This window comes from Oratosquilla oratoria, chromosome 17 (genome assembly GCF_046742065.1).
Source record: "Oratosquilla oratoria isolate Oo_2021 chromosome 17, ASM4674206v1, whole genome shotgun sequence".
Taxonomy (NCBI): Eukaryota; Metazoa; Arthropoda; class Malacostraca; order Stomatopoda; family Squillidae; genus Oratosquilla; species Oratosquilla oratoria.
This window is the reverse complement of record NC_134793.1, coordinates 44,578,258-44,644,282: the sequence shown is the minus strand read 5'-3', so window position 1 is coordinate 44,644,282 and position 66,025 is coordinate 44,578,258. Positions and strand designations below refer to the sequence as shown.

General features: G+C 39.7%; 1 protein-coding gene across 1 annotated transcript; it reads left to right on the top strand.

Annotated features, from left to right (window-relative positions):
* The first annotated feature begins 10,396 nt into the window (after nucleotides 1–10,396).
* Nucleotides 10,397–59,313, top strand: Surf1 (surfeit locus protein 1). The gene is made up of 8 exons (XM_076200996.1): nucleotides 10,397–10,707; nucleotides 19,832–20,074; nucleotides 21,643–21,764; nucleotides 23,053–23,149; nucleotides 36,953–37,047; nucleotides 43,315–43,488; nucleotides 52,305–52,442; nucleotides 59,196–59,313. The coding sequence occupies exons 2-8, from the start codon at nucleotides 19,847–19,849 to the stop codon at nucleotides 59,263–59,265; spliced, it is 924 nt and encodes a 307-aa protein (XP_076057111.1). The 5' UTR covers nucleotides 10,397–10,707; nucleotides 19,832–19,846; the 3' UTR covers nucleotides 59,266–59,313.
* Nucleotides 59,314–66,025: the final 6,712 nt, after the last annotated feature.

Genomic DNA, 66,025 nt, shown 5'->3' with positions numbered 1-66,025 from the left:
TCAAAACCATGGTTTACAAACGGTCTTAAGAACGCGTGTCGAAAGAAAAACCAACTTTACAAGAAATCAATTCAAAGCAAGTCCTTGACAGACGAAAACAAATACAAAGTGTACAAAAACAAACTTACAACAATTTTACGCAACTGTGAAAAAAAATACTATGACACACTGCTTGAAGGTTATAAAGGTAATATAAAAAAGACATGGGAAGTAATAAACAACTTAACTAGGCACAAAATTAATAACACCAATGAATTCATAGACATTATTAAAAAAGGAAAAACTAAAAAAGAAGTGGCAAACGAATTTAATGAATTTTTCTCCCATGTAGGACTTAACCTCGCGAAACAAATAAAGACAACACATCAAACTTACGAGACATTTTTGAAACACCGAATAAATAACACTATGTTTTTAAAACCCGTCACGGAAAACGAACTTATGAACACAGTAAAATCAATGCAAAACAAGAAATCACTCGATTGCACAGGAATCAATATGAACCTCATAAAACAAATTATGCCTATCATCAAAGATCATTTTCTGACAATATGCAATAAATCATTTGAACAAGGGATATTTCCAGATGCAATGAAAATAGCAAAAGTAATACCGATATTCAAATCAGCCGACAAATCAAGTTATAATAACTATAGACCAATTTCACTATTACCACAGTTTTCCAAAATTCTTGAAAAGTTATTCACAATTCGCCTTGACTCATTTCTAAAAAAAAATGACGTCATTTACCATAGTCAATATGGATTTCAACGAAATCTTTCAACGTCTACAGCAGTAATGGAATTAATTGAAGAGATAACTAACAATATAGAACAAAAGAAAAAGACAGCCGGCATATTTATTGATCTTAAAAAGGCATTTGACACAGTAAATCATGAAATCCTAATTCGAAAGGCCGAATACTATGGGCTAAGAGGTAAAGTTAATGACTGGTTAAAAAGTTATCTAAAAAACAGGAAACAATATGTGGCCATTGAGGAAGAAAGATCACACATTCTACCAGTTACATGCGGAGTACCTCAAGGTTCAGTTCTAGGACCCAAACTATTCTTACTATACATTAATGACATTACAAATGTATCCAACCTTATGAAATTTATACTGTTCGCCGACGATACCACCATTCTATGCTCCGATACAAATTCCGACAAACTGATCAAGACAATTAATGAAGGATTATGTCAACTATCCAACTGGTTTTCAGCCAATAAGATATCCTTAAACGTATCAAAAACTAACTACCTGCTTTTCTACAAAAATAATGAAAGTACTAAGCCGATCAAAATAAACAACGAAATTATTGAAAAAGCGTCCGTCAGTAAATTCCTAGGCGTGTATTTAGACGATCAACTTAATTGGAAACATCATATAAATCACGTGATAAATAAGATATCCAAAACTTTAGGAATTATGCATAAAATGAGAAATATTCTCAATGAAAATACCCTACGTACCATTTATTGTAGTCTACTACTACCATACTTAAACTATTGTTCAGAAATTTGGGGTAATACTTATCAAACTAATCTTCAACGCATAATTACCTCTCAAAAAAGGGCACTGCGTATAATCTGCAATGTAGGTCGTTTGGAACATACAAATAATTTATTTAAAAAACTAAATCTACTCAAATTCAATGACTTAATAAAGTACAAAACTGCTATTGTTATGCACCAAATCTACAATAAACACATGAATCAAAACATATTGAAAATTTACTCAACTTACGAAACTCGCTATGCGACTAGGCAAACAAACGACTTCTTTAAAACTCAATACAGAACAACCAAAAAAAGCCAATGCTTATCTATTATAGGTGTTAACACATGGAATAAACTGGAAAAGGATTTACCTAAGACAAAATGTTTATCATCATTCAAACGATACTTAAAAAAGTCTTTAATCTATAAGTATTAGTATATTGAACACTTCAGGTCCATTTCATGGTTGTATTCATGGAGAAACTGCCCAAGTCTGCCGCTCTTTTTTTTTTTTTTCTATTCCAGCAGGTCACGGTGACCCAGATCTGCGCATTAAGCAATTATCGTCCCGTCAACAATCGACCTGACCTCTCACCTCTCACCTGACCCCCACAAGTTGCGATGCTCGCTCGTGCCCCCGATTTCTACGTGAGGTCGGAGTTAGCGGACGTCGTGACGCATGCCATTGTGTGTGTGTATATATGTGTATGCATGTATGTGTGTATGTCGTGGACGGCTCGTCCGCGGGACTGGGAGGTGGGACGGCTCGTCCACGGGAATATGGACATCTCGTCCAATGACTTTTTTTTAAAGAATAATAAACATAATTTGCAGAACAATTAAACTTTATTTACATATTTATATATACAGAATACAGGTGTGATTATTTCTTTTTTATCATAGTTGGAGCTATTCTAGGGTGTTAAAATAAGCATGTCCATAACATTTATAAACACATCTATTACTTACCAGAATATATCATCTAAAGCAAATTTTAATGAAATAACATGAAATATCATTAAAAAAAAGGTAATAAAATAATTGTCTAAAAGTTTTTTGAAATCTTGTCCGTGGACGAGTTGACCACCCATGGTGGTGTCTGTGGACGGGTTGTCCTGCTTTGCAGTTTTGTGGACGGGGTGTCCGTGGACGAGTTGTCCTACGATCGTGTATATATGTGTGTAGATGTGTATGTACCATACTACCATGTAACAAAAATAAATAAATGAAAATAATTTTTTCCTTAAGGGAGAGCAACTCCCCATAAGCTTTGCTTCTCGCTCTCCCTTTTCAACTACCAATTTTATAAAAAAAAAATGTATATATGTATGTCTAATTGTATTTAATATTGTTGAATAAACCTATAATAAAAAAAAATATGTGTAGTCATTGTTACATTGTACCAACATCCTGTGTTAACTAGTGTTACAGGGTGCTTCAGACAGTTCCCTGTCGTATCTTTCCTTGCCTACATTGAGGTCTTTCCGAGATGAATAAAACTGCTGGCTTTAACCATAACAAAATATCTAAATGGCTTAGTGGGTTCACGTTAATTCATGTTGTTGTCGGCTGATGAAGTGGGTAAAGTTTATTACTTACTTAGTTTACTTAGTGAAGTTCTGAGGTCGATCCTCACAGCCGTAGTGGACTACCGCTGCTGCCAGTCCTGTTGTCCTTCCTTGCGAGGGTCAGTTGGTCTGGTAGTGTGTTTTGAGAGAATCTACTTATGGCAGTGTAGCCTGGCACTGGAGGCTCGTCTGGCACCTTCCGCAGGAACCTGTCCAGTGCATGTTTGAAGCTGTCCACCGAGCATTTAGTTTTCTCTCTCACCTCCTTTGGGAGGGCGTTGAAGATTTTTGGACCCTCATGGCCTAGGCTGGTTGCCAGTAGGGTCTTAATCCTCTCCGGGGCTCTTGATGGGAGAGTTTGTCTCTCACATTTGCGCCCATGCCTTATACTGTGGTATGGCTTGATTGTAGAGGGCGTGGGGTCCGGAACAAGTCCCTCAAGGATTTTCCATGTGTAAATGGCCCTGTATCTTTCTCTCCTCCTCTGTTGAGAGTATAGGCCTAGTGCTCCCAGGCGATCCCAATAGTTGAGATCTTGCATCCCTTTGATGCGCCTGGTGTAGTTCCGTTGGACAGCTTCAAGCATCTGGATGTCTCCGCGTTTGTGTGGTGACCAGAGTTGGCTACAATAGTCCAGTATCGGTTGGATAAGCGACTTCCAGAGGGTAAGCATCACTTGAACCTCTCTTGAGAAGAAGGTCCTTAGGACCCAGCTGGCCATCCCTCTTGCTCTATTTACTGAGTGCATGATGTGGTGTTGGAAAGTGGCATCATCACTTAAGTGAATGCCCAGGCTTTTCACATGGGCTTTTGGTGTGATTTTCATACCTCTCTCCGTGTGCAGCTCAGTGTCGTCTTTAATGCCTTGATTTGTGCCATATCTCAAGACCTCGAACTTCTCTTCGTTGAATTGCATGTTGCTGTTGTTGGCCCATGCATAAACTGAGTTGAGATCGTCTTGTAGATGTTGCACATCCCCACTTTCCCGCACAGCATGGCTGATGTGGGTATCATCGGCAAAAGACAGGAGGGTTGAGTCCACCCTACTATTTATGTCATTCATATGGACAAGGAATAGGAGGGGGCCAAGCACAGATCCTTGTGGTACTCCGCTTATTACCTTGGATTCGGTTGACTTCACACCATCAACTGCGACTGCTTGTGTACGGTCTGTCAGAAAGTTGAAGAGCCAGACTCCTAGCTTCCCTGAGATTCCTAGATCCCTTGCCTTATGGAGGAGGACACCGTGGTCCACCTTGTCGAAGGCTTTAGCAAAATCTAGGAATACTACGTCAACATTTCTCCCCTCCGACAGGTTCCGTAGTAGCCAGTCATAGTGTGCCAGTAGGTTTGAAAGGCATGATCGACCTTTCCTGAAGCCATGTTGATTCTCTTTGATGAGGTTATTCACCTCAAGGTAAGTGAACAGCTTGTCCCTTACACATTTCTCAATTACTTTGACAATATGTGATGTAAGGGCGACAGGTCGATAATTTTTTGGCAAGGTCCGGTCTCCTCCTTTATATATTGGACTTATGATGGCTTGTTTGAGCAGTGCCGGGATCTCTCCTTTGTCAAAGGAGGCTAGCCACAACATATGTATTGGAACTGCCAAGACCTCGCAGCATTTTAGGAGTAGGATTGCTGGTACACCGTCTGGTCCTGCTGCCGAGTTACTCCTAAGCTCCTTTATCGCCTTTTTGATGTCCTGTTCAGTCACTCGAATGTTGGTAAGCTGGTTCAGGTTCTTGGGCGTCTGGTTGAAGAAGGTTGTGGGATCAAGGATTTCCATCTGTGTCTTAGGTATGCTGAACACACTGTTATATTGGTGTGCCAGTATCTGGCAGGTTTCCTTTGGGGCATCTGTTATAGTGCCTTGTTCCGTCACTAGGGGCCCAATCTGTGACTTGGTTTTGAGGAACTTCTTACAGTAGCTGTAGAAGAATTTCGGGTTGTGCCTTATGTTTTCTATAGCTTGGTGTTCCTCTGTTCTTCTCTGCTCCTCGTGTGAGTGCTTAATTTTCTGCTCTATGTCCTCTATTTTTGAGGAGATTATGAGCCTTTGGGTCTCATTGGTATTGTTAACGAGTTTTAGGTTGAGGTTGGCACGTTTTCGCATAAGGATTTTTCTGTCTCGCGGGATGGAGTATCTGCGATCCTTTTTGTTGCTTTTCCTTGGCACATAAGCAGTACACACCTCCAGCAGAATCCTCAATAGTGTGTTGAGAGTGGTGTTGGGATCAGATCCCTGCAGTTCCAGTTTCCAGTCAATCTTCCTGAGGTCTTGTTGTAATTGATCCCAGTCTACCTTTTGACTGAAGAAGTTGAATCTGGCGAAAGGTGTCATGTTCGGAGGAGTCATGGAATCCTGCGGTGTCTTACTTTTGATGTAAGTTGTGTTGATGTAAACTATATTGTGGTCAGAGAAGATTGTTTTCTCTGACCTGCAATTGCTGACCGACTCTTAATTATTGGTAAAAAAGAGGTCCAATATGTTGTTCCTTCTAGTCGGCTCCATTATGTGCTGGTTTAGGAACAGTTTATCGGCGATCTCTAGAAGGAGTTTTGCTTGGGCTTGATCTTCTAGAGTGCCCCCACTGGATCTGCCATCAGGCCAGCATATAAAGGGAAAGTTTTAAAATCACCACAGATGATGACATCTGTCATGGCATGTGGGGTGGTCTCTAGCACTTCGTTCAGTTTTTCCAAAGCTTTTGAGAAGCTTTCGAGATTGCACTGAGGTGGGCGGTAGCAGTTTACAATTATTAGATTTATGTTGGTGATGTGTAAGGCTAGGAGTTCTATCACCCCGTTTGAGTGGGATAATAGTGTCTTGGTGTGGGCAGCTAGATCGTGCCTGAGGTAGACCATTACACCACCATGGCTTCGTCCCTCTCTGTCAGCTCTATATGGGGTGTAGTTGGTTATTCCTATCTCAGAGTCTTTCACGTTGGTAGCCAGGTGAGTCTCCGTGAGGGCAATAAACATTGGGTCCTCTTCTAGCGTTAGTTCCTTCAGGAAGAAGACTTTGCTTTTGTTGCTTTTTGGGTAGAGGCCCTGTATGTTACCCATTAGTATGGACTCTAGTTGGTGTGAACGACGGGTGCCCAGGGGAATGCCGGATGGGCCTGGAATGGTGGCCAGTTCCTGTGACTCCCTTGCATCAGGGAGGATACTATTAAGCCCTGGGTCTCTACAGCTTTGGTTAGCGTATTCATGGTGGTCTGTAGAGCTGTCACTCTAAAAAAGGTGAGTGAGCGTTTGTGCTTGTGTTTGAGGGGGGGGCCTGTGGGTGTCCCTGATGCTGCCTTGTGTCTGGTATTTCCTGGTGTGCTCCCAAGGTTGCCAGGTTTTTTTTGTGTTGTTGTTGGTGTTTGTTTGTGCGACTTGGGTTTTGGCGTCATTTGGTTTCCACGTCCCTTTGACATGTGTGAATTTGCAAGACTTGACTCTATATGTGCCATGCTTTACAGAGTTCTTGCACATGAGTGGGTGGAACTGAGGGCATTTGTCCCTTCCTAATTTGCAGCCACGATCATCCCTAGTACCATGCGTCAAAAGCTTGTGGCATGGTTTGGGGTGTCTGTAGTTGCATTCCTTGCCTGAGTTGCCATGTCTGCATCTTCCCTTTTTATAGTATCTGCAGATAGGGGTGTCCTTGCCTTGGTCCTTGGGCCTAGCCCCGTTCTGGGAGGGATTGTCTGGACTTAGACTAGTAGGTGGGTTTGCCTGAGGGGGTTGGGTGGGGGCAGGGGCTTGTTTCGTCTTGGCATCCGAAACCTTAGCCTTGGGGATTGTCCCGGTAGGGTGGGGTACCTTCGTCGCATTGTTTTGGACAGGGTTATGGGTCTCCCCTGTCTTAGTGGCGACCGCCCCTGTGCTGGTGGCGTCGAGGGCCTTAGCTTCGGGAATTGTCTCGGCGTGGTGAGGCTCTTTAACCGAGTTGGCATGATCAGTGTTACTAGTTACTTGCCCTTTCTCTGTAGTCTTGGGCCTAGTCCCTGTGGGGAGGTTAGGGGTTTGATCAGTTGATTTGTGTTGTTGTGTGGTGTGCTGTGGTTGTTGGGATGTTGTGGTGTCCTTTAGGATTAGCGAGTCTCCGTTTTCTACGCTTGTATGTGTTGGTGGAAGTGGGAGCAATGCGTTCGGGGAGGCATTGATGTCCTTTGTCATTCTGCTCGTTTTTGGGAGGTTTTTATCTTGCCAAATTAAAGCGTCTTCCGCCTCCTTTGTTTCGTTCATCGCTACGTCATCGTCTCCGTATGTCTCATCAAAACACGTCTTACACGTGTATTTTCTGTTTGTTTTTATGAAAAACATGATTTGATATAGAGGAAGCCCCGTGCAAAGACAGTGGATCCAATTAGGGCATCCATTGCAGCCTATGGTGTGTTCCATGTCTCCGTCCGCGCCACATGAAGCGCAAGTTTCTGTGGGTTGTGATTGGGCGGAGGCAGCCATGATGCTTTGTGCGAGGGACGCTTGGTCGCTTGGGTTTGTTTACGAAATTGGATTTGTTTACAAAGTTGGATTTACGGGATTTCGCTTAGATGATACACTTCACTTTCACTTTCACTCGATTGTGTCTTTGTTTTTGTGCGTGTGTGTACTAATTTATTGAATAAACTCTTCAATAAACCTTAAATACGGAAGATAAATACGGAGCACTGCGAATGCGTCTGACCTGACCTGACCTCATTTATATTTATATTATGCTATCATTTGTCTGTTTGTTTATTATTATTTGCTTGATTCACATTTATTATTAGTTATATGTTAATTTATTATTCTTTACTATTTACCTGTTTGTTTCTCATGTAACTATACCTATGCATTTATTTTTATTTTTTATTTATTATTATTTATATTATTCTTTTTATTTATCTATTTATCATTATTATAATTTCTTTCACATCCGACCTAGTTATGGACCAAAAGGTCTCCTGTCGGCATGCTCCGCCTTTGTAATCCTTTTGTAATATATATATATATATATATATATGTATATATATATAATATATATACATATATATATATATATATATATACTTATATATATATGTATATATATACTGTATATACATATATATATATATATATATATATATATATATATATATATATATATATATATATATATATATATATTAAAAAAGGTGTGTGTGTGTACGGAAAAAACACAAAGGAAAAAGATAAACTGATGACCAAGCGCTTTCGTCTATTCAGACGTCCTCAGGGTACATAGAAATGAAAAAAGGACACAAGAATATATACACGGAGTATAAGGTCAGGAAGGGAACCGGGAAAGGTTGTGAGGCCGTATTGTCGACCTGACCCGTTCGCGGTAGCGGACGTTTGGGCCACTACCTTTTTCACAATAAAATTGTCCAGTTTGTACATACCATGACTTAAATTTAAGTTATTGACTAATGTATCTTTGATCAAACTGGATGCTTGTAAAATCAGGTCAGTTCCGACCAACTAATAAACAACGAAGAACTTGCTAACATTCTTTTCTCACCGTAGCCTACACCGGCGACAACATAACATGGGATTTAACTAATAATGCCTATGTTCCAACTCGTTGGCGGCATAATCGAACTACCGTCACCTCAACCTTCGTGACGCTCCAACACACCCGGCCAATAAAATGTATTAACATTGTGGTGACGCGCTGCTGGTCAAAACCAGACTGGCCGTCACACAACTTGACTTGACTTGGAAATTTGGGAATATGATTCCCACGGGCTTTTATAGTGAGCCCGTTTGTAGGGTGACTTCAGTCTGGATTGGTGGTAGCCTTCGCCATAAGAGTCATTCAGAGGGAACATGATTCGTTCCTGCGGCGAAGGCTAATCAGCGCCCTCCAGCAAGATCTGGATCTCTTCCCGCATAAGAGGTGGTCAGCGAGGGTTGCACACCACATAAGGGACCTTCACCTGCATGACCTTATCCTTCAGAAGAGGAAGGATGTGCCGGTGGAAGGTTATGTGCAGTCTCCCCCCTGGGAGAATCCACCGGCCACAATCAGTGTGATGGCGTCACGACGCGGTACGCCGCTCCCGCGCCTGCAGGCGGATGCGGAGGACACAATGAGATCTGTCGCCCCGGAAAACTGCGTCGTCTATTTCACAGACGGCTCCGTGGATCCCGTACACAACGTGGCAGGTGCAGCGTTTGTCACGAAGGACGTGGAACAGGGAGTAAGGGTGTTGGGCACTCGCTGCTCGACGCAAGCAGAGGGTGTTGCTGTGGGTCTAGCATTGACCCATGCTCTCAGCACCCACCAACATAATGTAGTTGTGCACACAGATAGTTTAGCTCTGTTGCAATTAATAACTAAGATTTATCATAATGACCATAAAAAACTAATGACCTCGCTGTTATTTCAGCTCAAGGCCCTCCGTCAGCAAGGGAGATCGGTCGTCCTCAACTGGGTGCCGGGACACATCGGCATCCAGGGAAATGAAGCGGCAGACAGGGTGGCCAGAAGAGCGGCCACAGGAGGCATGGAAGGCGGAATCGGTGTCCTCCCGAGCCGAACTGAGATCTTGGCCATTGCAACCAGAACGATGGCCAAGAGGGAACTGCAAAGCCATAGGAACCTGGCAGCCCAGAGGCCGTCAGCACGCTGGTATCAAGTTGCCACAGCGTATGAGCGACTGACCCCTGGAGTCCGTCTCTCCAGGATGGAGGAAGTCATCCTTCATCGCCTCCGTCTCGGGTATCGATGTTTCTCGGAGGTGACGGGACAGCCGGAGGCCTGCATCCACTGTGGAGAGGACGGGGCAAACGGGCTAAATCATTATGTGGCCCTTTGCCCAGCGACCAGATTTCTGCGTGCGGGCCCCAGGACCTCGGCCGGGAGACTCATCCGTCGACTGACAATGACACTTAACTCGTATCAGCCGGGACGCCTCCTTCAAGTGCCGCCCCCCAGATGATACGGATGGGTTCTGTTTGACTGTACTCTCTTGCTGATTATTGACTTATGACACATTACAACTTAAGCCAAGGACTAATGCCTTTTTTTTTTCTCTCTCACCTAGGTAACTGCGCAGGATGCCTTGGACCGACCGGGTGAGACGCGACGGGTGCAAAGGATACCAACCACTTCGGCTGGGAAGTCTCCTTCAAGTGCCAGCCCCAGAGGATACGGATGGATTCTTAACTGTACTCGCCTGATATATTGACTTATAGCTCACCCTAACTCGAGCTAGGCTTATATACTCGCTGTAGTTGGCAAGCGTAGTTCGCAAAGACGTCTCGGCCAACCAGCCAGCAGCCAACCAGAAACTCGCTGACCCACCAGCCTCCTTTAAAAGGACGGCGTCTTGCCGAGACGACAAATTCTCTCCAGGGCACGATATCTCCAAGCAGCAGTTCTCTCCAACAAGTCGCCTCGGACCAGTTCTCTCCAACAAGTCGCCTCGGACCAGTTCTCTCCAACAAGTCGCCTCGGACCAGTTCTCTCCAACAAGTCGCCTCGGACCAGTTCTCTCCAACAAGTCGCCTCGGACCAGTTCTCTCCAACAAGTCGCCTCGGACCAGTTCTCTCCAACAAGTCGCCTCGGACCAGTTCTCTCCAACAAGTCGCCTCGGACCAGTTCTCTCCAAGCAGCGATCCTCTCCAGCAGGTAACGTCGCGTGGCCAAGCTTCAAGCGGCCCTTCGCACCAGCTCATGGCACTTGATGAGGGCCGCACTCCAGACCTTCCGTCTACGAGCCCTTGTCCGTGACCTCCGAGCCTAGTAACCATTAAATCTTGTGTTAGTGTTATTGTGTGTCTAACTTCCCTGGCTTGTCCGAACCTAATCACATGTAATGAAAATTTTTTACAACACGGATTGACTTTTTTTTAAATGAGTCGTGTGGACATAATGTGCCATAATAATTGCAACAAACCATCTATTAACAAATTCAGAACTTTATATGTAATAGAAAATGAAATATTCATTTCTAGATGAGGGTGTGTGCTTACTGATCTTCGTGAAAAGTTCATATCCTAAATTTACATCATATAAATCAAGTTTGTGATCATTGAAAGTGTTACTCATAGTGAGTTGTTGGTTGATTGTAAGATGTTTGATCATAAGATGCTCTTCAAATCATACCGTCATACTCCATGAAGTCCAAAAACTTTGTTCAAATTACGTGAACAATATTGCATTGCAAAGGACGTTTCGGAGACTGGAACGTTTGGATGTGGAAACGTTATGGAAATCGTTCGTTTCGAATTACTAAATTAATGTCATACACATATAAAATTAGTGGGAACGTTTGTGGACACGGGGACGTTTTGGAAATCGTCCGTTTCTGCTAACAAAACTAAACATATAAACGTAAATTTTATATTTCAATTGCAGTTACCCAGTAATGTCGTTATTCAGGATTAAACTTATATAAAATCTTAATATAGTCGTGATTGTAATATCATTATGATCATACGGTGATGATTTAGCATATGAATTTGACCGAACACAAATTAAAAATACCAGAACCAACATTTTAGTAAACAACTAACTGGAATTATACGTAATACATTGTCTCAATATCATTATTTCATTAATCACAATTGCTTGGGAAAACATACTGCATATTACCAGTGCTTAGGCTATTTACAGTTAAAAGATGTAAGAACAGATAATTACGAAACTCTAGTAAACAGAACCATAATCAGAGTGAAAGGTGAGGTGTCCCACTCCCACCTTCGGTTATATCAGACAGTTGTAATTGTGATATGGACAATTTTGTGAGAAATTACCCTAAGTCAGGTATGCATAGCACGCGTGACAGTACGGGTTTTGTAATGTTGTTAAGTATGTTCAGGAGATAATAATGAGTATAATCTGATTGTCACTTTCTACCACAATAATGATATAATCCTTCAGAGTACAAAGTTACAGTAAGGAATTTGTTTGTGGGGCTTTAGCCTTTAGTGAATGCATTTAAAGTAAATGTACTGACGATTACCATCCAAGCACCTTAAATAATGTGAAGATTATAATTATAATATTTTCTCATTGTTGTGCTTCATGATAGTTAAATTTGATGTCAGCTTCTTCAGAGAAATAATTATTATAGAAAATCATGATCTATGTAGACTGTATACTCAGTGTAGTGAGAAGACTTTATCCTGGAATGACAGAATGATAAAAGGAAATACTAGAAATTAATGAAAAAAAAAGGTTGGCAGTATGAAGGTATCTATAGTAGTTCTTGTGGTGAAATCTAAAATAAAGGGTGTACCATAATTAAAGATTTGACGATCAGTGGAAAATCGTAATACATAGATACCATACATGTAGAGGTTATAATAATAATTGTGAGATGTTTATGAGTAGTGAACTGGTGGAGTGGCCCTCTTTTTATTTGTGTCCGTGTTGGTTAGGGGAGGTGGGTAGTTTTGTAGCGCTCACTAATTGCCGAACAAACCAACAAAACCCAAACAAGGACAGTTTTTGCTCAAATGCACAGTTCTATATATATATGGTTGCATTATTTGAATTATTTTCTTTAAAATGTGTGATTTCCATGTAATATGATCAAAGAGAAGTTACGTTTTTATCCTCTGCAAAATTACCGAACACAGCTACGATTTGTCCAGCCCGCCGTCTATGATCACTGGTGGTATGGATCAAACTACACTCTTTTAAGTTTCTTACTGTTGTGTTATTAGTGTAATAGACTGCATATAGTTGAATTATTTCAACTATTTTCTTTAAAATGTGTGATTTTCATGTAATTTGACCAAAGAGAAGTTATGTTTTAGCCTCTGCAGAATGACGTAACACATTTTAAAGAAAATAGTTGAAATAATTCAACTATATGCAGTCAATTACACTAATATCACAATAGTAAGAAACTTAAAAGAGTGTAGTTTGATCCATACCACCAGTGATCATAGACGCGGTCTGGGTCGAATCGTAGCTGTGTTCGGTAAGTTTGCAGAGGATAAAAACGTAACTTCTCTTTGATCATATTACATGGAAATCACATATTTTAAAGAAAATAGTTCAAATAATGCAACCATATATATAGAAGTGTGCATTTGAGCAAAAACCATTGTTTGGGTTTTGTTGGTATGTTCGGCTTTTATCGGTTTCGTTTGGTTTGTTCGGCAATTAGTGAGACCCTTTTGTAGTATTTCTTCCTAGTTGTCCATTCTGATTTTTTTTACTGCCAACTGTCAGTTACTAATTGATCTCTGTTATCATACATTCCTGATACCTGATCTTTGCATCACATATTTAATGTTGACAAACTCCATATACCACTGACAATTCAGTATATGTGTATTTTCAGGCATTCCCAATCTTTTCATCACATATTTACTATTGACAAACTTCATGTTATTTTTTTTTAGAAGTGCACACCTACGTGGTATAGCATTAGAAAATTAAATATTTTGTAAATTATAATACATCAATGTAATAAATATTTTGGCAGAAATCAATATCAGAAAACATTACTAAAACATATACAAATGAATGAAGTCGCTTCGACTCCTTTAGGCGCCATCTTTGTTTTGATAGATTTGGAGGTCTGAGATGATAATGATGACCCTGATTACCTCTAGAATTACAGGTACTGCATTACTACATGGAGGTTTGGTTAGGCTAGAATAGACGAATTTATCATTCTTTAATTTCTTTGGCCTCTGCCTCTACCAAAACAAAGATGGCGTCTCAAGCAACCAAAGTGGCTATGTTTGTTTGTTTATAACTTTTAACAACCTTTTCTATTATTAGTTTCCACCAAGAGTAACATATATTACATTGGTGTATTATAATTTACAAAATTATTATTTAATTTTATATTGCTGTATTGCATGGGTGTGCACTTCTAAAAATTTACCAACTTCATTACAAATATCACTGGCAAACCTTATCATATTTCATTAATACTATTTTCCACTGACAAACTACTATTTACTGTCAACAAATTTTGTTTATATTACTGCCGACAAATCTTAATATATTTCAGGTAGGATTAAAACAAATGAGATATCAGAAATTAAGCAGTCAAATATGTCTACATATTTATATTACACCTTACATATTTAAGTTTACATTATACCTTTGGTGAGTTGTGCATGTTACTTTAATTGTTTATTGTAGACAAAGATATAAATCATTGTTTGTCACTTTCTTTGACTTTGATAGTGAATCACAAGCAAAGGATCAAGTTGTCAGCAGTAAAAAAAAAAAAAAAACCACTCCTTCCGGGTACTTATCATTCCATCAGGTTGAATATGGTGAATAGAAGTGAGATTGGTCTTTATGATGCAGGGTTTTCTGTTGTCTTTTGGTTTTGATATGGGTATTATGTGAGCTCATTTTCTAGATGGCTGGAATTTTATTACACAAAGGCTCTGTGTGATTGACAACAAATTCAAATTAACACCCTCATCTCTCTGATTTTGCTGAAATTTGGTTTACAGGTAATTTTAGGGGCCTAAACACATTTCTGAAATTTTGAGGTCAAGATTTGACTCCTGGGATATCAAAATTGAAAAAAAATTATAGATGAGAAAAATGAAGTCATAAGCTTTGGCTATTAGAGTCAATAACTTTTTTTATGCTAGTATTTTTCATGTAATTAACACATAAGTGAGTGCCATAATTATATGTCCATCAGCTGTACATGTTTTTCACACTTAAGCTCCTAATCTAATTACCTTTATTTTAATAAAAAAAACTTGTAAGTGAACACCATGTATTTACAAATTCCATACAAGCATAAGCATTATAAATTGCATAGGAATGATTACAACAAACATAAATTAGGTTAGCATAAAATTGTATTGGATAAAATTTTGGTGTATTCAATACATTCATGAATTTCTTTTTGAAGAAAAATATAGTGAATTTGGCTGCCTCCCTTTAGTATAGGACAACTCATACATACATATACCAAGGCTTTTTCCCCCTTATAAGGGAGGTAGCCAAAAAGAAAAAGGCATAAAATCATTCTCACCCAGTCCATCCCTAAATACACTCCACTCCCTTTAACCCTCCCTCTTATCTTAGCACCTCATGGATGACGGGTCATCCCTGCACCCTGTCCACTGCCCTGGGTCAGAGGCAGTGTCACAAGGCACAGCACATCCACAGCAAGGCCGCTTCATTAAATTGGTAACACCCGCCCCCCCCCGCAGAAAAGGAGAAGACGGGGAGAAATCCCTTCGGGATGTGTCAAATTTTGCTCATACATACTACCTCACCCACCATCCCCCCACCCATTCCACCTCATGCATCACAACATCATCCATATACAACCATTCTCCATTCACCCCTTTCTTCTGTCCTCTCCCATCCTTCCTCAACAGACATTTCCCTCTTCCCCAAAGCCCCCTTCACCCCATCCATCCATCTCATCCTAGGACGTCCCCTCATGTTCACTCCCTCCACATCTGCCTTCCATACCTCTTTACTAGTCTTTCTTCACTCATTCTTTCCATGTGTCCAAACCATCCTAATACTCTTTTATCAACCCTATCTCCCAGATGTGGAGGGAGTGAACATGAGGGGACGTCCTAGGATGAGGTGGATAGATGGGGTGAAAGGGGCTTTGGGGAAGAGGGGAATGTCTGTTGAGGAAGGAAGGGAGAGGACGGAAGACAGAGGTGAGTGGAGAATGGTTGTATATGGATGATGTTGTGATTGCATGAGGAGGAATGGGTGGGGGGGTGGGGTAGTATGTGTGAGTAATTTTTGACGCAGCCCGAAGGGATTTCTCCCCGTCCTCTCCTTATATGCAAGGGGGGACGGAGAGGGGGGGTCGCCGATTAAATGAAGCGGCCTTGCTGTGGATGTGCTGTGTCTTGCAACACTGCTTCTGACCCAGGGCGGTGGGCAAGGTGCAGGGATGACCCGTCATCCAGGAGGTGCTCAGATGAGAGGGAGGGTGGGAGGGGTGTGGAGTGTATTTAGGGATGAAATGGGTGGGAGTGTTTTTATGCCTTTCCCTTTTTGGCTACCTCCCTTGAAAGGGGGAAAAAGCCTTGGTATATGTATGTATGTATGTATCTCCCAACTCCCTTTCCACCCCTGTTCTCCTTCTCACCTCCTCATTTCTCATTCTATCCAGCCTAGTAACCCCTATCATACTTCTCAGACACCTCATCTCAAACACATTCAAACTTCTCTCATCCTCTCTCATGTTCCATGTTTCTGCCCCATACAGTTCTGTTGGCACAATCACTCCTTCATACAGTCTCCTCTTAGCATCCATTCCCAAATGTCTATTCCTCATTACACTTTTTAATCCACCAAGGCATTTACTTTCTTCTCTCAATCTACATTCTACCTCCACCTCCACTCCACCTTTTCCTGCCACATTTGCACCGAAGTACAGTATCTAAAACTATCCACTTCCTCCAGTCGCTCTCCCTTAATGCTCACTTCCAGTCTACTGCCACTTTCACACCTTGTACATCTCATCACCTTACTTTTACCCACATTTATCTTCAGATTTCTTCTTTGCACACACTCTCCCGAACTCTGTCACCAACTTCCTCAATCCCTCCTCCAATCCTGCCACAAGCGCAGTGTTGTCCGTAAACAACAGCTGGCTCACCTCCCACTTTTCTCCATTTTCTTTAACCATCTCCAATCCCTGACCCACCACCCTTGCATTTACCTCTAGCACCACCCTATCCATGTATAAGTTGAACAACCAGGGAGACATAACGCATCCTTGACAAAGTCCCACCTTTACCTTGAACCACTCACTCTCTCCATTTCTAATCCTGACACATTCTCTACTACTCTTGTAAAAACTCTTTACAGCTCCTAGAAGCTTTCCTCCTATCCCGTATATCTGCAAAACCTCCCACAGCGCCTTCTTGTCTACCCTATCATAAGCCTTTTCCAGATCCATAAAAGCCAAAAAAACATCCTTCCCCTTTCCTATAACTTTCTCACATATTTGTCTTACCACAAAAATCTGATCTACACAACCTCTACCCATTCTAAATCTACACTGTTCCTCACCAATTACTCCCTCTGTTCCTCTCCTAATCCTTTCAATCAAGATCCTCCCATAGGCCTTCCCAACTACACTTAACAAGCTGATCCCTCTGAAACTACTACACTCACACTTGTCCCCTTTTCCCTTGTAAAATGGAACTATACAGGCACTCCTCCAGTCCTCTGGCACTCTACCCTCTCTTAAACAAACATTAAATAACCTCACCAGCCAGTCCACCATCACTGTACCTCCTTTTTTTAGACATTCTGCATGGCATCCATCCAGACCAGGTGCCTTACCTGCTTCCATCATCTTAACTGCCTTCACTTCATCCTTCCTTATTTCTCCTCCATTATCCTCACTCATCACTGTCATTTTCTTAGCACTTCCCACTTCAACTATCTTTCCCTCACTATCCTCCTTCACATTTAGCAACTCCCTAAAATATTCTGCCCATCTTCCCCTTACTGCCTTATCTTCCATTATCATCTCTCCATATGCACCTTTTACCTTTTCTTCTCTACTTGATTCGCCTCCTCTTCCTCTCTTAATTTCTTTCCAAAACATCTTTTTATTACTTTCAAAATTTTCTGTCATACCCTTACCCCATTTCACATCTGCTCTCCTCTTTGCCTCCTTTATCTTGTGCTTTACTTCTCTTTTCTTTGTATCTCTCATATGACTCCCTCATCCTATTTTGTGACCAATCTGTGAAAGCTCGCTTCTTCTCTTCTACAACCTTTTTTGTTTTCTCATCCCACCATTCACTGGCACTGAACATGAATCTTTATTTGATGGATAATGAAGAACATCCTGAAGACCCAGATGGATGTAAAAAGTTCACTGTATAATCATCAAATTCCTCACAATATTCCTCCACAATTCCAATCCAGACTTGACCATCATAAATGCAGCTAACATACTCTCCTGGTTTGACACATTTTACCTTATCAACCATTGTAGGTTCATTAGTAATATGATCTTTCTTTATTCATTTCTTCTCTCCAATGCCAATTGAAATGGGATACACCATTAGTTCTTCCTTGTTTATGGGAACGAATCTATGATATTTCTGAGTTCCTTGAATAGCCACATTGTCATGGAATAGATATTTCAACTGTTGTTCTGCATTTTTCAAATCAGATGTGGTTACAAAGAAAATTTTTATTATCTTGCTCAAGTGTTCCTCACAGAATTGAAACATGTTTTCTAGATTTTGCCTCTAGTTCTCTGCAAACTGGCATGATCAGTAGCACTCTTCACTGTTCCACCAATCCCATCACATGCATTTTTGCCATGAGATGTACCAAAAAATGCCATTCACAAGACAAACCAAAATCCTCTTTGTGGTAATGGAGATTTGTGAAGTTGTATCTGTTCTTATATTGGTCAGCACATCCGTCCAAAAAATAGTACACCATCTTCAGTTGTGGGCATCTGAATTTGACATAGTCCATAAGCTGTTTTATGAGTAAACCATTATAATGTTGTGTTTGATGGAGATAAGAAACAGACACTGAAATGGTTAAGTTCTTGGTCTTCAGATGATCTATAATAGATGACAAAAGGGTGAACTGTACATTGTAAGTTGTCATAGTGAAATCCCTGAACAGCATCTTGGACAATGAAAGAATAATTTTTGAGAAATTACTTACTATAACTGCCTTGTTCTGAGGTGGTAGTGTTTCTTTCAACTGTTTTAAGTACTCTTATTGCTGCTGTGCAATAAAATGATGATGAACCATGCAGGATATTTTCTTGCTTAGTGATTATAAGTATTTATGAAGTAACTCCACTTTGTCTACCATTGTACAACAGTCAATGGTCATCCATTGCTTGTAAGATATTTCATTTGGAGCTAATTTAACACTATCAAGCAACTTGAGAAAGTTCAGAACACCTTCCTCTCTTGGGCAGTCTTTGCAAATTTGCACCATGCAAGCTTCTTTTTCTGTACTGTAGACACTATAATCCATAAGATCTTTGTATGAGAGACCTTTTCTCCCAATGCAGCCAAATGTAATTTTGGGTTTTGATGATATGTATAGATAGAAAATTAGTCCCACCACTACTAGCAAGCACACAATGTGAGGGCCATAATTTAGCAAATGTGGAGAATCCTATTTTAGGATTTTTATTTTATCATTTTTATATAATTCATATATTTTTCTTAAATTCCCGAGAACCAGTTGCTTTTGCACCTTCAGCACTGGTGATTTTCACACAATCCTTTTGGCCAGGACACATATGACTAACTTCATCTGATTCATAGAATCTTCGAACTAAATCTTTGTGCTCTTCTGATACCACTTTTCCTTTGGAAAGCTTCCAAATTCTGATTTGAGTAAATGTTTTTTTCTCACCATATATGTTGTAGTTTGAAAAAACTTGTAGTTTCTTAACTGTGTATGGGTAGAGAGTCAATATTTGTAGTTTGTGATAATAACATTTGCTATCCAGGAATGACTGTTTCAGTTCATTCATTAATGTTCATAGATGTTTCTCAGATTGTTTGGTGATGAATAAACCAAATTTCAACAAAATCGGAGAGAGGGTGTTAGGCACTTGTTGATTTGACAGAGTGGTTAAAGATATTAATTAATGTTTTTTTTTAGATATTTTAGGTGGCCATAATTTGGACATATTTTTTTTAAGGGCTAGTCAGACTTGTATGTTACAACACATGAGATAGTTTTGGAGGGCATAATAGATATCACAATTTTGTAATTACTCTGGAACATCTGTAGCCCAGATATATGAATATATTCATTATTTATATTTTTTCAGTACTTTTTTCTCAGAATGATAGCTGGACTAATGTGGAGGAGCTGTCAAGGTGCAGCTGTCCATTTCACACCACATAACTTAACGGCGATAAGCAAATTTTCATCCCTGGCAAGATGTGAGCGGATTTCTTTCTTGTCACATACCAAACATCATTTGATGGCTTGTAGGCTCAGACCTGTAAGGCCTTTTAAAAATGTAGCAGCCAAGGAGAGAGATATTGGAGGAATGGGCATTTTCCTTATGGTAAGAGATGGCAAAGCATATTAATTTATACATTATTGTTTTTAAGTCCAGAGTTCTTCATGCATTGTATATCTTTTTTCAACCTTTTAGCATTTTATCAGTAATATTTAGAGAAAGAATAAGAACTTGTATCATTTGTTGAGTTGCTATCACAAAAGCAGTGACATAATTTGTCTCTTTCCATGATGATAGTATGATTATTGTGAAGATTTCATGGAATGTACTGCAAAACAACAATTTAATACATACCAATTATCCAAAAGACCCTATACCTTTCACAGAACATGACAGGTTCATTGAAAAAAAGAGGAAGAGAAAGAACTAGTGATAAAAAAAAAGATGAGAAGGAACTATTGTATTAGGGAAGAAATGGAATCAATACAGAAAACTGTGAGAAATATATGACTCATGAGACATTAAAAAGTAATAGGGCATGGTCTGAAGTAATAACAATATACCATCCTCAGAACAACAGTGCAAGAAGAAGAAATGGAATCGATACAGAAAAATGTGAGAAATATATATGACTCATGAGACATTAAAAAGTAATAGGGCATGGTCTGAAGTACATACATACATACATATACCAAGGCTTTTTCCCCCTTACAAGGGGGGTAGCCAAAAAGAAAAAGGCATAAAATCATTCCCACCCATTCCATCCCTGAATACACTCCACACCCCTCCACCCTCCCTCCTATCTTAGCACCTCCTGTGGTGGGGGAAAAGAATACTGCCACCAAGTATTCCCACTTGGATCGTAAGAGGCGAGAAGAAAGGGACGGGGATTGGGACTAGGCATCCTTCTCCTTGTAGCCCCACAGGGGGAATTCCTAAAAGAATAAGAGAAGGTATGGTCTGAAGTAATAACAATATACCATCCTCAGAACAACAGTGCAATAACTGTCGTCTTGAGTTCTGCTAACTGGAAACCCAAAGCCTCACAATAACTACCAGTGGCCCTTGTGCTCTCCCAAAGATGTCTATGGGAAGAAACTTTGGGCTGTTGTCTGTATTGCATTATTGTGGATCTGTTTCTATGTCACCAGCTAACAGGAGGAAGAGGACAAAAAATCAGTTGCTGGTTGTTAGATCTTGTGTGGAAAGTAGGGGTAAATAGTCAAGGTTTAGTTAGGAGACCAACCATCATCCCTTTTGTGCTGCACTTCAAGATGGAGGTAAGGGTGTTGATAGATTTTGAAAATAGGTGGTAGGGAGATAGTTCTCTCTGATGTCCATCTTGTAGAACTGCTACCACTGGGTACCTAACATTGGTATCTCACATCAGCAAATCAACATCACAAATAGTTTTTAAGTCAACATAGATTTGAAGAAAGCCACCCCGATAATATACTTCTCACAGATCTACCTATTACACACAGTATAGACAACAGTGCAAGTTTCTTCTCAGAGTGACTTTTAGGCTGTGTCAGTTACCCAGAGGCATATTTGCTGCATGAAATAACTGAGGCTGTATATTGATTGATTGACTAGTTTTGCTTGTAGTGATTGAGTTAATGACTAAACGAACTTTATTTTTTACCAATTATCATTTATGGTTTCCTTTGCAGCTTGTACCAGTTGCCACATTTTGTTTAGGCACTTGGCAAGTCCAGCGTCGTCAGTGGAAACTTGGGCTAATTGCAGCTCTTGAGGAAAAAAGTAAGGCACCTCCAGTCGACTTCCCTGTGAAGTAAGTACAATTTGCATACTTGGAAACAAGTGGGGGGGAGGGTACATAATTGATGTATAATTAAATTGGGGGAGAATGGAGTAAGGAAAGCACTATAGATATCTGGGAACTGAGTATGTGAAAGTGGAGGAATGGAAGAAGTACAGGTAGGTGACAGCTGAAAAGAAAATTCTATTATTTTGATAGCATCAGTATGTGAACAAAGCAAGGTTCAGAAAGAAATTTTACATTGCTGATGGGGGTTTAACAGTTAACCAGGACATTATAATGAGATGTAAAAATGTTCACACACATATACCAAGGGCTTTTTCCCCTTTAAGGGAAGTAGCCACATACTCCACTCCCATTCACCACCCTTCCCTCTCTTTTCTTGGCATCTGGATGAAGGGTTGTCATCCCTGCATCTCACCCGCTGTCCTGGGTCAGAAGCAATGCAGCAAGACACAGCACATCCACAGTCACCCTTATCTTCTGTCTTCTCCCTTCTTTCCTCAACAGACATCCTCCTCTTTCCCAATGCCCCTCTCACTCCATTCATCCATCCCATCCTTAGTTGCCCCCTCATGTTCACTCCTTCCACCTCTGCCTTCCACACCTCTTTGACTAATCTTTCTTCACTCATTCTTTCCATGTGTCCAAACCATCCCAATACTTTTTCATCATCCCTATCTTCCAACTCTCTTTCCACCCCTGTTCTCCTCCTCACCTCCTCATTTCTCACTCTATCCAGCCTAGTAACCCCCACCATACTTCTCAGACATTTCATCTCAAACACATGTAAACTCTTTCTCTCTTCCTCTCTTATGTTCAATGTTTCTGCCCCATACAGTGTTGTTGACTCAATCACTCCTTCATACAATCTCCTCTTTGCATCCATTCCCAAATGTCTATTTCTCATTATACTTTTTAAAATCCCAAGGTATTTACTTGCTTCTCTCTATCTGCATTCTACCTCCACCTCCACTCTTCCCTTTTCCATCACATTTGCACCCAAGTATGTAAAGCTATCTACTTCCCCCAGTCTCTCTCACTTAATGCTCACTTTCAATTTGCTGCCATCCTCTCTCCTTTAACATCTCATCACCTTACCCAGATTTATCTTCAACTTCCTCCTTTGCACATCTTCCATAACTCTGTCACTAACTTCCTTTAGCCCTCCTCTGATTCTGCCACGAGTGCAGTGTTGTCAGCAAACAAGAACTGGCATATTTCTCATTTGTCTCAATTTTCTTTAAATATTTTCATACCAAAATATATATATACATATTCATAATTCTTTTTTCCACAGCTTGCATGAACTAGAAGATTTGGTCTACAGAAGAGTAAAGCTGATTGGTACCTTTGACCATAGCAGGGAGATTTATATGGGACCAAGACCACTTCTTGTAAGTGTACTGAAGTCATCGGTATACTTAAATTGATGTGTTTGAGATCTTCCTTTTATATTCACATTGCTGAGAATTTTTTTCATTCAAATTATGGTATCACTGTTATTTAGAGTTTACTGCTGAACAAATGTTTTTCTCAAACTATTGCATGAGCTGCATAACTGTGCTTACCTTTGTCATATTCCTATTCTAAACATCTCTGTCTCATCTCTACCTTCTGTTTCCACACTTCCCATTTCATGACACCCAGTTGTTAACACATTTGATGAATCACCCATCATCCCCTCTGATAACTCCTCTACCCAGTTCCTTTTTTTTTCCATTATTTATTTATCACCCTAACAGTATCTTTTACTGCAGGCTGCTCCCTCACCTGGCTTGCCTCTTCTTGTCATTCAGCACTATAACCAGCATTGATTTCTTCATGTTTCTCTGTACTTTATCTCTTAATTTCCATAAGTATTAGAGGAATGTTTTGTGCTTAATGAAAATAAAATGGAGATTTAAGAACCAAGACCCCACAAGTGTAGTTCCCTTTTGTTACACTTCAATTAGGTTAGTACATACATGCATATATCAATGGTTTTTTCACCCTTACAAGGGAGGTACCCAAAAACTAGGCATGAAATCCACTCCCACCCATTACATCCCCACATGCTCCACTCCCACTCCTCTCCCTCCCTCCTTATCTTGGCTCCTCCTGGATAATGGGGCATCCCTGCATCTCGCCCACTGCCCTGGGTCAGAAGCAATGCAGCAAGACACAGAACATCTATAGCAAGGCCACTTCATCTAATTAGGGACCCCCCTCTCTGTCCCCTCATGCAGAGAAAGAGAAGATGGGGAGAAATCCCTTTGGGTTGTATCAAAGTATCATTCACACATACTCCCCCCCCCCATTCCCCATCTACTCCCATGCATCACAGCATCATTCATCCATTCTCCACTCACCCCTATCTTCTGTCTTCTCCCAATGCCCCTTTTACCCCATCCATCCATCTCATCTTTGGTCACTCCCTCATTTTCATTCCTTCCACCTCTACCTTCCACACCTCTTTCACTAATCTTTCTTCACTCATTCTTTCCACGTGTCCAAACCATCCCAATACTCTTTCATCAACCCTATCTCCCAACTCCCTTTCCACACCTGTTATCCTCCTCACCTTCTCATTTTTCACTATCCAGCCTAGTAACCAGGGCTGTGGAGTCGGAGTCGTGGAGTCGGAATCAGAAGCAATTACGGTGCCACTGGAGTCAGAGTCGGAGTCGGTAAAAATATACCGACTCTGACTCCAGTTAAATTTACACTTTATAAGGCCTTCATTTAGTCTGTAGAGTTATGCAGTGGACACTCCTTATAAGTATATTATATAAAAAATAACATAATTTTATCAAATGTAATAAATCTCGTCATCTTATCTTCGTGGCCATTCCACTAAACCCACAAAACGTCCTTGTGCAACGCTGGCTTTCAAATTTATACATAGACCGAAAAACATCCAAAGTATTACTTGAATAAATTAAACACCTCAATTTTACACACCTCTGTTGACACAGTCATGGGAGCTGTAATATTCCTGTCAAGTTCCATGTGCATCATTTCCATCACTCCATCAGTTTGGTGGTTTCTCCCACTGCTGTGTTGCCAGACAGTAGGATAATTATGATTTCAACTGTAGGCTAACGCAATAATACTATCTCTTCTCTCCTTTCCCTACTTTTTTCCCCTCTATACTTTTTAACAATGAATTATTGAAATAAGGATATTTAAAGTTGAAAAAAAAGTTTCACGTTTCAAACATGTTCAGCTGTATCTTGTTTTGTACTCGTATCGATAAGATCGGTTCCAGAACCAGAATAATGTCCATCGCAATAATCACATAGCAGTACTAGTATGTAGTTAAACCAAGAGGTACTTGTGTCAGTAATTTCAGTACATTAAGACAAAAGAAGGTACGAAAACATAAGGATAATGATACCCAAAAAGTATGTGTGATACATATACCTTTCAGTATCATACATGTTCAGCTGTAGCACTTGACCTTGTACCGTACTCGTATCAATAAGGTTATATTTATTTACTGTTTCCTATCAAGAAATTTGCCTAAACTTCTTTTATAAAGTATTTTCATTTTTCTATTTTGTATTTGCAAAACTATATATGGGAATATTTTTATTATTATTAGGTTTGTATATCCTTTACAAAGATCATATGTCAACCTTTGTTATAAAGTACAGTATTTTTGTTTTTGAAATGTACTTATCACATATTTGCAAAGATATATACTATGCCAAATGTCTTACATTATAGAATCTTTTTTTTTTACTGAATTTTCTTCAGTATCCTTTACATTTTTTTGTCTCTACTTCACTTATAAATATTAATGAAGAGGTCAAACATAGGAAAGCCACACATATATGTTTATTCTTTGATATAAACCAGGAGGTGAGGAGGAGAACAGGGGTGAAAAGGGATTTGGGAGATAGGGTTGATGAAAGAATATTGGGATGGTTTGGACACATGGAAAGAATGAGTGAAGAAAGACTAGTAAAAGAGGTATGGAAGGCAGATGTGGAGGGAGTGAACATGAGGGGACGTCCTAGGATGAGGTGGATGGATGGGGTGAAGGGGGCTTTGGGGAAGAGGGGAATGTCTGTTGAGGAAGGAAGGGAGAGGACGGAAGACAGAGGTGAGTGGAGAATGGTTGTATATGGATGATGTTGTGATTGCATGAGGAGAAATGGGCGGGGGGTGGGGGGTGGGGTAGTATGTGTGAGTAAATTTTGACGCAGCCCGAAGGGATTTCTCCCCGTCCTCGCCTTATATGCAAAGGGGGACGGAGAGGGGGGGTCGCCGATTAAATGAAGCGGCCTTGCTGTGGATGTGCTGTGTCTTGCGACACTGCTTCTGACCCAGGGCGGTGGGCAGGGTGCAGGGATGACCCGTCATCCAGGAGGTGCTCAGATGAGAGGAAGGGTGGGAGGGATGTGGAGTGTATTTGGGGATGTAATGGGTGGGAGTGTTTTTGTGCCTTTCCCTTTTTGGCTACCTCCCTTGGAAGGGGGAAAAAGCCTTGGTATATGTATGTATGATAAACCAGTTATAATGATATAAGTCTACTCAAGATTGGAGTGTATGTGTGTTGTATAGGCTTTATAAAATATGTAGGCCATAATCAGTTAATTACAACCACTCCTCATTTAACGACGACAATTCGGACCAGCATTGCCGTTGTGAACCAAATTGGTCGTTAAGTGAAAGTGTATACATATACATACATGTACTGTATGTACAATGTCCAGCAATACATGTATCTTTATTTTTGTGTATTTTCCCTCTTTTATACAGTACATTAAAGCTTTATTTACTGTTTTGATAGTACAGAAATCCTTCAACTAACATGTATGACCAAATCCGCATATGCTGACATTCCATATTAAATACCGGGGTATTTTTTTAGTTTCGACCATGGGCGCAATATAGCAATAGAAAATTAATTATTAATTTTGTAAATTAAAATGTATCAAGGTAATATGCAATTTTGTGGGCGGAAATGAAAATAAGAAAATACCTTGCTACAAGCAAATATGCTTATGAATGAAGTCGGTAGCATAGGATCTGGACGCCATCTTGTTGTCTGTCAATTGACGGCCTCGGTACTTCCGATAGTACCTCGCCAGGTACATTTTCTTGAAGGAATGTTATGGAGTGGAGATACATGCATTCCTTCAAGCTGCAAGAAATTTGTATACCCCGTGAGCTGAGAGTGGTCGAAAAGCCTGCCAACATCTCTCACGACAACGACAACGAGGACGAGCCGGATGACATTTAATTTGCAGGTAATGATTTATTAAACACAGGTTAGGTTAGTTTAGTTTAGGTTAGACGAATTTATCATCCTTTCATTTCTTTGACGTCGGCATCTATCATAACAAACATGGCATACCATTCGTCCGACACGACTTCGTTACTTACGAAATCTGTTTTAGCACCTTTTTTTATTTTTTATTTCCGCTCACAAAATTGCATATTACGTTGATACATTATAATTTACAAAATAATTAATTTTCTATTGCTATATTGCGCCCATGGTCGAAACTAAAAATTTACGAATACCGGTATATACTGTACCCCAGGTAGTTTTTGCAGCTTGCAGGATGGTAATGTAGACCTAAGCTTCAGAACACTTTACCTCACAGCTAATATCCACCATACAAGTTCATTTATAACATCATACAAATTTACCTCAGCCAACTTATCGTACACGACGTCATAACTTCGGGAGATTTATGTTAAATGAATATTGGTCTGTCATAAAGCCCGTCGTTACTCCGCGTTATCGTTAACCGAGTAGGTTGTTAAACGAGGAGTGGTTGTACATGAAGAGGAGTCGGAGTCGGTGGTGCCAAAAATAGAAGAGTCGGAGTCGGAGGTTTTGTGTTCCGACTCCACAGCCCTGCTAGTAACTCCAACCATATTTCTCAAACATATCATCTCAAACACATTTAAACTCTTCCTCTCTTATTTTTCATGTTTCTGCCCCATACAGTGCTGTCAGCACAATCACTCCTTCATACAATCTCATCCATTCCCAAGTGTCTATTTCTCATTACACTTTTTAATCCCCCAAGGCATTTACTTGCTTCTTTCAATCTACATTCTATCTCCACATCCACTCCTTTTTCTGCCACATTCACATCCAAGTATCTAAAGCTATCCACTTCCTCCAGTCTCTCTTCCTTAACCACTTCACTACGGGCCAAAATCTCGCGGGCAGCATTAGCTGCCAGACGTACGATGTTTCGTCATAATACTCGCATCATAAAAAATAGTCACCGCTTATATCGATCGTTCTCTCTTTCACCCGTGAATTTTGATAACCATAGAAAATGTGATGAAGACAGTTTAGAGAGCATGTCATTATGCAGGGGCAACTACAATAAATATAATCAAGACGCCAATATGGCAGCCTCGCGTATCCACTTGCTCCTCATGCCGCCTACGTAGGCGGCACCGTATGGAAGGGGTTAATATTTCCAATTTGCTGCCATGTTCTCTTCTTGTACATCTCATCACCTTACTTTTACCCAGATTTATCTTCAACTCTTTTTGCACACCTTCACAAACTGTCACTAACTTCCTTAATCCTTCCCCTGAATCTGCTACAATCCCTGGCCCATTACCCTCTTGCACTACCCAATATATATATATTGAACAGTCAAGGCAACATAACATCCCTGGTAAAGTCTAACCTTTACCTCAAGCCGCTCACTCTCTCCATTTGTAATTCTAACACAGGGTCTACTATTGTAAAAAATCTGACTGCTCTTAACAGCTTTCCTCCTATCCCATATATCTGCACTACCTCCCACAGTGCCTTTCTGTCTACCTTGTCATAAGCTCTTTCCAAGTCCATAAAGGCCCAAAAAACATCCTTAACTTTTCTTAAAGTTTTGACACATATCTGCCTTACCACAAAAATCTGATTCACACAACCACTACCTGTCCTAAACCCACACTGTTCTTCACCAATTACTTCCACTGTTCCTCTCCTAACAAAAACCTTTCTAACTACACTCAACAAACTGATCCCTCTGAAACAACTACACTCACTCTTGTCCCCTTTTCCCTTGGAAAGCAGAACTATACAGGCACTCCTCCAGTCCTTTGGCACTCTACCCTCTTTTAGATAAACATTAAACAACCTCACCAGCCAGTCCACCATCACTGTCCCTCCCTTTTTTAGACACTACATGACACCCATCCAACCCAGATGCCTTATCTGCTCCCATTATTTTAATAACTGCTTTCACCTCATCTTTCCTTATTTCTCCTTCATTTTCCTCCTTCATCACTATCATTTTCTTAGCACTTCCCACTGCAACTACCTTTTCCTCCCTATCCTCCACATTTAGCAACTCTCTAAAATACTCTACTCATCTTCCTCTTACTGCCGTTTCTTCCATTATCATCTCTCCATCTGCACCTTTTACCTTTTCTTCTCTACTTGATTTGCCTCCTCTTTCTCTCTTAATTTCCCTCCAAAACATCTTTTTATTACTTTCAATATTTTCTGTCATACTCATACCCCATTTCACATCTGTTCTCCTCTTTGTCTCCTATATCTTATGCTTCACTTCTCTTCTCTTTTCTTTGTGCCTCTTATATGATTCTCTCATCCAGCTTTGTAACTAATCTGTGAATGCTCATTTCTTCTCTTCTACAACCTTCTTTGTTTCCACATTCCACCACTCACTACCCTTCCTTCTATTTCTTGCCATCCTCCTTGTTCCATACACCAAGCTTACACACCTTGTGATTCCCTCCATGAACTACCCCTATTCCTCCTCCACTCCTAGTTCTACTTTATCATTCACTCCCTGCCACTCCTCTTTCAGCTTCTTGTATTCTTTCTGTTCTTTCTCATATAAGGAGTTTACTCTAAGCACCTCCCTACCTTATGTCCATTTCCTCTTTCTCCATCTGTCTTCCACTTTTAACTTACCTTCAACCAAAAAGATGATCTGATATTCCCCCACTCTCTCCGCTTAGAACATGTAAGTCCTTAGCTCTTTGTATTCCTCCCCTGGTTACCACTATACAGTCTATTAACCACTTCCATATGGTGACGCCTACGTAGGTGTCATGAGGAGCAAGTGGGTACGCGATGATGCCGACGTCGGCATCTTGATTATATTGTAGTCATACCTACGTAACCTCCATTCTCTCTAAACTGGCTTCATCATATTTTCTATGGTTATCAAAATTCATGGGTGAAAGAGAACGAACGATTGAGCACTGACTTTATTTTTCATAATGCGATTATTATGATGCAACATCGCATGTCGGGCAGCTAATGCTGACAGACGTGCGATGTGCCCCGGAGTGAAGGGGTTAAAGCTCTATCTGCCACCCTTCCATCCACCACCCTCTCCCATGTGTACTTATACTTGACTTTCTTCCTGAACACTGTATTTGCTATCATCAACTCTCTTTTTAGACACATCTCCACCATCATCTCTCCACTACAATTTTTTCCTGGAATTCCACACTTCCCAACCACAGTAAATACAGACATACATATACCAAAGGCTTTTTCCCTCTTAAAAGGAAGTTAGCCAAAAAACAAAGGCATACAACCCACTCCCACCCATTCCATCCCCACATACTCCACTCCCATTCATCCCCCTCCCTCCCTCTTATCTTGGCTCCCCCTGGATGATGGGTCATCCCTGCATCTCACCTACTGCCCTGGGTCAGAAGCAGTGTCGCAAGATACAGCACATCCACAGTAAGGCCACTTCATTAAATTGGCAATCCCCTCATGCAGAAATGGAGAAGACGGAGAGAAATCCCTTCCCCTCATACATCACATCATCCATACACAACCATTCTCCACTCAACCCTATCTTCTGTCCTATCCTGTCCTTCCTCAACAGACATTTCCCTTTTTCCCAATGCCCCTTTTACCCCATCCATCCATTTCATCATTTATACATACACCAAAATGCCCTTTCTTTTTATAAGAGAGGCTACATCACATTATACATCTACACTTCACTCACTCCACACCCATTCAATACCTATTTGCCATCCTGTCTGTTGTAGCTGGTGACTAGTGACAGCTACTTGCATGTGATGGTCCTGCAACATGGACAGTGAGTCTGCTCATTTTCAGAATCCATCAACCCCCTCACCTCCAGTAGGTGTCAGTCTCTGGGCAGGGCCCAAGATCTCTATCAACTATTTTTCATACACTTTTTCACATATGGGGTCCCTTACCAATTTTAGCTGGTGACATGAGAAGAGTAGAGCTTGTGTTAGGATTAGAAATGGAGAGAGTGAATGGCTTGAGGTAATGGTGGGACTTTGTCAGGGATGTGTTATGTTGCCCTGGCTGTTCAATCTTTACATGGATGGGGTGGTGCAAGAGGTGAATGGAAGGGTAGTGGGTCAAGGGTTGGAGATGGTTAAAGAAAATGGAGAGAAGTGGGAGGTGAGCCAGTTGTTGTTTGCTGATGACACTGCACTTGCAGCAGGATCAGAGGAGGGATTGAGGAAGTTAGTGACAGAGTTTGAGAAGGTGTGTGAAAGAAGGAAACTGAAGATAAATGTGGGCAAAAGTAAGGTGATGAGATGTACAAGGGGAGAGAGTGACAGCAAGCTGGAAGTGAGCATAAAAGGTGAAAGACTGGAGGAAGTGGATAGTTTTAGATACTTGGGTGCGAATGTGGCAGGAAAGGGAGGAGTGGGGGTGGAGGTAGAATGTAGATTGAGAGAAGTGAGTAAATGCCATGGTGGATTAAAGTGTAATGAGAAATAGACATCTAGGAATGGATGCTAAGAGGAGGTTATATGAAGGAGTGATTGTACCAACAGCACTGTACGGGGCAGAAACATGGAACATAAGAGAGGAAGAGAGAAGGGGTTTGAATGTGTGAGAATCAACACTGTGTGAGATCGAAACCTTTATTGGTACGACGTTTCGCTTGTTACAGCTTTTTCAAGTACAGACATATGGCAACACTGAGTACATATAGGCCGACGGGGAAGGAACTGGGAGAGGTTATCAGGGAGGGGTGGGTGGTAGGTGGAAGGGCGGAGGGGGCTGGTGAGAAGGCGAGTTTGAATGTGTTTGTGAGATGAGGTGTCTGAGAAGTATGGTGGGGGTTACTAGGCTAGATAGAGTGAGAAATGAGGAGGAGAGCAGGGGTGGAAAGGGAGCTGGGAGATAGGGTTGATGAAAGAGTATTGGGATGGTTTGGACACATGGAAAGAATGAGTGAAGAAAGATTAGTAAAAGAAGTGTGGAAGGAGTGAATATGAGGGCGTGTCCTAGGATGAGATGGATGGATGGGGTGAAAGGGGCATTACAAAAGAGAGGAATGTCTGTGAAGGAAGGACAGAAGATAGGGGTGAGTGGAGAAGGGTTGTGTATATGATGCTGTGATGCACGAGGTGGAGTGGGTGGGGGATGGGGGTGAGGAAGTATGTATGAGAAAAAATTTGACACAGCCCGAAGGGATTTCTCCCCGTCTTCTCTTTTTCTGCATGAGGGGATGGAGAGGGGGGTTGCCGAATTTATTAAGTGACCTTGCTGTGGATGTGTTGTGTCTTGCGATACTGCTTCTGACCCAGGGCAGTGGCCAGGATGCAGGGATGACCCATCATCCAGGAGGTGCCAAGATAAGAGGGAGGGTGGAGGGGAGTGGAATATATGGGAAATGGTATGGGTGGTAGTGGTTTCTATGCCCTTTTTTTTTTTTTTTTGGGGGGGCTACCCCCCGTGTAAGGGGAAAAAAGGTTAGTTGATGAGATGTACAAAGGGTGAAAGTGGCAGCAGACTGGAAGTGAGCATTAAGGGAGAGCGACTGGAGGAAGTGGATAGTTTAAGATACTTGGGTGCAAATGTGGCAGGAAAAGATGGAGTCGAGGTGGAGGTAGAATGTAGATTAAGAGAAGCAAGTAAATGCCCTTGTGAATTAAAGTGTAATGAGGAATAGATGTTTGGGAATGGATGCTAAGAATAGACTGTATGAAGGAGTGATTGTGCCAACAGCACTGTATGGGGCAGAAACATGGAACATAAGAGAGAAAGAGTTTGAATGTGTTTGAGATGAGGTGTCTGAGAAGTATGATGGGGGTTACTAGGCTAGATAGAGTGAGAAATGAGGAGGTGAGGAGAAGAACAGGGGTGGAAAGGGAGTTGGGAGATAGGGTTGATGAAAGAGTATTAGGATGGTTTGGACACATGGAAAGTGAGTGAAGAAAGACTAGTAAAAGAGGTATGGAAGGCAGATGTGGAGGGAGTGAACATGAGGGGATGACCTAGGATGAGGTGGATGGATGGGGTGAAGGGGGCTTTGAGGAAGAGGGGAATGTCAGTTGAGGAAGGACGGGAGAGGACAGAAGAAAGGGGTGAATGGAGAATGGTTGTATATGGATGATGTGATGCATGAGGTGGAATGGGTGGGGGGATGGTGGGTGAGGTAGTGTGTGTGAGCAAAATTTGACGCACCCCGAAGGGATTTCTCCCCATCTTCTCCTTTTATGTATGGGGGGACGGAGAGGGGGGGGGTCGCCGATTTAATGAAGTGGCCTTGCTGTGGATGTGCTGTGCCTTGCGACACTGCTTCTGACCCAGGGCAGTGGACAGGGTGCAGGGATGACCTGTCATCCAGGAGGTGCTAAGATGGGAGGGAGGGTGGAGGGGTGTGGGGTGTATTTAGGGATGGAATGGGTGGGAATGATTTTATGCCTTTTTCTTTTTGGCTACCTCCCTTATAAGGGGGAAAAAGCCTTGGTATGTGTATGTATGTAGTAGAGCCAGTGTTAGAATTAGAAATGGAGAGTGAGTGGTTTGAGATAAAGGTGGAGGTAGAATGTAGATTGAGAGAAGCAAGTAAATACCTTGGGGCAATAAATAGTGTAATGAGAAATAGACATTTGGGAATGGATGCTAAGAGGAGAGTGTATGAAGGGGTGATTGTACCAACAGCACTGTATGGGGCATAAACATGGAACATAAGATACATACATACATATACATCATACATATACCAAGGCTTTCTCCCCCTTACAAGGGGGGTAACCAAAAAGAAAAAGGCATAAAATCATTCCCACCCATTCCATCCCTGAATACACTCCACACCCCTCCACCCTCCCTCTTATCTTAGCACCTCCTGAATGATGGGTCATCCCTGCACCTTGTCCACTGCCCTGGGTCAGAAGCAGTGTCGCAAAACACAGCACATCCATAGCATGGCCGCTTCATTAAATCGGCGACCCCCCCTCTCCGTCCCTCCATTGCATAAAATGAGAGGACGGGGAGAAATCCCTTCGGGCTGCGTCAAATTTTGCTCACACATACTACCTCACCCCCCATCCACCCACCCATTCCACCTCAAGCTATCACAACATCATCCATATACAACCATTCTCCATTCACCCCTGTCTTCTGTCCTCTCCCGTCCTTCCTCAACAGACATTCCCCTCTTCCCCAAAGCCCCCTTCACCCCATCCATCCACCTCATCCTAGGACGTCCCCCATGTTCACTCCCTTCACATCTGCCTTCCACACCTCTTTTACTAGTCTTTCTTCACTCATTCTTTCCATGTGTCCAAACCATCCTAATATTCTTTCATCAACCCTATCTCCCAGCTCCTTTTCCACCCCTGTTCTCCTCCTCACCTCCTCATTTCTCACTCTATCTAGCCTAGTAACCCCCATCATACTTCTCAGACACCTCATCTCAAACACATTCAAACTCCTTCTCTCTTCTTCTCTTATGTTCCATGTTTCTGCCCCATACAGTGTTGTTGGCACAATCACTCCTTCATACAGTCTCCTCTTAGCATTCATTCCCACCAAGGCATTTACTCGCTTCTCTCAATCTACATTCTATCTCCACTTTCACTCCACCTTTCCCTGCCACATTTGCACCCAAGTATCTAAAACTATCCACTTCCTCCAGTCGCTCTCCCTTAATGCTCATTTCCAGTCTACTGCCACTTTCACCCCTTGTACATCTCATCACCTTACATTTACCCACATTTATCTTCAGATTTCTTCTATCACATACTCTCCCAAACTCTGCCACCAACTTCCTCAATCCCTCCTCCGATCCTGCCACAAGTGCAGTGTTGTCCGCAAACAACAGCTGGCTCACCTCCCACTTTTCTCCATTTTCTTTAACCATCTCCAATCCCTTGCCCACTACCCTTGCATTTACCTCTTGTACCACCCCATCCATGTATAAGTTGAACAGCCATGGCGACATAACGCATCCTTGACGAAGTCCCACCTTTACCTCGAACCACTCACTCTCTCTATTCCCAATCCTGACACAAGCTCTACTATTCTCATAAAAACTCTTGACAGCTCTCAGAAGCTTTCCTCCTATCCCGTATATCTGCATAACCTCCCACAGTGCCTTCCTGTCTACCCTATCATAAGCCTTTTCCAGATCCATAAAAGCCAAAAAAACATCCTTCCCCTTTCCTATAACTTTCTCACATATCTGTCTTACCACAAAGATCTGATCTACACAACCTCTACCTGTCCTAAATCCACACTGTTCCTCACCAATTACTCCTTCTGTTCCTCTCCTAATCCTCTCAACCAAGATCCTCCCATAAGCCTTCCCAACTACACTCAACAATCTAATCCCTCTGAAACTACTACATTCACACTTGTCCCCTTTTCCCTTATAAAGAGGAACTATACAGGCACTCCTCCAGTCCTCCGGCACTCTACCCTCTCTCCCTTTTTCAGACATTCTGCATGGCATCCATCCAGACCAGGGCCTTACCTGCTTTCATCATCTTAACTACTGCCTTCACCTCATCCTTCCTTATTTCTCCTCCATTCTCCTCACTCATCACTCTCATTTTATTCGCATTTCCCACTGCAGCAATCTTTCCTTCCCTATCCTCCTTCACATTTAGCAACTCCCTAAAATATTCTGTCCATCTTCCCCTTACTGCCTTCTCTTCCATTATCATCTCTCCATCTGCACCTTTTACCTTTTCTTCTCTACTTGATTCGCCTCCTCTTCCTCTCTTAATTTCTTTCCAAAACATCTTTTTATTACTTTCAAAATTTTCTGTCAAACTCTTACCCCATTTCACATCTGCTCTCCTCTTTGCAACCTTTACCTTGTGCTTTACTTCTCTTTTCTTTTCTTTGTACCTCTCATATGACTCCCTCGTCCTATTTTGTAACCAATCTGTGAAAGCTCGCTTCTTCTCTTCTACAACCTTTTTTGTTTCCTCATCCCACCATTCACTACCCTTTCTTCTATTTCCATATGGAACATAAGATAGGAAGAATTTAAATGTGTTTGAGATGAAATGTTTGAGAAGTATGGTAGGAGTTACTAGGGTGGATAGTGTGAGAAACAAGGAGGTGAGGAGGAGGAGTGTTGGAAAAGGAGTTGGGAGATAAGGTTGATGATTATTGGGATGGTTTGGTCACATGGAAATAATGAGTGAAGAAATATTGGTAAAAGAAACGTGAAAGGCAGAGGTGGATAGAGTGAACTGGAGGGGGTGACCAAGAATGAGATGGATGGGTAAAAGGGTGTTGAGAAAGAGGGGGATGTCTATTGAGGAAGGAAGGGCAGAGACAGAATATAGGGGTGAGTGGAGAATGGTTGTGTATGGATGATGCTGTGATGCATGAAAGGGAGTGGGTGTGGGGATGGGGGGGTCTTAGGGAGTGGTTGTGTCTGAATGATATTTTTCTGCATGAGGGGACAGGGAGGGGAGAGGTCACCAATTAAATGAAGTGCCCTTGCTGTGAATGTACTGTCTCTTGCTGCATTGCCTCTGACCTAGGACAATGGGCAAGATGTAGGGATGACCCGTCATTCAGGAGAGGAACCAAAAAAAGAGGGAGGGAAGGTTGGTGAATGGGAGTTGAGTATATGGGGACAAAATGGGTAGGAATGGATTTATTCCTTTGACTTTGGCTACTTCTCTTGTAGAGGGGAAAGGAGGGAGGGGTGGTGAATGTGAGTGGAGTATGTGGGGATGAAATGTGTGAAAGTGGTTTTTTGACTTTGGCTACCTCTCTTGTAAGGGGGGAAAAAACCCTTGATATATGTTTGTATGTACATAAAACTTAAAGCAACAGCTAATTTTTTCATTTCTGTCTTATGTCCTTGTGGATGAAGGGTCATACCTGACCCTGTTCACTCTAAAAAGAACAGGAGGAAACAGAGGCTGTTAGATTTTTGTAGTTAAGTGTATGGAAGAAATGATTATTATCATATGAGACATTTTTTCTTCATGACCAGGTTGCAGGTGATGTTGACCAGTCAGGAGGAGGACTTATATCTTCGGGTCAGAGTGGCTACCTTGTCATCACACCCTTTAAGTTGGCTAACACGAAGTAAGTATTTAAAATTGTATTGATTTATTCAATCATTTGCTCTGTTGTCTCATGTCTCTCACAGAAGAAGGAAAATTTTGTGTAACCAACCTGCTTAGTTGAGAATGGTTGATGTGCTGATTGAGAGAGGGATGGATGGATTGTATATGCCTAGATTTGGAAAAGGATTTGACATAGTGCTACACAAAAAATTATGTAGAAGTTGGAAAATGTAGAAGGCCTAAGAGAGAACAGTGAAATATGTCTGCTCTGTAATTACTCAAGTGGATGGCATCACCATGTAATAAAGCAATAGGGACAAAACCACTTTTGGGTGTCAGGCCATGCTGTGGAACTGCTGTGTCTTGCTGCATTGCTTCTGACCAGAATGGTGGGTGGGGAACAGGGATAACCCTTCATCTCTAAGGAGCTCAGATAGAAGGGACAACAAATGAGTGTGGGATGGGTGAATGGTGGATATCTGCCTTGACTAGGGTACTCCATATATGAGTAGTATAAGGAACAATGGGCTTTTTGGTATATGTATTTGTATTTATTACTTTCTTCAAAATGGTTACAAAATGGGACGAGGGAGTCATATGAGAGGTATAAAGAAAAGAAAAGAGCAGTAAAGCACAAGGTAAAGGAGGCAAAGAGGAGAGCAGATGTGAAATGGGATAAGAGTATGACAGAAAATTTTGAAAGTAATAAAAAGATGTTTTGGAAAGAAATTAAGAGAGGAAGAGGAGGCGAATCAAGTAGAGAAGAAAAGGTAAAAGGTGCAGATAGAGAGATGATAATGGAAGAGAAGGCAGTAAGGGGAAGATGGGCAGAGTGTTTTAGGGAGTTGCTAAATGTGAAGGAGGATAGTGAGGGAAAGATAGTTGAAGTGGGAAGTGCTAAGAAAATGACCGTGATGAGTGAGGAAAATGGAGGAGAAATAAGGATGAAGTGAAGGCAGTTGTTAAGATAATGAGAGCAGATAAGGCACCTGGGTTGGATGGATGCCATGCTAAATGTCTGAAAAAAGGAGGTGCAGTGATGGTGGACTGGCTGGTGAAGTTATTTAATGTTTGCTGGAGAGCGGGTAGAGTGCTGGAGGACTGGAGGAGTGCCTGTATGGTTCCACTTTACAAGGGAAAAGGGTACAAGTGTGAATGTAGTAGTTTCAGAGGGATTAGCTTGTTAAGTGTAGTTGGGAAGGCTTATGGGAGGATCTTGATTGAGAGGATTAGGAGAGGAACAGAGGGAGTAATTGGCGAGGAACAGTGTGGATTTAGGACAGGTAGAGGTTGTGTAGATCAGATTTTTGTGGTAAGACAGATATGTGAGAAAGCTATAGGAAAAGGTAAGGATGTTTTTTTGGCTTTTATGGATCTGGAAAAGGCTTATGACAGGGTAGACAGGAAGGCACTGTGGGAGGTTTTGCAGATATATGGGATAGGATGAAAGCTTCTAGAAGCTGTCGAGTTTTTACGAGAGTAGTAGAGCATGTGTCATGATTAGAAATGGAGAGAGTGTGGTTTGAGGTAAAGGTGGGACTTCATCAGGGATGTGTTATGTCGCCCTGGCTGTTCAACTTATACATGGATGGGGTGATGTGAGAGGTAAATGCAAGGGTGGTGGGTCAGGGATTGGAGTGTTTAAAGAAAATGGAGAAAAGTGGGAGGTGAGTCAGCTCTTTACAAAGGATTACAAAGGCGGAGCATACCAACAGGAGACCTGGTCCATATCTAGGTTGGATACGAAAAAAAAAAAAAAAATGAATAAATAAAAACAATAATAATGTAAATAACAAATAAGATACATAAATAAATGCATAGGTATAGTTAAATAATAAACAAACAGATAAATAGTAAATAATAATAAATTGACATATAACTAATGATTAATGAGAATCAAACAGACAAATAATAACAAAACAAAAACAAATAATATAAAATAAATTATAATCATTACAGCATCTTGCTTAGGTGTTTATCTAAATGATTCTTAAAGCTTTGAACTGAACTACATTGCACTGCCTCTGCAGGAAGTTCATTCCATTCATTAATTACATGGCAAAGTTGTTTCTACCCACTTCCAAATTGAATCTATTTCCGGACAGTTTGAGACCATTGTTTCTTGTCAGATTCTCATTCAGTGTAAAAATTTTGTCACTTTTGATGTTGTCAATTCCCTTTAGAATTTTAAAGACCTGAATGAGTTAAGAAAGACTAGTAAAAGAGGTATGGAAGGCAGATGTGGTGGGAGTGAACATGAAGGGATGTCCTAGGATGAGGTGGATGGATGGGGTGAAGGGGGCCTTGGGGAAGAGGGGAATGTCTGTTGAGGAAGGACGGGAGAGGACAGAAGACAGGGGTGAATGGAGAATGGTTGTATATGGATGATGTTGTGATGCATGAGGTGAAATGGATGGTGGGTGAGGTAGTATGTGTGAGCAATTTTTGACGCAGCCCGAAGGGATTTCTCCCCATCTTCTCCTTTATGCATGGGGGGACGGAGAGAGGGGATCGCTGATTTAATGAAGTGGCCTTGCTGTGGATGTGCTGTGTCTTGCAACACTGCTTCTGACCCAGGGCAGTGGACAAGGTGCAGGGATGACCCATCATCCAGGAGGTGCTAAGATGAGAGGGAAGGTGGAGGGGTGTGGAGTGTATTCAGGGATGGAATGGGTGGGAATGATTTTATGCCTTTTCCTTTTTGGCTACCCCCCTAGTAAGGGGGAAAAAGCCTTGGTATATGTATGTATGTATGAATCAAGTCACCTCTGAGTCTACGCTTTTTTAGGGAAAACAGATTCATTTGTTGTGGTCGATTTTCATATGATTTATTTTTTATATTTGGAATCAGTTTTGTGGCTCACCGTTGTACTTTTTTCAGTCTGTCAATATCTTTAATGAGATTCAGTGACCATACGGAAACAGCATATTCCAAATGTGGATGAACTAACAATTTATATAGCTCGTTAATGGGTGATGGACTTTTGAAGTCAAAATATCGCGCGATCAGTCCTAGAATCCTATTTGCTTTCTCAGAGGCTGAAAAACACTGCTTGGATGATTTGAGATCGTTACTGATAATTACGCGGACGACACTGCACTTGTAGCAGGATCAGAGGAGGGATTGAGGAAGTTGGTGACAGAGTTTGGGAGAGTGTGTGGAAGAAGAAAGTTGAAGATAAATGTGGATAAAAGTAAGGTGATGAGATGTACAAGGGGTGAAAGTGGCAGCAGACTGGAAGTGAGCATTAAGGGAGAGAGACTGGAGGAAGTGGATAGTTTTAGATACTTGGGTGCAAATGTGGCAGGAAAGGGTGGAGTGGAGGTGGAGGTAGAATGTAGATTGAGAGAAGAGAGTAAATGCCTTGGTGGATTAAAAAGTGTAATGAGGAATAGACATTTGGGAATGGATGCTAAGAGGAGACTGTATGAAGGAGTGATTGTGCCAACAGCACTCTATGGGGCAGAAACATGGAACATAAGAGAGGAAGAGAGAAGGAGTTTGAATGTGTTTGAGATGAGGTGTCTGAGAAGTATAATGGGGGTTACTAGGATGGATAGAGTGAGAAATGAGGAGGTGAGGAGGAGAACAGGGGTTGAAAGGGAGTTGGGAGATGGGGTTGATCAAAGAGTGTTAGGATGGTTTGGACACATGGAAAGAATGAGTGAAGAAAGACTAGTAAAAGAGGTATGGAAGGCAGATGTGGAGGGAGTGAACATGAGGGGGCGTCCTAGGATGAGATGGATGGATGGGGTGAAGGGAGCTTTGGGGAAGAGGGGAATGTCTGTTGAGAAAGGATGGGAGAGGACAGAAGACGAGTGAATGGAGAAGGGTTGTATATGGATGATGCTGTGATCCATGAGGTGGAATGGGTGGGGGGATAGGGGAGTGGGGTAGTATGTGTGAGAAAAATTTGACGCAGCCTGAAGGGATTTCTCCCTGTCCTCTCCTTTTCTGCATGGGGGGATGGAGAGGGGGGTCGCCGATTTAATGAAACTGCCTTGCTGTGGATGTGCTGTGTCTTGTGACACTGCCTCTGACCCAAGGCACTGGACAAGGTGCAGGGATGACCTGTCATCCAGGTGCCAAGATAAGAGGGAGGGTGGAGGGAAGTGGAGTGTATTTAGGGATGGAATGGGTGGGAATGCTTTATTATGTCTTTTTCTTTTTGGCTACCTCCCTTGTAAGGGGGAAAAAGCCTTGGTATGTGTATGTATGTATGTACTTTCTTCAGCTTTTGATTTTTTAAATTTACAGTAAAGTTCAACTTATAAATTAGGCTCCCGTCAATCATTGCATCAAGTTTCATTATGTGGAAATTTCACAGCTCCACAGTGGCTGGCAACAGTCTTTGGAACCTCACATAGATCTCTCTGAGAAGAAACTTTGGACTGTTGTATGCATTGTATCAGTGTAGGACTGTTTACATGTCATTGGCTGAAAATTGTAGGGAGAAGAGAGTAGTAGTGAGTTGTCAACTTTCCATATGTGGAAAATATAAGAAACAGAGCTGATCATGATAGAGATGAGGGAGTTGACAAGTTTTGAGAATGGGTAGCTTTGCTGTCCATTTTGCAGGACCACCACTTGTAGATACCTGTCATTGGTCCCTAAACTAAGCTTGATAATATAATTGTTGCCTCAGCTTTCACTAATTGGAGAACCATAGGCTCACCCATAGAACTTTTTGATAAGAAATGTTGAACTGTTGTTTGTTTTGTTTAAGTGTGGGATTTTTTATGTCACCATATTATAGTGGTGGGTCAGGGATTGGAGATGGTTAAGGAAAATGGAGAAAAGTGGGAGATAAGCCAGCTGTTGTTTGTGGACAACACTGCGCTTGTAGCAGGATTAGAGGAGGGATTGAGGAAGTTAGTGAATGAGTTTGGGAAAGTGTGAAAGAAGGAAGTTGAAGATAAATGTGGGTAAAAGTAAGGTGATGAGATTACAAGGGGTGAAAGTGGCAGCAAACTAGGAGTATTAAGGGAGAGAGACTGGAGGAAGTGGATAGTTTTAGATACTTGGGTGCGAATGTACCAGGAAAGGAAGGAGTGGAGGTGGAGGTAGAATGGAGATTGAGAGAAGTGAGTAAATGCCTTGGTGGATTTAAAAGTGTAATGAGAAATAGACATTTGGGAATGAATGCTAAGATGAGATTGTATGAAGGAGTGATTGTGCCAACAGCACTGTATGGGGCAGAAACATGGAACATAAAAGAGGGAGAGAGAAGGAGTTTGAATGTGTTTGAGATGAGGTGTCTGAGAAGTATGATGGGGGTTACTAGGTTGGATCGAGTGATAAATGAGGAGGTGAGGAGGAGAACAGGGGTGGAAAGGGACTTGGGAGATAGGATGAATGAAAGAGTATTGGGATGGTTTGGACACATGGAAAGGATGAGTGAAGAAAGACTAGTAAAAGAGGTGTGGAAGGCAGATGTGGGAGGAGTGAACATGAGGGGGTGACCTAGGATGAGATGGATGGATGGGGTAAAAGGGGCTTTGGGGAAGAGGGGAATGTCTGTTGAGGAAGGATGGGAGAGGACAGAAGGCATGGGTGAATGGAGAATGATTGTATATGGATGATGTTGTGATCCATGAGATGGAATGGGTCGGGGATTGGGGGTGAGGGAGTATGTGTGAGAAAATTTGATGCAGCCCAAAGGGATTTCTCCCCATCTTCTCCTTTTCTGCATGAGGGGATGGAGGGGGGGTTGCCAATTTAATGAAGTGGCCTTGCTGTGGATGTGCTGTGTCTTGTGACACTGCTTCTGATCCAGGGCAGTGGACAAGATCCAGGGATGACCCATCATCCAGGAGGTGCCAAGATAAGAGGGAGGGAAGAGGGTGGAGGGGTGTGGAGTGTGTTAAGGATGGAATGGGTGGGAGTGGTTTTTATGCCTTTGCTTTTTGGCTACCTCCCTTATAAGGTTTATAAGGTGGAAAAAACCCTTTGGTATATGTATGTATATTATAGTAGTAGGAGGAAAGGAGTTGTCACCAGTTGTCAGCTCTCCTTATATGGGAAGGTGAGGAAAATATAGCTGAAATTAATAGAGAAATTTGGATCTGTTCTGGAGACCCAGTGTCAGCCCCTCGAGGCTACATAATCAAATGGAGGTGAGGATGTTGATTGAGTTTGAAGATGGGTATCAAGAAAATTATTTTGATACTTGTCTTGCAAGACCCCTTGTAGGTACCCATAATTGGTCCCCCACATTTGACTTATCATTAATTTACGTTGTTTGATTGGACCTTGTTGATGAAAATCTTTTCTTTTCCTTTGTAGTGTCACCATACTGGTTAATCGAGGTTGGGTTCCACGGAAGAAGAAAAAACCTTCCTCTCGACATGAAGGTCAGCTGGAAGGAGAGTTAGTGATTACAGCTGTTGTTCGGGATAAAGAAGCAAGAGCCCCTTTTATGCCAGATAATACAAAAGGATCACCTATCTTCACATACAGGTATTTACATATTCCTGGGTATTTGACATGAAATCCTTAATTGAATATTCTATTTTCCACTCCATAGATAGATATGTACATACAAATAATGAAAGACCTCTCCCCCTGTATAAATCATAAGTAAATTAAGTGAAATGACATTAAAAAAGGAATCATATAATTCAGAATTGGAGGAGTTATAGGATGAATATAACAAATTCAAAGAAGAGAAAATTTAGTTTGAGGATAGCATGAAGCAAAGCAATGAGAAAACTAGAGAAAATGAAGAAAATATTAACAAAATCAAAGAAGTACTAAAGGGGTAGTAAAAAAAAAAAAAAGTTATAGAACAATAAAAAGGAGAAAGTAAAGGTACATACATGCATATACCAAGGCTTTTTTCTCCTTTCAAGTGAGGTAGCCAAAAAGAAAAAGGCATAAAATCATTCCCACCCATTCCATCCCTAAATACACTCCACTCCCCTCCACCCTCCCTCTTATCTTAGCACCTCCTGGATGACGGGTCATCCCTGCACCTTGTCCACTGCCCTGGGTCAGAAGCAGTGTCGCAAGACACAGCACATCCATAGCATGGCCGCTTCATTAAATCGGCGACCCCCCCCTCTCCATCCCACCATGCATAAAAGGAGAAGATGGAGAGAAATCCCTTTGGGCTGTGTCAAATTTTGCTCACACAAACTACCTCACCCCCCCATGCATCACAACATCATCCATATACAACCATTCTCCATTCACCCGTCTTCTGTCCTCTCCCGTCCTTCCTCAACAGACATTCCCCTCTTCCCCAAAGCTCCCTTCACCCCATCCATCCATCTCATCCTAGGACATCCCCTTATGTTCACTCCCTCCACATCTGCCTTCCATACCTCTTTTACTAGTCTTTCTTCACTCATTCTTTCCATGTGTTCAAACCATCCTAATACTCTTTCATCAACCCAATCTCCCAACTCCCTTTCGACCCCTGTTCTCCTCCTCACCTCCTCATTTCTCACTCTAGCCTAGTAACCCCCATCATACTTCTCAGACACCTCATCTCAAACACATTCAAACTCCTTCTCTCTTCCTCTCTTATGTTCCATGTTTCTGCCCCATACAGTGCTGTTGGCACAATCACTCCTTCATACAGTCTCCTCTTAGCCTCCATTCCCAAATGATTATTCCTCATTACACTTTTTAATCCATCAAGGCATTTACTTGCTTCTCTCAGTCTACATTCTTCCTCCACCTTCACTCCACCTTTTCCTGCCACAAGTAAAGGTAAAGGTAAATTAAAGTACTTAAAAATAAAGATATGGTGATAAAGAGAAGTGGTAGATAAACAAAAAATGTAGCAGAATGATGGCAAGGGGAATATTTACCAGTAAGTAAAGAATGAGAAATAAAAGAAAAGAAAAGCTAAATAAATAATTTAAATAATAATGGTCATCGAGGAAGACATACATGAATAAACAACAGTGGTAATTAGGCTAGATATATACAAGGAAGTACAAGATCAGCAAAAGTAAAATTCAGATCACAAAGCATGGTGAATAAATTAAATAAGCCATGGAAACTAGCAAGTTTATAAATATAAAAAACATACAATGAAAAACACAATGGACACAAATACCAAAGAAAAAAAGAAGAGAAAGAAATTGCAAAAGAGATACTAAAAGTGGTTCAGGACAAGGGACAGAATTTGAAAAAGGAAATCAATGACGTTCATAGGGGTACATATTCAAAAGAAAAAAACTACAGGCCAATGAAAATCTAAGAATTCAAATGGTAGCAGAAAAAATACTACCAAAAGCAGCAAAACTAGCAAATAGTGAAAAATACAAAATGTGTGGATAAAAAAGGAAATGAATGAAGAGGAAATAGAGAAAGATAGGGCACTGAGAAGTGAAGCTAAGGAAAAAAAATGAGAAAAAAACGGAGACTGAAAAAAAAATTGTTTTTTTTGGAGACTGAGAAAATGGTACATCAGAAAAATGGAAACATAAACCAAAAAAGAAAAGAAAGAAAGAAATTAAAAGTGGCATATACAAACATTGGTGGTATGATTTCTGGAATAAATGAATTAAACTACTATTTGTCAATAGAGAAACCAGACATAATGGGAATTGTGGAGACAAAACTGAAATGTCCTATGCAATCAAGTATGGTGGGACAAAGTTTATACAACCTTTGGTTGAAAAATAGAATGGACAAACAGGGGTGAGGAGTCATGTTATTGACTAGAAAGGGCCTAAATGTAATAAAGGCAGCAGAAGGTAAGGAAAATGTGGAATTGATCACAATTAAAGTAAAAAATAGCAGTATGAAATGCAGAAAGTTCATAGTTGTATATGTGCCCCCAAACACCAAGACTTGGTCTGACAGCGAATACTCAAAATTACTGGAAGACACAAAGAATGAATTAACTGAGACACTGAAATATGGAGAAACCATGGTAATTATGGGTGACTTTAACACAAAGGAAATAAATTGGGAAGAATTGACAGTAAAAGGTGGAGAGGAACTCTGGGGCAACATCCTACTGGATCTGACCATTGATTATATATACATTGACTCAGTGGGTTAAAGAAAACACTAGATATAGACACAATGAAGAACCATCGAGACTAGACTTAATATTCACTTCTGAGCCTGAAATTGTAGAAGAAATAAATTATAAGACACCAATTGGGAAGAGTGACCACATACTAATAGAGTTCAAGCTCAAGGAACAAAATGTGATGAGAAGAAATGAGAAACATAGAGAAGAAAGATTAATGTACTACAGAACCTGACTTTGTAAAACTTAGAAAAAAAAAATCAAAATGCTAGTTGGGAAAAAATTACAAATGATTAAACAAAGATGGAAGAGAAATGGAACAATTTTAAAGAAATATATAAGGAGGGAACAGATAAACATGTACCAGGGCAGTGGACAAGGTGCAGGGATGACCCATCATCCGGGAGGTGCTAAGATGAGAGGGAGGGTGGAGGGGTGTGGAGTGTATTCAGGGATGGAATGGGTGGGAGTGATTTTATGCCTTTTTCTTTTTGGCTACCTCCCTTGTAAGGGGGAAAAAGCCTTGGTATATGTATGTATGTATGTATAATAAAAAGTAGCAATGCTAAAGAGAAGAGACAAAGCCTGGAAAATATGGAAAAAAGACAAAAAAGTGACAAAATGGCCAACATACATCAAACTGAGAAATGAATATGTAGACATCCACAGAGAGGGAAAAAGAAACTATGAAAAAGATATAATAGACAAAGCAAAGACCAGCCTAAACTATTTTACAGATATGTAAATGACAAACTAAAAGACAAACATGAAATAGGGAAACTGTGTGAAGGAAACAAAGAATACATAGAAGATATAGAAATGACTGAAGTAATGACCAGACACTTTAGGTCTATATTTACGATTGAAAGCTCACAAATGTGGGATGAAGGACAGAAAGAAGGATCCCCCAAAATGAAAGAAATAACGGTGACACAGAAAGAAATAAGGGACCAAATAAAGAAACTTGGCATCAGAAAGTCATATGGGCCAGACGGAATAAAGAACTGGATATTAAAAGAATGTATAGATGAACTCACAGATAGAATACACAGATAATTGACTTCTCAATGAAAGAAGGAAAATTACCACAAGATTGGAAAAATGCAAATATTGTGCCAATATACAAGGGAGGAGATAAAGAAAATCCAACAAACTATAGACTGGTATCCCTTACAAGCACAATTGCAAAAATATGCGAAAGACTTATTAAAAATAAATGGACTAAACACTTGGAAGAGAACAAAATACTAAACCCCAACCAGTTTGGATTCAGTAGTGGAAGATCATTTACTACAAACTTAATATGCTTTTACTCAAGATTAATAGAAATAATACAAGAAAGAGATGGTTGAGCAGACTGTGCCTTCTTGGACTTACAAAAGGCTTTTGACAAAGTACCACACAAAAAGCTACTAAGAAACATTGAAACAATAGGTGGAATACAAGGAAAATTATTGGAATGGATGAAAGACTTCTTGAACAGTAGAAAAATGAGAGTGGTACTTTGAGAATAGAACTCAAATTGGGTAAATATGATAAGAGTCTCCAAGGCTCTGTATTGGCTCCGATAATGTTTGCTGTATATATAAACGACATGGATGAAGGCATTGCATGTTACATGAACTTCTTTGGCAGAAGATATGAAACTATTGAAGAGAGAAAGTACAGAAGAAGATTGCAAATCTTTTCAAGAAGACCTGGACAAAGTCTGGAAATGGAGTGTAAAGAATGAAGTGAATTTCAACATTAAGAAATGTAGTATAATGGAATTTGGAAAAAGCAAAGATAGAATATCGGGTCAATACAAAATTGGTACAAAGGAAGTTACAAAAGTAAGCTCAGAAAGAGACCTAGGAGTAATTATCTCAAATGACATGACACCAGACAAACATGTAAACAAAATAATTGGAGAAACTTATAATTTAATAAGATCAATGAAAGAGGCATTTGACTACATGGATGAAGAAATGGTAAAAAGGATACTAGTTACACTGGTAAGACCAAAATTAGAAAATGCACTGTCACTATGGACACCTAGTACAAAAAAAGAACATAAACTAGAAAGAATTCAAAAAGCAATGACAAAGATGGCACCAACACTCAGCAAGTTGACGTACAAAGATTGGACAAACTAAACTTATCAACTCTAGAACAAAGAAGAGAAAGAGGTGATTTGATAACCATCTATAGAATTATGAAAGGGATGTAAATTCTTGATAGGGATGACCTACTTAAATGGGACGGAAGAAATACAAGAGGATACGAGAAGAAACTTAAGAAGGACAGTTACAGAAGAGATCTGAAAAAGAACAGCTTTCCACACAGAGTAATAGATACATGGAATGAATTGAAAGAGAAAACAGTGAGTGCTAAAACTATACATGATTTTAAGAAAGAACTGGATGCAGAAAGATACAACTGCGGGTCACTACGAGCATAGCTCTTCTCCTGCAAAATACAACTAGGTAAATACACACACACACACAAAATACAACTAGGTAAATACACGCAAACACTATTTAAGATTTTAAGAAAAAACTTGATGCTAAGAGATACAAAGATGTCACCACGAGCATAGCTCCCTTCCCTTATAATACAATTAGGTAAATACACACACACAAAGTGATAGATATATGGAACAAGTTGGATGAAGAAATAGTGTGTGCAAACACAATACAACAATTTAAGAACAAACTTGATCTTGCGAGATACAAAAATGGGTCACCACGAGCATAGCTCCCCTTCCTGTATAATACAACTAGGTAAATACACACACATCGGTCGAAGTGACAGCAAAGTTTGGAACTCCAGGAAAAATTCAAGTTTCATCGATCTCAACAACGAGGGAGTATCTTTGTTGTATTAGTAGGGGAAGGAGAAAGCTTGTGGTGTAGTGGGAAGTTGAAGAAAAAGGAGAAAGGGAGGGATTACTGAGGAAATGAGGAAGGGGACGAACGGGAGACGAGGGAGAACAGGGAAGCAGAGGTGTCAAAAGCAGAAATATAGATAAAAGCAGCTCAATGGAAAGAGAAGATAACTGCTTTTATGAATTTAATGAAAGAGGAGCTGACAACCTCCACCAACTAGTAAATCTAGAGGAGAAACTAAAAAAATGAACGAAGCATGAGAGGTTAGGTTTAACCAATTAACGCTTGTTACCCAAAGAGTTGATAAACTGAAAGAACTAGCAGACAATGATCAACATAAGCAGGTATGGTTAAAAAGAGAAATGAATAAAGAGGAAAGAGAGGAATAGAAAACAAAAAGAACAGAGCCAGAAAAAGAGAAATTCTGTTAGAGAGTAGTGAATATGAAAGTGAGGAAATGGTTCATAGCAGAGAAAAACAGAAAACATGATGGAAATAGTAGAAAATTAAAAGTGTCTTACACAAATATAGATGGCTTGATAACAGGCTTGAATGAACTGAATGATTACCTGAAGGAAAAAGAATCGGACATAATGGGAATTGTAGAGACAAAATTGAAAGGTCCACGACCACCCAACAGTGTAGGACATGGTGCATATAATTATTGGATTAGAAACAGAGAGGTAAAACAAGGGTGTGGAGTTATGTTCCTGACTAAGAAGGATATAAATGTGAGGAATATCATACATGGAAAGAATAGAGTAGAGATGATTATGATGGAAGTGGAGGACAAGGATGGGAAGAGCAGGAAGTTTGTAGTAAATTATGCACCTCCTAATATGGCTTTGTGGGAAGAGAGAGAACTTAAAAATATTTTAGAAGATACAAGGATAACACTAAATAAGATAATGGAAGATAGAGGAATAATAGTTATAATGGATGACTTTAATTGTAAAGAAATCTGCTGGGAAGAGATGACAGTGAAGGGTGGAGACGACCTATGGGGAAATGTACTACTTGATATGATTATAGAACATACAATGATGCAATGGATACAAGAGAATACTAGGTATAGAAATGAGGAAGAACCATCAAGACTGGACCTAATAATCACATCAGAACCCGAAATAGTGGACAAGATTGAATCTGAAATGCCAATAAGTAAAAATGACCACATATTGGTTGAACTGGAACTAAATGAGGAAAAATACATGAAAAAAACAAACAAACAATATAGGAAGGGAAGATTGATGTATGAAAACACAAATTTTGATAAAATAAGAGAATTCTTTCAAAAAGCAGACTGGGAAAGAATACACAAGGAAGAAACAACAGTTGAAGAGAAATGGAATATTTTGACAAAAATTTATAAAAGAGTGGAAAAGTATGTTCCAAGACAAAAGCAAGAAAAAGAATATGTAAAGTGTTGGTACAGCAAAAGACGTAGGGAGTTAAAAGACAAAAGGGATAAAGTTTGGATAAAATGGAAAAAAGACAAAAGACCTGAAAAATGGAAAATATATACTAGTTATAGAAATGAATATGTACAAGTGTGCAGAGAAGAAAAGAGAAAATATAAAAAAGATGTCATAGAAAAATGTAAAGATCAACCAAAACTATTTTACAGATTTGTAAACACCAAACTGAAAAACAAACAAGAATTAGAGAAACTACAACAACGAGTTGAATACACAGAGGAAATAGAAATGGCAGAAGTTATGAACAAGCAATTTAAATCGGTGTTTATGAGGGAAAACATACAACCTAGAGATATTGAGTGGGAGGAGAAAGTCCCCCCAGGGCAGTGGACAAGGTGCAGGGATGACCCGTCATCCAGGAGGTGCTAAGATGAGAGGGAGGGTGGAGGGGTGTGGAGTGTATTCAGGGATGGAAATGATTTTATGCCTTTTCCTTTTTGGCTACCTCCCTTGTAAGGGGGAAAAAGCCTTGGTATATGTATGTATGTACACTGATAAGACCTAAACTGGAATATGCTGCAACACTACGGGCACCTAGCACAAAGAAGAACATAAAGTTAGAAAGAATACAAAGAGCAGCGACAAAGATGGCGCCTACACTGACAAACCTGACATACGAACAAAGATCGGAAAAATTACATTTGTCATCACTGGAACAGACTATTTTCAGAATTATGAAAGGGATGGAAATTCTCGACAGAGATGACTTACTAATGTGGGACAGAAGAGAAACAAGAGGACACGAAAATAAACTAAAGAAAGGCAGCTACAGAAGAGATCTGAAAAAGAATAGCTTCCCACATAGAGTGATTGATGTGTGGAAGAAACTAAACGGAGAAACAGTGAATGCCAAAACTATACACGATTTTAAGAATAATCTGGATGGGGAGAGATACAAAAACAGGTCACTACGAGCATAGCTCATTCCGTAAAATACAAGTAGGTAAATACACACACAAAAGTGTCTTTTTTCCTCTTTACAAGGGAGATAGGCAAAGTTAAAAGGCAAAATTCCACTCCCACCTATTTCATCCTCATCCAACACCCCTCCCTTGCTCCCTCTCAACTTGGCTCCAGCTGGATGATGGGTCATCCCTGCATCTTGCCTATCACCCTGGGTCAGAAGCAGTGCAACAAGACACAGCACATCCAAAGCAAGGCTGCTTCATTTAAGTGGTAACCCCCCCTCTCTGTCCTCTTATGCAGTAGGGAAAATATTTATATATATTGGGGAAGATGGGATGCAATATGCAATGGAGAAAGAATGAGAGAAAACAAGACAATTAGAAACTAATAAAAAAAAATGCAATGAGGAATGAACAAGAGAGGGCAGCTTTATTGAAGCAATAGATTAAAAACTGAAGAAGTGGTTTATAAAAAAAAAAAGAGAGAGAGATAGAAAGACAGGAGGGAAAGGAAATAAAAGGATTAGACATAACTTATAGAAATATACACAAATTGATATCAATAGAATTATAAATAATGACTAGAAGAGAAAGAACCAGAAATAATGTGCTTTGCCAAAACCAAGCTGAGTGGAGAAGAAAAAGATGGAAGGTCATATGATGACAACAGTGAAAAAACATGAAGGTGGAAAAAGTGGATATGGGTGAAAGAATGGCTGAGATAATGAATATAAGATTTGCAAGTTAAGTTGGTAGAAGAGACACATCATACATCTTTTAAAAAATAAGAGCATGGAATGAAGCAGAGTACAGAGAGTTGAGAGATATAACTGAGCAACTGGAAAGTTTATTGAAGAAAGTGAGAATATATCTAGCAAGTGATTATCAGTTAATGCATATTATATGGTTATAACATTATCTGTGATTGTATAATATGTATTGATTCATCTTTGTCTTAACTTGTTAGTTGCCAAATTGTAGTTATTAATAACCTTTCAAGCTCTGATTTTCCTTTTTTCTCTTGTCACAGAGATGTTGATACAATGGCCCAAATCCTGAATACAGACCCAGTATTTGTAGATGCAGTAGATACATTTGAAGGTGGACCTATTGGTGGACAGACAAGAATCACCATGAGAAATGAGCATATGTCCTACATCCTAACTTGGTTAGTAATTGTGCAGTTAATCATTGTTTTACTGCCTTTATTCTCTTTTCTCTTTTATTTTCAATTGAGGTCAGTACTACCCAGATAGGTAGGTTCATCTATTGGTGGTCCATATCAAATTATCTAACCGTAATACCTAGAGCATTGTTATCAAAACTGCCCTATAGGGAATTTATTATTTTATTAAGAATTATATTTAGGCAAGGTGTGTGCCTGGTACTCTGCTACCCTATGTACACACACATGCACACACTGGGAGAAAAATGAGGGTAGTAATTAGAGACAAATAATCAAAATGGGAAGAAATGATAAGTGGTGTTCCACAAGGGTCAGTGCTGGCTCCAATCATGTTTGCCATATACATAAACAACATGGACGAAGGAGTTGAATATTACAGACGCTCCTCAACTTACGTTTTAGTTATGTTCCGAACGGCCGAACATAACGTGAAAATGAACGTAAGTTGTTACTGTACGTTCCAGTATGTATGACCGTTCATACTGTACCATACATCCATAAATTCTATTACCGTATCTTATAAAACACCCCTAAATCATTAATTATAAACATAACATTGTAAAATAATTACATTAATTTCAAATAAATTCAAGCAACATAAAGTGAGATGGTGGAGGAGAAGGAGGAGGGGGAGGAGGAGGAGGCAAGGCTCGTTCAGTCTGTCGTTTGTGCCATGTAAACAATGGACACAGTGTCATGCGTAAGTATCGTTTGAACGCCTCATACTACGGAGAGCGCATTAAACTAAAAAATTCACAAAACAATTTTTACAACTTTTTTTTCAGTCATTTCAAATGTAAAATCGAAAAAACGTAAAACGAATGAACGTAAGTAGAGGAGCATCTGTATATGAATTTCTTCACAGATGATGCAAAAATATTAAAGAAAGTATCAACAGGAAAGGACTGTGACTCATTACAATCAGACCTAGACAAAATCTGGAAATGGACTCAAAAGTGGGAAGTGAATTTCAATATCAAGAAGTGTAGCATAATAGAGTTTGGAAGAAGCAGAAACAGAATTTAAAAAAAATTACAAAATTGTTGAAAAAGAAATAAAAAAAGGGACCTCGGAGTGATAATCAAGATTAATAGACATAGTGCAAGAAAAGAATGGATGGACTGATTGTGCCTTCCTGGACTTACAAAAAGCTTTTGACAAAGTACCACACAAAAAATTATTTAAAAAAAAAATGGAACATATAGGAGGGATACAAGGGAACCTACTAAAATGGATGGAGGACTTCCTGATTGGTAGAAAGATGAGAGTAGTGCTCAGAGAAAAAGTTTCAGGTTGGAAAGAGGTGATCAGTGGAGTACTGCAAGGATCTATATTGGCTCCAATAATGTTTGCTATTTATGTGAATGACATGGATGAGGATGTGAAATGTTACACGAGCTTCTTTGCAGATGACGCCAAACTGTTAACCACTTCAATACGGGACTTAAATCTTGCGGGCAGCAGCCAATGCCAGCCGTATGACGTAACGAAATAATATTCGCATCATAAAATATAGTCGCCGCTTATATCGATCGTTCTCTCTTTCACCCGCGAATTTTGAAAACCACAGAGAATGGGATTAAGGGCGCATTTGGGAGAATGTAAAAACACAGGGGCGACTACAATAAATATAATCAAGACGCCGATATGGCAGCGTCGCGAATCCACTTGCTCCTCATGACGCCTACGTGTGCGGCACCGTATGGAAGGGGTTAAGGAAAGTTATAGCTGAAAAGGATTGTGAATCACTGATGGAAGACCTGAATAAGGTATGGAACTGGAGTCAGAAATGGGAAGTGGACTTCAATATTAACAAGTGTAGCATAATGGAGTTTTGAAAAAGCAAAAACAGAATAACAGGACAATATAAAATTGGAACCAAGGAGGTAAAGAAGGAGATATCTGAAATAGTGTAATTATCTCAAACGATTTGTCCTATGACAAACAGATAATATCAGGACAATATAAAATTGGAACCAAGGAGGTAAAGAAGGAGAGATCTGAAAAAGATTTGGGTGTAATTATCTCAAATGACTTGTCCTATGATAAACAGATAAACAAAATTGTCGGAGAATCCTACAACTTGCTAAGATCAATGAAAGTGGCATTTACATATTTGGATGAAGAAATTATTAAAAAAAAATATTGGTCACACTGATAAGGCCTAGACTAATATGTAGCGACATTGTGGTCACCCAGTACTAAGAAGAATATAAAGAAAATAGAAAGAATCCAGAGAGCAGCAACAAAAATGGCACCTGCACTTGCAAACTTATCATATGAGGAGAGATTGGCTAAACTGGAGTTACTGACTCTGGAGCAAAGAAGAGAGAGAGGTGACCTACTGACCATCTACAGAATCATGAAAGGCACAGATATACTCAAAAAAGAGGACTTGTTAAACTGGGAAAAGATAAGCACAAGAGGACATGGAAAGAAAATAAAAAAAACATAGCTATGGAAGAGATCTGAAGAAAAACAGTTTTCCACATGGAGTGGTGGACACTTGGAACAAACTGGACAATGAAATAGTGTGCACAAAAACCATTCATGAGTTTAAGAGCAAACTAGACACTGCGAGATACAAAGGTGGGACTCCATGAACGTAGCTCCCCTTCCCACAAAATACAACTAGGTAAATACACAGAAAATTTGAAAGCAATTACAGGAAAAGTAAAAAATTTGTAGTACTGTATATGCCCCCCAAAACACAATCCTGGACAGAAAGCAATCATTCCAAACTGTTGGAAGATACAAAATATGAACTAATTATATACTGAAAGAGGAAATATAGTAATGGGTGATTTTAATTCAAAAGAAATAGGTTGGGAAGAAATGACAGTGAAGGGTGGAGAATAACTCTGGGGAAACATACTACTTGATATGACCATTGAATACACAATAACTCAGTGGATAAAAGAAAACACCAGATGCAGAAACAATGAGGAACCATCGAGAATGGATTTAATACTTACATCAGGACCTGAAATTGTGGACAGATTTGATTACAAAACTCCAATAGGAAAGAGTGACCATGTACTAATAGAATTCAAACTAAAAAAGCAAATGAACTTAAGAAGAAATGAGAAACATAGAAAAGGATGACTAATGTACAACAAAATGAATTATGAGAAACTAAAAAAATTCTTTCAAAATGCAATTTGGGATAAATTCCTAAATGAAAAAACAAAGATGGAAGAGAAATGGAATATACTAAAATAAATTTATAATGAGGGAGTGAACAAATATGTACCACAACAAAAGCAAGAAAAAGTATACATAAAAAGCTGGTACAACAAAAAATGTAGTGAGGCTAAGGATAAAAGAGACAAAGCTTGGAAAAGATAGAAAGAAGACAAAAAAAAAAAAAAAAAGTAAATGGCAAACATACATCAAACTAAGAAATGATAATGTAAAAATATGCATAGAGGAGTTAACAGACAAAATATACAATATAATTGAATACTCAAAGAAGGAAAGGTGGGTAAATCCATATGAAACCTACCAATTTTTTTTGCAAATTTGAACCTCACCGTCACCGATTTTTATGAAATTCGGTATGCATGTAGAACTCGGTAAGGCAAATTGATTGAGATTAGTCTCACGTTTTCTATCTTTTATAGAACCAGAATTATGGCTTCCGGAAATTTTGAGAAAAATCTAAATTTTGAAGGTACGGCCTAATTTCAAACATGCATAACTTTGTTAGTTTTTGTCGTAGAACATTCGTTCATATGTCATTGTAAAGCTAATGAGTAGCTCTGCAACTTTTATTCTATTCATATTTTACCTATGAGGTCAAATAAAAAAGTTCCATTTGACCTTGACCTTTGACCTTGAATAACAAAAACACGCCATCTTCGATTTTTTTCATTTTTTGTACAAATATTCACCATCATCTTAATAACCTTCATGCCAAATTTCATAGTGGGACATTCATGGGATCAGAAGTTACAGGCACTTAAATAACTATAGGTATAAGAAAATTTTGGTATTTTTTGATCTGTATTATTTCAAAAAATTCATATCTCGGTTATTTTTCATCACAAAACGTTCACTAATATACCATTTTAAAGCTGATGATTAGCTCTACATCTTTCATTCTATGCATTTTCTACCTAAAAGGTCAAATAAAAAAGTTGTCTAACCTTACAAAAACTTTTTTTTTGTGGGGTACAAAACTTCACTACTTACCTTATTGTATTCAATATCCAGGTATACAAACTGCTTGTGTATAGGATTTGTATATCTAAATTTTTTTATCTAATATTAAATAAATAAAATATAATATTTATAAATAAAAATATCTAATATTTTGTATATCTAAATTTTTTTTATATCCTTTTTACAGATAAAATATTTACCCAACCAACAGAAATAAGTTTAAAAATGCTTTGGAAGAAGTTTTAAATTCAAGAAAGTGTGTTTGTAATCCTATCAACCTTCATGATGATGATCCTAATAAGAAAGGAAATCGGCAAATGTCAGAAGACTTTGTGGCAAAGAACATTGCATTTAACCTTACAGAAGGTTATTATATTTGTGACAAATGCAGGAAAGAAATTACGAAAAGAAGTCGAGAATTACAAACTACTGAAATAGAAAATGAACCAGCAACAGTCCCTGAACACAACAGATAATGAATCATCATCTTCTTCAGATAAAAGGTCGGAAGATGATGTTTTTTGTTGACAAAGATACTGACCTGAAAGCACTTAATGAGTCTCTATCAATCATTGGAGAGTCACCAGTAAAAAAACAAAGACTTTGAAAAAGGAATTTACTATAAGGAAGAAAAAGCCAAGAAAATCCAAGATAATATTTGCAGTAAATTACAAATTGGTTCAGCAACATAAACATCAAAATAACATAAATCAGCATCTTCCTCTCACTTTAAAAATGCAGATGAAGAAATTGTTATTCAGCTAAAAGAAAAATTTAATACAACAGAAAAACGTTCAGAAAAACTCCAGATTTTGACTGTTCTTCCAAAAAGCTGGAGCAGATCAAAAATCCAGGAAGAGTTCAAGGTGACCCAATATATGGCTAGACAAGCAAAAAACTTAGTAAAAGAAAAAGGTTTCATGGCTCTCCCAAACAAAAGATTACCAACTTTCTCAAAAGAAACTGAAAACATTATCTTACATTTCTACAAATCTGAGGAAATAAGTAGGATTATGCCAGGAAAGAAAGATTATAAATCTGTCAGGAAAGGAGGATTTAAGGTACAAGAACAGAAACATCTAATTCTTTGTAACCTCAGGGAAGCATACAAATTATTGAAAACAAAACAATTTGGTAGTGGCTTTGCCACCATGGACCATAGCAGACATGCTCAGTCATGAGTATGATACTTTAATAGTATGATAAGTTTTAAATAGTCAGGTATTTAGTGTAAAATTAATTAGGTAGAATTACAATTTACAAACAATAAAACACAAAATGACGGCATTTTAAATTTTTCAAGGTCAGTGGTCGTTCACAACTTTTTTATTTGACCTTGAAGGTAAAAAGTGCATAGAATAAACGTTGTAGAGCTAATCATCAGCTTTAAAATGGTATGTTAGTGAACATTTTATGATTAAAAATAACCGAGATTTGAATTTCTAAAAATACATACATACATACATATACCAAGGCTTTTTCCCCCTTCCAAGGGAGGTAGCCAAAAAGGGAAAGGCATAAAAACACTCCCACCCATTTCACCCCCAAATACACTCCACACCCCTCCCACCCTTCCTCTCATCTGAGCACCTCCTGGATGACGGTCATCCCTGCACCCCGCCCACCCGCCCTGGGTCAGAAGCAGTGTCGCAAGACACAGTACATCCACAGCAAGGCCGCTTCATTTAAGTGCCTGTAACTTCTGATCCCCTGTATGTCCCACTATCAAATTTGGCATGAAGGTTATTAAGATGATGGTGAATATTTGTACAAAAAATGAAAAAAATCGAAGATGGCGTGTTTTTTGTTATTCAAGGTCAAAGGTCAAGGTCAAATGGTACTTTTTTTATTTGACCTCATAGTAAAATATGAATAGAATAAAAGTTGCAGAGCTACTCATTAGCTTTACAATGACATATGAACGAATGTTCTACGACAAAAACTAACAAAGTTATGCATGTCTGAAATTAGGCCGTACCTTCAAAATTTCGATTTTTCTCAAAATTGTCGGAAACCATAATTCTGGTTCTATAAAAGATAGAAACGTGAGACTAGTCTCAATCAAATTGTCTACCCGAGTTCTCCTTGCACACCAAATTTCATCAAAATCTGTGACAATGAGTTATAAGTCATTGGTAGGTTTCATATGGAATGACCCAGGTACCACAGGACTGAAAAAATGCAAATATTGTACCAATATGTAAAGGAGGAAACAAAGAAGATCCAACCAACTACAGACCAGTCTCCCTAACAAGCACGATAGCATAAGGGGATGGAGAAGGGGGGTTGCCAATTAAATGAAGTGGCCTTGCTGTTGATGTGGTGTGTCTTGCTGCATTGCTTCTGACTCAGGGCAATGGGTGAGATGCAAGGATGACACATCATCCAGAAGGAGCCAAGAAAAGAGGAAGGTAGGGAGGGAGTGGAGTATGTGGGGATGAAATGGGTGGGAGTAGATTTATGCCTTTTGACTTTGGCTACCTCTCTTATAAGGAGGAAAAAGCTCTTGGTATATGTATGAGTATATTATTATAACCCAGACTTAATGTGTTATTTTCCACTATACTTCAGGTACAGCTTGTGTTTAGCTACTTCTTTCATGTGGTATCGGCGATTCATCCGTGGACTTCCCCTTATGTGAACATGAAGAGCAGTGATATATTGTAAATAATATAGACATGAAATTGTTTATACAGAGTTGTTATCTTTATCCTCTCATTGTAGATATTGTAAAGTGGCAGCTATGGTGGTATCCTGTGGCCCACAGATCTGTAGGAGAGATGGGCAATGTATTTGTAGACATACTTGTATTTGGAAGGGTGGTGAGATAAACACAGGGAACTGTTAAGGATTTATTCTGATGTTTCGTCCTCACCATGACTTCTTCACCCTCTCACTCACCTGCCTTACATACTTCATACTTGTATTTACTGATTATGAAAATAGTAATGAAAAATTAGCTGAAAAACAATACTTTGTTTCAAAGTGCTACTTCACAGAATATTTGAAGGTTTGAAGAAAAAAGGCAAGAAAGCATGATCATTTTGATACATTTATGTAAACTATGATTAGAAATCATCTTGATGTTGAAGAAGCACAATGAGTAACAATGTTATTATAAGTCTTGTTTTTGTATTCCACAAATATATTCCAAAGGCTTTTTCTCTCTTATGAAGGGGGTGACTGAGTCAAAACCCCCACCTTCTTCATACACATCAAAAGCCATTTAATGTCCCTCCCATCTCAGCATATGATGGACGAAGGGTCATCCTTGTTCATCACTACACTTCTTAGTTTGAAGGCAGTACAGTAGGGCCCAGCAGCTGGAGGTGGTCTACCCCCACTACTTCATCAAAAAACGACATACTAAACAAACAAAAACATCCCTTTATGCTGTGTGATCCCTTCATCTATTCAAAATTCTAATCACTTGTCTTATGTATTCTCTCATATCTGCTCCACAGACATTCATCATGCACCCAAGACCCCTTTTACCACACCCACCCTCCCAATTCTTGGTTATCCTCTCAAGCTCACTCCATCTACTTCTGTCTCAATTGTAAATCAAATAATTTTACAATACCTGTCTGCTTTTATCAAACTTTGTATTAGTTACATGACTGTATAATCAGAATCGTAACAAGCTGAGAAACTCTTGTGTTGTTGGGGCATTTAAAGATACATAAATAGCTGAAACAATAGCAAAGACTATCCTAGCCACATAAATTATGGACCCATATTCATATCCTAAAAGACTATTCTCAAATCACATCCCCACAACTGTTCATTCACAGAATGGAATACCACACCAACCTCTCCAACTATAAGAAAACTACTCTTAAGCTCACATAATATACAATATGACCTGCACCCAAATGCCACATTCTTTACATGAAATGTCTTTGACAGAATGTGGCCTGAAGGCACCCTCCCAACTGCCTGGAGAGAAGCCATTATCATCGCCCCCTTACTTAGACCAGGACAAATCCTCTCCAGACAACTACCACCCTATTACACTAACAAACTTCTATAAAAAAAAATTCGTTCTGACTTTCATGGCAACTGCAAAGTCATTCTCTCATATCATCCCCAATTAAGAACTGGCTGCAGCACTACATATATCCTGGTACAAACAGAAACAATAATCCACATTGCATTTGCTAATGAACAACATGTATGCTGTATTTTCTATTTAGAAAAGACATATAGACCTTGCAAACAGATCTTCCATAAACTATCTCTTAGGATTTTGGGGAGCTATAGCCACCTTTACATCCCAGACCCTAACTCGTAGAACATCCCAATTATGCATGCTGAACAAAAAGGAATTCCTCAAGGAAGCATCCTCAGCATTCTTCTTTTCACCCTAGCTGTAGATGACAACAAAACAAAGCCTTCTCAAAACATGGCCCTGTTCTGTGTTGGAGCCCACCCTGGTCATAACAACCACCTTCTCCAGAAATGCTAGAACCTGTATGCTCTCTTGCTCTACACCTCAGCACAGGTGCCTTTTACAGTGCTCTACTAAAAAGCTTGTATGCAGAAAGTGGGCATCCCCACCCCCTGGTTATCCACAATGCCCTGACATCACTAAAATATCTTAACTGCATCAAGAGGAGCCCTACCAACCCAATCTCTCATACCATATGAACCTCAGCTACCCATAATTCAGCAATTCATTCAATGAATAAATCTATTGCCCCTGGTGTTCCTTGCAGAACACCTCCATCCTTCCGGTAACTGACAACAGCCTCTATCATAAGTCGAAAATATAGTGTTATTTAGAGATTATTAGCGTGAGGCACTAGTATGAGGTGTTCTGTGTCTTCTGTGTGGTGGTTGCAGTAGATATTCATATAAGATTATGCCTACCCACAGAAAGTGGAGAAACCAATTTGATTTGTTTTTACTTGAGGTTAACCCCTTCCATACGGTGCCGCACACGTAGGCATCATGGGGAGCGAGTGTATTCGCGAGGCTGCCATATCGGCGTCTTGATTATATTTATTGGAGTCGCCCCTCCATAATGACATTCTTTCTAATTCTTTTGTAATCGCATTTTCTATGGTTATCAAAATTCACGGGTGAAGAGAGAACGATCGATATAAGCGGTGACTATATTTTATGATGCGAGTGTTATTACGACACGCCGTACGGCTGGCATTGGCTGCTGCCACCGAGATCTAAGTCCATGACGCCTACGTGTGCGGCACCGTATGGAAGGGGTTAATAGACATAATGCAAGAAAGGGGTGGATGGGCTGATTGTGCTTTCCTAGATTTACAAATGGCATTTGATAAAATACCACACGAAAAGCTACTACGAAAACTCGAAATAATAGGTGTACAAAACAAAAATGTTAAACATACAGGGTCTAACAGATAAATCCGTACAACTTCTTATCACATGTTTTAAGATTAATATCTCGGGTTATAATAAACAGAGAGTTATGAAATTTTCAGTATATTTAGAAAAGGCAATAAGAACAATGATTTCATTCAATGTAACCACCTTCAGCTGTTATGACGCTTTCAACGCGTTTACGAAACTTGGATACAGCGTTGATGACCTCAGACTTTGATAATGAACCCACAGCCTTCTTGATGTCTGTCTTCAGGGTTGTTATACTTCTGTGTGGCTTGTCACATGCCTTGGCCTCAATTCACGCCCAAAAATAATAATCTAAAGGGTTTAGGTCTGGCGAATTTGAGGGCCACAACTCTTTGTTCCAGAACTGCACATTTGACCCTTCGAGAAGGTTGGTGGTCCTCTTCGCTGTGTGGGCTGGAGCCGAGTCTTGTTGGAAGACAAACTGGTTGCCACTAGCCTTATCTTTCATCCAGGGTATTATTTTCTCTTCTAGAACTTTGCAATAGACAATGGCATTGACTTTCTCCTTGTTGTTGAAGAAGTGAGTGAAGACGTCCCCCTCAGTTGACACCACACAGAGCACCATGACACTTGCTGGTTTCTTCGTCGTTGTCTTGTGTTGAACCTCTGAGGATGAGGAGGCTATCCAGCGATCATTCCGCTTATTGAAAGTCGCATCAACCGTGAAAATCTTCTCGTCGGAAAAAAACTTGATGACTGAGTCATTCGACTTCATCCAGTTCAACAGCTTTTGGCACCTGGTCAAGCGGATTTCTTTAATTTTTCGTGTCAAAAGATGTCTTTTTCCTTGTGAGAATGAGGTTAATCCCAATTTCTTTAATGCTCTGTGAATTGTCATTGTGCTGACACCTCTCTTCTTTGACAATGTCGATAATGGTAAGGCTGGATTTGCATTGACACTTCTCTTGAGACCAGCTAAAAAGCGAGGTGTTAGAATTCTGCCCCTTCTGGGCTTGTGAGCAGCTCGTTGGTCTTCGCCGGTCTCATCAAAACGTTTACAAACATCGTAAACAGTTTGTCTGGAGTATTTTAGCATCCTTATTATGGCGCTAGGAGTGTGACCCGCGCGACGAAGTTCGCATATGGCTGAACGTTTGGCTTGTTCCATTGCTTAATGTTTATTGCACCGGTGCTAGTATACAACTGGCTAAATTATTAGACAAATGGAAGTATCTGGAAACAATCAGAATTGCCATATGTTACTTTTTAAGTGCTTAAATCCTCTTCAAAGTTTGTACGGATTTATCTGTTAGACCCTGTAGAATAGGAAGACCTATGTATAACAAAACAAACTTTGAGAAAACTTAAAACATTCTTTCGCAATGCAAACTGGGAAAAATTCCAAAACGAAGATACAGGGATAGAAGAAAAATGGAACATACTAAAAGAAATTTATAATGAAGGAGTGGACAAATTTGTACCACAACAAAAAATGGAAAAGGCATACATAAAGAACTGGTACAACAAAAGATGTAGTGAAGCAAAGGAAAAAAGGGACAAAGCTTGGAAAAAATGGAAAAGAGATAAGAAACAAAGCAAATGGCAAACATACATCAAACTAAGAAACGAATATGTAAAAATACGCAGAGATGAAAAGAGAAATTATGAAAAAAAGATAATAGACAAATGTAAAGAAGAACCCAAACTATTTTACAAATATGTAAATGGAAAACTGAAAAACAAACAAGAAATAGAAAAACTGCGCCAAGATAAAAAGGAATTTACAGAAGAACTGGAAATGGCTGAAATGATGAACAACCACTTCAGATCAGTATTCACAATGGAAAACTCGCCTAACAGTGAAGTTAGAGAGAGAGAATTATCCCCAGCAATGAAAGAAATAAACGTAACACAAAAAGAAATCAGTGATCAAATTAAAACACTGGATGTCAGAAAATCACATGGCCCAGACGGAATAGCAAACTGGATACTGAAAGAATGCATGGAAGAATTAACTGACAAAATATATGATATAATTAAATCATCAATTAAAGAAGGAAAAGTACCATTGGACTGGAAAAAAGCAAACATTGTACCAATTTATAAAGGAGGTGATAAGGAAGATCCATCTAACTACAGACCGGTCTCACTAACAAGCACAATAGCAAAAATTTGTGAAAGAGTGATCAAAAACAGATGGGTTAAGTACCTGGAAGAAAAATCTATACTGAACCCAAATCAATTTGGATTTAGACAAGGGAGATCCTGTACAACAAATCTGATTTGCTTTTACTCAAGATTAGTAGACATAATAGAAGAAAGAGATGGATGGGCAGACTGCTTTTCTGGACCTGCAAAAGGCATTCGATAAGGTACCTCATAGGAAACTAATAAATAAGATAGAGTCAAAAGGTGGCATCAGAGGAAAATTATTGGAATGGATGAAAGACTTTCTGATTGGGAGGAAAATGAGAGTTGTAATTAAGAGAAAAATTCTCCAACTGGGAAGAAGTAAAAAGCGGGGTCCCGCAAGGATCAGTACTGGCCCCGATCATGTTCGCTGTATACATTAATGACATGAATGAAGGCGTGGAGTGCTATATAAATTTTTTTGCAGATGATGCAAAATTACTTAAAGAAGGTAAAAACGGAAGAGGACTGCAACTCATTGCAACAAGATCTGGACACGATATGGAATTGGACTCAAAAGTGGGAAGTAAAATTCAATATTAAGAAATGCAGCATAATGGAATTTGGAAAGAGTAAAAATAGAATATCAAAAGATTACAGAATTGGGGAAGAAAAAATAAATAAAACAAACTATGAAAAAGATCTTGGAGTGATGATTGGAAAGGACATGAAACCAGATAAGCATATAAACAAGATGTTCGGAGAAACCTACAACTTATTGAGAGCAATCAAAGTGGCATTTACCTATATGGACGAAGAAATGATAAGGAAAATACTACACTAATAAGACCAAAACTCAAGTATGCAGCATCATTTTGGACACCCAGTACCAAAAAGAATATTAAGAAACTAGAAAGATTACAAAGAGCGACAACAAAACTAGCACCGACACTCGCCGAACTAACATATGAGCAAAGACTATCCAAATTGAACCTACCAACTCTGGAACAAAGAAGAGAAAGAGGAGATTTGCTAACTATCTATAGAATAATGAAAGGAATGGAAGTTTTAGACAGGAACGCCCTATTAATGTGGGACAACGGTAAAACAAGAGGACACGGAAAAAAATTGAACAAGGATAGTTATAGAAAAAACTTGAAAAGGAACAGTTTCCCACACAGAGCGATAAATACATGGAACAAATTAGACAACAAAACAGTATGTGCTAACACTATACAAGATTTTAAGATAAAACTTGATGCGGAGAGATACAAAGACGGGTCACCACGAGCATAGCTCCCCTCCCGTATATTACAACTAGGTAAATACAAGGAAAGTTATTGAAATGAATGGAAGATTTCTTGCATGGGAGAAAAATAAGGGTGGTACTTGGAGACAAAAGCTTAACCTGGGAAGAAATGATGATTGGAGTCCCACAAGGTTCTGTACCAGCTCCGATAATGTTTGCCATATATAGAAATGACAGGGATGAAGGTGTAGAATGTTATATGAACTTCTTTGCAGATGACTCAAAACTACTAAAGAAAGTAAGTACAGAAAAAGACTGAATCACTACAGAGAGACCTGGACAAAGTCTGGGAATGGAGCCAAAAGTGGGAAGTGAACTTCAACATCAAGAAATGTCATATAATGAAGTGCAAATAGTAAAAATAGAATATTAGGACAATATAAAATTGGTACAAAAGAAGTAAAAAAAATTTAGCTTGGAAAAGGGCCTAGGAGTAATTATTAACAAAGACATGTCACCAGACAAGCATATTAATAATATAGAGAAACCTACAATTTACTAATATCAATAAAGGTGGCCTTCAACTACTTGGATGAGGTAATGGTAAAGAAAATATTGGTCACACTGATAATACCAAGATTGAAGTACACTGCAACACTATGGACACCCAGCACAAAAAAGAAAATAAAGA

Excerpts from the sequence above, each read along its gene's own strand:
- Surf1 (XM_076200996.1), top strand. The coding sequence starts at position 19,847 with ATGATAGCTGGACTAATGTGGAGGAGCTGTCAAGGTGCAGCTGTCCAT. Across the intron at positions 20,075-21,642 it reads GAATGGGCATTTTCCTTATG|CTTGTACCAGTTGCCACATT; the intron begins GTAAGAGATGGC and ends TTTCCTTTGCAG. Across the intron at positions 37,048-43,314 it reads TTTAAGTTGGCTAACACGAA|TGTCACCATACTGGTTAATC; the intron begins GTAAGTATTTAA and ends TTTCCTTTGTAG.